Source organism: Alligator mississippiensis, chromosome 3 (assembly GCF_030867095.1).
Source record: "Alligator mississippiensis isolate rAllMis1 chromosome 3, rAllMis1, whole genome shotgun sequence".
Lineage (NCBI taxonomy): Eukaryota > Metazoa > Chordata > Crocodylia > Alligatoridae > Alligator > Alligator mississippiensis.
In genome coordinates, this window is record NC_081826.1 from 246,278,696 (window position 1) to 246,350,784 (window position 72,089).

Below are 72,089 nucleotides of genomic sequence, written 5' to 3' on the forward strand. Positions count from 1 at the left end.
TGATGTAAAACTCAGGTCCTCATAAGAGGTTGGGACTTTGTGACTGAATATTTGTTTCTATTTGAAAATATTTATTTATCACAGTAGAAATTTTTGAAGAAATGTGTAAGTTTTGATGAAAAAGCCTGGAAATTTTCTCAGACCAAAGGCAGAATTTCAGGCAGGAAAAACTCTATCATATAATAGCCAATAGCCCAGAAGGTAAGATATTTACTTGAGGTGTATGTCCTTGTTTTGCTAAATCACATCTCTCTAGGGTGGGTTTTTCTTTCTAATCTCATAAAAATTCAGTATTTCAAATTTTTTTAAAAACAGAGCAAAACCAAATCTCAAAATCTGCATATTTTTCACAAAATGTAATTCGTATTTTCCAACCAACTGATAACTTTTAACACTTAAATACTTTTCCACAACACTGTTTCACAAGAAGTTGCATACAGTTGCACTTTATAGACTAATGAAATCAGATACGCACAGTCTCTGATTTAGTTAGTTTATAAGGTGCAACTCTGCCCTGCCTTCTGCTTGACTTCAGACTAACACAGCTATCTACCTCTCACAAACAGAAGAGTTATCCTCACTGTACTGGCAGCATTCTTGTTTAAATAATTCTGCCTACTCCCTATCTAAATGTCCCTGCATTGTAGCAAAACCCCCAGTTTTTGTTTTTGTTTTATTTTAAAATGCATTCCCTCCCTTTCCCCAACCATTTCTGACTTGTTTTCTCCCTTTCTATTCCCTATAGATAAGTATAAGTGAGCTCAGACTTAGGATAAGCTTTAAATATTTTAGTTTTGGTGGCGAGTTTTTGGTTTTGAATGTCCACTGTTTTATATTGTATTATTGTTGGGTTTGTGTTGATTCTTGCTGTTGTGTGTTGTATTGTTATCATTTTCATACTGATTTTTATTGTTTCATATGGATCCTGTATGGTTTAGGCCTGTGTTTGTAAGTGAACCCAAGTCATGTCATTTTGTGTGTCAAGCCTCCATCTTGTGCCCTCTGCCCGGGCATCCCCTCTGTCACAACTGTATGAGTCACATATCCCTCCCATATAAATTAGTTCCTGGATGAATGAGTGTGATTGGGAATGATTGAAATACAATGGTAGCAGGCCTCTACTGAATGGCCTGTAATGACTGGGCCATCACCTCACATTGATTCATCCAGGAACCACAGACCTCAGCCAGGAACAGAAACAAGACTAGCATTTGAAAAACAAAAGACCCTGCAGAACCAGCAACTCTCACCATTACAGACACCAGAAACTGCACATCCCTGCATGCAGCACACATGCTCAGTACGCCAGGGGCTGACCCTTGCCTGGGCATGCCTCCTGTCACTAGGGTCACACAAGGTCTGCCTCTATAAAAAGGGGGCAGTGAAGACAGACCCAGTGGGACGCCCTCTCCATCTGGACTAGCACCACGCCACACCACCTATCCACCCAGAGGCCCTGCTGGCGACCCCCCTCTGGACAACATCTACTGGACAAGGACCCCTTTCCAGCCTGGATAGGTAGATATTACCTGCACACCTCCTCCTACTTCTCATTCTTCAGTATTTCCAATGCATTCTAGAGCTATTTTTTTAATGTGGGAAGCACTATGTGACATCAGTTATAAGTGGTCTTTATCATTAATTTTAGCAATTCAAACATTTGTGGATCTACAATATTTTCTTGCATACAAAACCTACCTGTGACCCTAAAATAAGCTCCCTAAAATTGGGGTGTGTGTATTAAACTGGGAAGCTAGTTTGCTCCCTGTACTAAAAGCACCCTGCTTTGATGCCTTTTCATAGTGCAGCCACATTACTACTCAGGCAGCTGAGGGAACCAATTGATTAAACATCCTATTGTTCTTCAATCCAAAAGTGTTAACAATTCTCTCTCTCTCCTTTTTATTGTTTTGATGCTCTATTAAACAAGCTCAGGTTCTTTAGGGCAATTTTGCTGTCTGCTAGCTGCTCCTTTTAGCCTAAGCAGGAAAAGGGGGGTGACTCTTCTTCAGCCATAACTTTAGAAAAATCTTTTTTCATCGTTTTGCCTTTCCAATACAAGTTACACATTATATACTGAGGTGTGTTGTACGTGAGAAAATATACATGTTTTTCACAGAAGGTCTCTTCCTTCTTAAGATGTTTGTTTTTGTTTGTTCTTTGTTTGTTTTAACTTAGATAATGCTAGCTTAATCATGTATCTTTCCCTGCAAACTTCAAACTTGTATGCATATCTGGGAACTGTGCTAAGCTTCCTTCACTTTACCAATACAAATTAAAGTGTGCAAAATAATAAAAACAACAACACCTAATTACATGGGAATTTGCAGTAAGAAATACTCTTTCTGACATTTCACCGTAATGTATCCATACAACCATTACAGAACAGAGCATAACTAATATCCCAGCAATCCTCTTAGCATTTTCTGTTCAGATCTAAAGGAGCACAATATTCCAACAAGTGACTAGAAAAGTAATTTTAATGTAGCACAGTAACATTAGTGAGGGATTCTTTTACTTCCCCTTCCCATACTGGAGCACTTTCTGCTGAAATAACACTTATGGTGCTCCTCTGCATTTTTGAAAGGAGAGGTGAAATGATGAGGAGTGATAAAGACAGGTGTTGCTGATTTTCTTAGTCACTGTCAGCTGCTTTTATTTGATATTTCAATTTTGCTATCAGTGAATATTCACAGCCTAAATACAGGTAATCAGAGTCTGCACTTCTTCTATGAGATGATAGTTTTACCCCTACAGCTCTAGCTTCACTTGAAAATTTCACCCCATAAATAGAAAGTGGAGTGACTATTTAACAGAGATTTAATCAGTGGCAAAAATCACCCTTCTCTTCACAGACATCAGGTTTGCCTGCAGCAATTAAAAAATGAAAATAATGATGTAAGGCACTACAAGATCAATAATAAATTGCAAAGGTTTATGGTAGTTTACCTATACTGCCTCCACAGCTAAAAGGAGTTTTATGGTTTCGTCTAGATTTTTTTTTTTTAATAATCCTGGGAACACATATAAGGAATGGTGCAGTTCTTTATCTCTGTCAGTCACATAGGTTAGTTATAAAAGAACATGAAGTTGTACAATTCAAATGTGATTCTCCCTTATTATATTCACTTGTGGGGAGCGGGGGGAAGAGAAGAGTTCACTGCTAGCACAGAAGGGACACAATTAGTTGGGAGTACAAATAGTGAATAATCCTCTAATGTGTTTGTCTAGCTGACTTTACCTGACCCAGCAGTTAGCTACAGGTGAAAAATAGGATTCACTGCTTCCCCATCCAAATTTTGGTCTGGACATACAATGATACACAGTGGGAGCATCTACATATGATGCTACATAGCCATACCAACGCATTATAGTGATGTAGCATCCATGGGTAAGAACTGTGACGCTGCATCTACAACATTTTAGATTTCATAGATTTCATAGGCATTAGGGTTGGAAGGGTCCTCAGAAGATCATCGAGTCCAGCCCCCCGCCTGAAGGGCAGGAAGTCAGCTGGGGTCATAGGATCCGAGCAAGCATCCAACTTACTCTTGAAGGTGTTCAATGTAGGTGCTTGAACCACCTCCGATGGCAGGCTGTGCCAGACCTTGGGGGCTCAGACAGTAAAGAAATTCTTCCTTAAGTGCAGCCTGAATTGGTCTTGCAGTAGTTTGTAACCATTCGACCTCATCATCCCTTGGGGTGCTCTGGTGAACAAATGTTGCTCCAGATACTGGTGGTCACCCCGATAAACTTATAGGTGGCCATCAGATCACCCCTGGGTCTGCGTTTTTCCAGACTAAAGAGCCCCAGGGCTCTCAGCCTGTCATCATAAGGTCTGTTTTCCTGACCTCTGATCATGTGTGTGGCTTTTTTCTGGACTCTCGCAAGCTTCTCCACATACTTTTTGAATTGTGGAACCCAAAACTGGATGCAGTACTCCAGCTGTGGCCTCACCAAGGCCGAGTAAAGGGGAGAATAACATCTTTATGGATGCAAGCCAGCGTTCTGGTCGCTTTGCTAGCCGCAGCATCACATTGCAGGCTCATGTTCATCTTGTGGTCAATGATGACCCCCAAGTCTATTTCTTCCATAGTGCTAGACAGTGTAGCATGGCCAAGCCTATACGCATGCTGCAGGTTTTTCCTCCCGAGGTGGCGAACCTTGCAATTTTCAGTGTTAAATACCATCAAGTTCCCATCCACCCATTTGCTGAGCCTGTCCAGGTCAGCCTGGATCTCCCCACCCTGTCTTCTGGTGTCGATGCTTTGCCCCAAAGTTTGATGTCATCGGTGAACTTGGCCAGTCCACTTCTGACTCCAATATCCGCATCATTAATGAAGATATTGAACAATATGATTCCAAGGACAGAACCTTGGGGGACCCCATTGGTCACAGGGCACCATGATTTCATAGATTTCATAGACATTAGAGCTGGAAGGGACCTCGGAAGATCATCGAGTCCAGCCCCCCACCCAAAGCAGGACGTCAGCTGGGGTCATAGGATCCCAGCAAGATAAGCATCCAGTTTCATCTTGAAGGTGTTCAATGAAGGCGCTTGAACAACCTTCGGCGGCAGGCTGTTCCAGACCTTGGGGGCTCGGACAGTAAAGAAATTCCTCCTTATGTCCAGCCTGAAACGATCTTGTAGTAGTTTGTGACCATTCGTCCTCGTCATCCCTTGGGGCGCTCTGGTGAACAAACGTTCCCCCAGATACTGGTGATCACCCCTGATAAACTTGTAGGTGGCCATCAGATCACCCCTGAGCCTGCGCTTTTCCAGGCTAAAGAGCCCCAGGGCTCTCAGCCTGTCATCGTAGGGTCTGCTTCCCTGACCCCTGATCATGCGCGTGGCTCTTCTCTGGACTCTCTCAAGCTTCTCCACATCCTTTTTGAATTGTGGAGCCCAAAACTGGACGCAGTACTCCAGCTGCGGCCTCACTAAGGCCGAGTACAGGGGGAGAATGACGTCCCGGGATTTGCTTGAGAAGCATCTATGGATGCAAGCCAGCGTTTTGGTCGCTTTACTAGCCGCAGCATCGCATTGCAGGCTCATGTTCATCTTGTGGTCAATGATGACCCCCAAGTCTCTTTCTTCCATAGTGCTAACCAACATAGCACTGCCGAGCCTATAAGGATGCTGCGGGTTTTTCTTCCCAAGGTGGAGAACCTTGCATTTATCGGCATTGAACACCATCAGATTTTCATCCGCCCACTTGCTGAGCCTGTCCAGGTCAGCCTGGATCACCCGCCTGTCTTCTGGCGTGGATGCTTTGCCCCAAAGTTTGGTGTCATCGGCGAACTTGGCCAGTCCGCTTCTGACTCCAGTGTCCACATCGTTAATGAAGATGTTGAACAGTATGGGTCCAAGGACAGAGCCCTGGGGGACCCCACTGGTCACAGGACACCACGATGAGTGACTTCCATCAATTACTACCCTCTGGGTCCGACCCCGGAGCCAATTTTCCAGCCAGTGGATCGTGGGGGACCCAAGGCGACAATTGGCCAGTTTCTCCAAGAGACGATCATGGGACACCAGATCGAAGGCTTTTTTGAAGTCAAGATATATGACATCAATCTCATCTCCCTTGTCCAGGTGATAGGTCACCTGGTCGTAGAAGGAAATGAGATTGGTCAAGCAAGACCTACCCGCAACAAACCCGTGCTGGCTATCCCTTAAGATGTTGGCGTCGGCCAGTCCATTAAGGATGGCCTCCTTAATAAACTTTTCTAAGATCTTCCCTGGGATAGAAGTCAGGCTGATGGGCCTATAGTTTGCCAGATCCACTTTCCTCCCTTTCTTGAAGATAGGCACCACATTGGCCTTCTTCCAGTCTTCGGGCACTGTACCAGAGCACCAGGAGTTTTCAAAGAGCTGTGCCAGTCGCTGGGCTATGATGCTTGCCAGCTCCTTGAGTACCCTGGGGTGTAGATTGTCAGGGCCAGCTGACTTGAAGGTATCCAGCCTCTCAAGGTGTTCCTTCATGAGGTCAGCATTGATGGAGGGCAGGGGATCTCCCTCACCCAGACCTCCCTGTCCTGTAGTGAGCATGGGCATCCCATGGGACTGATGAAAGACCGACGCAAAGTACCCATTTAATAGGTTGGCTTTTTCCTGGGTGTCAGTTGTCAATTTTCCCATCTGGTTCAACAGGGGTCCAATGTTGCCCTTACTTTTCCTCCAGCTCCCGCATATATGAAAAAGGACTTTTTATTGTCCTTGTTGCTCGAGGCTACTTGGAGTTTAGTTGCAGCCTTGGCTTTCCTGGTTTGCTCCCTGCAGGACTGGACCAGTGCAGAATATTCCTGCTTGGAGGTGAATCCCATCCTCCATCCTTTGTAGGCCTTTCTTTTTAGCTTCAGGAGGTCTGCTAGATCCCTGGAGAGCCAGGGGGGCTGCTGTGCCCTCTTGCTGCCTTTCCTCTGAGATGGAATAAAATTAGCTTGTGCATTGCGGATCACTCCCTTGAGAAGCAATGACTGTTCCTGAACTCCCCTCCCCCTGGGGTCATGGTCCCTTAGGGCCTCACTGACAAGCCTCCTGAGCTTGTCAAAGTCGCCTTTCCTGAAGTCAAGGACTTCAGTGTTGCTAACTGACTTATCAGCTTTACCGCAGATGGTGAAGGTGATCAGTTCGTGGTCACTATCACCCAGCTTCCCATCGATTACTAGGCCGCCGATTAGGTCATCCCCAGTAGCCAGTACCTGGTGGAGCAGTGCTTTACCTCTCGTGATAGGCATGATAGGAATCATTACGACTGCTCGGACTTTGCTGAGTGATCCTCCCATGAGATGTCTGGGTGATTGAAGTCACCCATGAGAACCATAGTCCTGGAGCATGTGGCCTCTGCCAGTTCTCAGGGGAATTCCTGGTCAAGCTTTTGACTTTGGGCGGGAGGTCTGTAATAGACATGGATTTTAACCCAGAGGGTCTCCAGTCATCCACCCTGGTCACCAACATCAGCTTGCAGGGACACGTAGCTTTCCTTAACATAGAGAGCTACACCCCCGCCCCTTTTATCTACTTGATCTCTCCTGTACAGGGTATAGTCATCTATACCCATGGTCCAGTCATGGGTTGAGTCCCACGAGGTCTCTGTTATCCCTATGACATTGTAATTATTTGCGTTAAGCAGGAAGATGAGTTCCTCCTGCTTATTCCCCAAGCTCCTGGCATTTGTACACAGGCAGGCAAGTGTTCCCTTGGAGGCTCTTGCCTTGCCCTCACATTGTACCAGGGCTGGGGCAGGGGTGGGCTCCCTTAAGTGCCTTGGCCTGTTGGCTTTGCAAGGATTGCTCAGTGGGTCAGCAGTGGAGGTAGCCCCCCTGTCCCCCAGCAGGCTCAGTTTAAAGCCTGGTGGAGCAGGTCAGCCAGTTTGGCTGAGAAGAGCCTCCTCCCCTGGGAAGAGAGGTGGAGACCATCTCTTCCCAGCAGCTCACTGCCTCTCTCACCAAAGAGTAGGCTGTAGTCATGGAAGCCAAAGCCTTCCCGATGACACCAGCACCTCATTCTTTGGTTAACTACCTGAATCCTCCTCTCCCTCCTTGGTCCATACCCCAAGACTGAGAGGATCAAAGAGAACACCACCTGTGCCCCCAGACCCTTTAGCCCCACTCCAAAATCCTTGTAGCGCCTCATAACCTGGCTGGGAGATCTCCGAGCCATGTCATTGGTGCCCACATGAATAAGGAGCATGGGATAGTGGTCTGTGGGTTGGAGGAGCTTAGGGATCTCCTCTGCAATGTTTTGGATGCGAGCCCCCGGGAAGCAGCAGATTTCCTGGGCTAAGGGGTCGGGGCATCAGATTACCCCCTCTGTCCCCCTCAGGATGGAGTCTCCCACAACAAACACTTTATATTTTGTCTTGGAAAGAAGGGGGGAGGTAGCTGCAGTTGAGCTTGTGGTGCCTGTGGGAGCTGGCAACTCATCAGGCTCTGCTGGGGCTGCAAGAGCTTCATACCTTTTGCTAAGCTCCGACGGGGCAGGTGCCTTGATGTGGTGGGCCTTACGGCCCTTGACCACCTCGGACCATCCCCTTGACTGAACAGAATGGGAGGTCCTCGAGCCCTCCCTTGTCCTGGAGGGAGACCGTGGTCTACCCTCTGGCTCCCAGGGGAGAAGGGCCTGGCAGTAGGAGTCTATCTCCTGCTCGCAGTCCCTGATGGCACACAGTCTCTGGACTGTGGCCTGGAGCTCCTCCAGCTGGCATGCTAGAGACCCCAAAAGGGAGCAGACCCCACAAGGGGAGGTAGCCATGCTCCCGAAAAAGGGGCAGGCAGCCCTCACAGCTGAGGGCCAGGGGCTCCATCTGCGTGGAGCCCGGAACCATGGCCTCTGCCTGGGTGGCCGTCTCTGAGGTGCCAGAGTGAAGTCTGCAGACCCTGAGGTGACCCTCAGGGTGTGGAGAGTGCCCATCCATGGTAGACAGGCTGGGCCTAAGTCTGCCTACCCTAGGGGGCTTGCAGGCAAGGCCTTGGACCCTCCCATGCTCACTCCTGCACAAACTCTGCACTAACTCATGTGCTGGCAGACAAGCGCACCTGTTTGCATAGCCTGTTCATGTGGCTCCAGTCACGTGGCTCCTTGGGGGCTGGGCGAAGTAGGGGTCTGGGTGGGACGAGATAACGGCCCGGCTCCACTCAGCTGCCTCCTCCCACTCTCTAAGGGTTAACCCCCTCCCACCATGGGCCCTGCTTACTTCTGGCTGTGCTGCAGGTCGACAAGGGGCTCTGCGGCTGCTGGGGGGTCTCTGGGGGGCTTTGGGGGAGCGGGGGCACAGCGGGCTTTCACCCGTGTGTCTCTCACTGCTCCAGAGCCTAACTGAGGCTTTTTTGCTGTTGGTGGGCCCTTTTAAATGATGTGCATATGCAGTGGGCCCACCATCGATGAACTGCTCTCAGACTAGGGGGGGCCCTGCCCAGGACTTGGGGGACCCTGCCCCACTGGAGAGGGACTGGTAAGTACCCTCCCCCTACCGTAGTGATGCACGTCCCCATTATAGCACATCCTTACAGTTACACAGCGCCTAAAAATAACCATGCACAACAGACATGGTGCAGTACATGGTGTTACTGCATCATCTTTTAGTACTTCCAAAACTAAGTACTAAATGACAGTTCAGTCAAAACGTCATCATAGTGGCACATGCAGATGTGCCCAGTCACTGGCAAAGTTGCCACCAAAAGATGATAGATTGGAGTGGTATCTGTTACACATGCTGGACAAAAGGTCTGACAGAGCCAGGGAGCTGCCTGGGTATTTTGTGTGAAGTTCCATGTAGTACCATGAACAGGCAAAGATATTTACAGCATATGTTGTTCCATAATCATATCTTTATCTCTGTCTTCTCCACTATTTCTTAGGCTATCAGGGAGAAGAGAAATCTAAACAAGTAAAGGGGCTACTTTAGATTCCCACTTCTCACTTTTCAGCTAAGAGAAGACAGTTTACTGAAGAGGGAGGAAAACTGTTACTCCCTTGAAATCACAGGTAGCAGATACTACTATGGAGTAAAGAGTTGTTCATATTTCGCTTTATATGCCTGATGGTGTTCCATTGCATTTTTTTGCCACTTACACACTGCTTGTGATTCAGCATTGCCTGTACAGTTACTTAGCATGTTCATTTGTGCTGCTCTGCCCTGGTGGGTGCTCTTGGAAATGGGAATTACCCAGGTACAAGCATGAGATTGGGCAGGTCCAAAACCACAAGTAGCAGATGTTAGATGTATGAGGACCCTTCTACCTATTAGCCGAATTGCCAGCTGGTTAGGGCACTTGAACAGAGGAAAATACAGATTCTACCTCTGATCCCCCAAAAGAGTAGATTATATCTTTAGAGCAAAGTACTCTAAAAAAAAAGTACTCTAAAAGCAAAGTACTCTAAACTCTAGACAATGGGGTAAGCTCTGTCTACCTACCCCCAGGCCTTCTGTTGCCATTGGGCAACTTGGAGGCAAAGGTATGGGGGGAGGGCAGGAGGAGGCATAAGCTAGAGGATGTGAGGATCAATTAAATTTTTACTTTGGAAAAGAGAGATCCCCAGGTCCTATCTTGGATGACTCCTCTTGATGGGTGGGGCAGGAGAATTCCTGGTTCTTTTTATCCAGTCATTATTAAATTCCAGGATGCAGAGAGACAGCTTTAAAGGCATACTTGGGCAATACCTGGCTGTGGCCAAACAATTAGAACATGATATCTCAAAAGAACATCATATTATGTACCACAAAGACAGAGATGTAAAAAAAAAATGAAACAGAGATTATTCAGTCTGATAGAGATCAAAATGCTCTCCATGCTGAGGAGAAAAGAAAAGTATATACAATATAAAACCCATTTTCTTAACAAATCTATGCTGGCTGTTCCTTATGTCTTTGTTATCTTTTAGGTTCTCAGGTATTCATTCCTTGATTTATGTTTTCTAATGTCTTTCTGGATATAGAAGTTAGACTGTCTGTAATTCTCTGATTCCTCTTTCCTTTGTTTTTTAATGGGCATAATATGGCCCTTTCCAGTCTTCTAGAATGTCAGTTCAAAGACACTTTTTCTAAGATATAACACAAGTGTATTTCTTGTTCAAGAATCTCAGAGTATTTTGAATAGACTGAATGACAAATTACTAGTGTGGTATATGCCTATGTACATGTAAAGTGCCAGTGTCTCGTATGAAATCAATACAGCTACATTTGTTTACACCTTAAGCTTCATTTCAGCATCTGCATGTACCTATTGAGCAGCTGTATGCAAAGTACACGGTCTTCTTTTTTTTTTAAACAAAAAAATACATAAGCCTTCCTAATAGGATCCAATGTAGCAATTCAGTGGACAGTGTTCCAAACAGTCAATCTCTTATCTCTTAAGAAATAGACTGGCACCAGTTAGATATCCTGGAATAGAATTTAGATAAAAGTTCTGTTTTGGGGTAATCAGGTATGACAAAACCATCCACCTAATAGAAGTTGTTGTCATTTTCTTTGAGGAATGGAATCAAATTTCATTTCACTTGCAAGGGAAGAAACCATCAGGATTAAAAAACCTCTCTTTCCAAAATAGTCAGGATAAATTTACTGAAGTGATAGGAGCAAGTAATTGTAAGAAGGTATTTCTGTAGATGTATAGCACTGTCATGCCTCTGATGTTACACTTAGTTTCTGGCACAACATATGTTCCATGATGTGAACCAATGCTCTCATCATGGTTATTTTTAAATTAATTTTTATTTTTTGTTGCTTTATTTTTTCACTTAATCAAATTTGACTCATTAGTATTTCCTGTGAGTTTTAACACTTTGATGACATGATTGTGCGCCCTTTAATCTCACTGAGTCCAAGACAATTATCGTTATTGATTTCAGGGGGACTATGATTAAATGCATGCCAGTGGGCATGTCTACATGCACATTAAGGAACTTTTTCTAATGTGCATTAAATCTAGTACCCCCAATGTGAAGTAAAAAATGAGCGTTAGACAACCTTAATGAGCAGTAATGAATGCACATGGTTTTTAAGTGATGCTTAATGCACAGTATTTTACTGTGCATTAATATAATTGAACAGTTTTTAAGTGAGGCTTTAGTGTGCAGTAAAATAGGCTACTGTGCATTAAGGAACATGTGTAGCTGTGCCCAGTATGTACCAGTGTGAATTTAGTGATCTCCAGGGATTTGGGTTTTCCATTTGCCATGGAAAAACATGGATTTTTTTCCTTTAAAGGAGATCACAGATTTTCTCCTTTAAAGGAGAAAGACCCAGGAAACCAGGGGTTTACCCTTGCAGGCTGGCAGAGTTTCAGCTTCCAAGGGGCTTGGGGGAACAGGACAAGGAAGAAGGAGGCAGGGAGAAGGAGACAGGGAGCAGGGGACAGCCAGGCAGTGTGGTGGAGAGCAGCTGCTGCAGCAATATAGAGGTAGGTCTATGGGGGCAGAGGGAGTATAGATGATATGGGGGGAGAGGGAGGACAGGTAATGAAGTAGGAGGGTGGGGGGCACATGGACCCCAGATTTCTGTGTCTACAGTGGGACCAGCTCCAGGCAGGAGCTGCCTCCATGGCCCAGTGGGCAGGAAACAGCATGGGAGGGACCACTGCACCACCATGGCCACCAAAGTGAGACCCCACCCCCCTGACATATTGCCTGTGTCCATACCCTCCCCCTCTTCCCCACACACTCACCCACCTTCTTTCTTACACTGGGTGGCTGGGGTCTGGGGGTGGGGGGGAGCAGGCCAGGAGTGAAGGGAGTGAAGGGCACTAGCAGGCCTGGGGGCACTATGGGTCAGGAGAAAGAGGCACCAGCATGACTAAGGGACTGTGGCTCAGGACTGAAGGGCACTGGCAGGGCCATGAGACTGTGAGTCAGGAGTGAGAGGCACCAGCAGGGCTTGGGGGGAGGGGGCTGTGGCTTGGAGTGAGGGGCAACAGCATACTGGGGATGGGGGGAAGGGAAAGCTGCAGTTGGACCTGTACCCTGGTGACTAAAGGGGGCAGGGGATGCTCTGACTTTCCCTGATAAAAAAACAAAAACACCAAAATATATACATATTATGTCTTTGTTATCTTTTATATACATTATATTTGTTATCTGCAGTCTTAGAAAAGAAAAGTATATACAATATAAAACCCATTTTCTTAACAAATCTATGCTGGCTGTTCCTTAAGTCTTTCTTAAAGTACAGCCAGCTCTCCTGGACTCCTCTCCCCCTCAGTCTGGCTTCCCAGGGGATCCTGCCCATGAGTTCCCTGAGTGAGTTAAAGTCTGCTTTTTTGAAGTCCAGGGTCCTTACTCTTCTGCTCTCCATCCTTCCTTTCCTCAGGATCCTGAACTCAACCATCTTGTGGTCACTGCTGCCCAAGTTGCCATCCACTACTACATTCCCCACCAAGTCTTCCCTATTTGTGAGCAGCAGGTCAAGAAGAGCATGGCCCCTAGTTGGGCACTCTAGCACTTGCACCAGGAAGTTGTCCCCAACACTCTCCAAAAACTTCCTGGATTGCTTGTGCAATGCTGTACTGCCTTCCCAGCAGATGTCAGGGTGACTGAAGTGAGAACCAGGGCCTGTGACTGGGAAACTTTTTCTAGCTATTTGAAGAAATCCTCATCCACCACTTCCTCTTGGTCTTGTGGTCTATAGCAGACCCCCACCACAACATCTCCCTTATTGCTCTCCCCTCTAACCTTAAACCAGAGACTACCAACAGGCCAATCTCCAGTTCCTTACTGGAGCTCTGAGCAATCATATGGCTCTTTTACATAAAGTTCAACTCCTCCTCCTCTTCTTTACTGCCTGTCCTTCCTGAACAGTTTCTACCCATCCATGACAGTGTTCCAGTCATGTGAGCTATCCCACCAAGTGTCTGTTATTCCAATCGCATTATAGTACCATGACTGTGCAAAGACTTCCATCCTATGCCTGCCCTGGAGGTGTGTGCATTGGCAGGAGCCACACCCCTCCATCCCTGTGCCCTCCTGGATGAGCTGCCTGCAGCCCCACCCCATGCCCCACCTCAACTGGGCAGTGCCTGCCCCTGCCCCTGCCCCTGTCCCAGCTTCACTCTCTCCCTCACCATGGGAGCCTTGATCTGCACCTGCATACCTCTTCTCTTCCCTCCACCCCTTCACCTGACTTACCAGCTGGATGCTGCGCTGAAGCTGCTGGGCTGGCTGTGTGATTTCTGTGGCTGCACACATGCACATGGCATATATTGGGGGCATTATCGACCACATCAGCCAAAAAAAAAGCTGAATGCTGATAATGTCAATTTTCTTTTTATCAGTGCTGATATGATATATAGATCAATGTATTGGTGCACCACTAGTAACTAGTAATAAACTATAAATAATAATTAGTGATTGATCCAGGATATAACCAAAGTAATAGTCTGTAAACTGTAAACAAAAATACATTTATGCTAAAAGTAAAATTTCCCTGTTGCATGGCAACTAAGTGTATTGAACATTTTTTCTAGGAGGGAAACACCCATCTTTTCCCTTAAATTTTCAAGGTTTCTTACCAAAAATAATTTGCCCTCATTTATAGGTACTTAGTAAAAAATGAAGTGTGAACAACTTTAAACAATGCAGCGGTGTCTTGCCTAGTCTGTAGAAAGATGAAAACAATCAATATCTTTGACAGTTGTAAAGCTCCTTTAGTTTTATTAATGCATTGTTAATGTGGAAGCTCAGTGATGTTAATTGACATGTACATATTGTTGACGGTTGTCCTCCAGAATGAAGCACCCAAGAAAAGAGAGAGAATTTATGTCCATTCATGAAGACTGTCGGGAAGGAGAAGAAAAAGGATGATTATTTTATGGACTTCTGTACAATCCTTTGTGAGTAGCGTCTAATTTTGGAATCTTGCTTTTTGGGATGTCAGATAAATGTGGCTCAAATTGTAGGAGGAATAGGGAAAATACTTCTACTTTTTCACAGTTCAAAAGTCCATCATCTGAACATTTTCAATGAAGAAAGACTAACAACAAAGAGATGTATAAAAATCAAAGTCTGCTCACAGATAAGTCACAAACAGATAAAAAGACTCATTTTATCAGATAAATTGCTTGCTATGAATTGTTCTTCAAGATCTAATTATTATTCCTTGACTAATATATGCAATCAAAATGCCTGCCATTACCAGAAAAACAGCAAATATGAACCCTTTTTGAAAGTGCTGTAAACCAATATTGATTCTGGTTGATTAACAGAGTCTAGCAAGTTGTCTCAGAGAGAGTTGGAATTAGAAATGTATAAATAGGTTTAAGGATTATAAATTCAATATTCTTTGTGGTGTTGGTTCCCTAAAATGTTTTGCATTCAAACCATACTATGCACTTGGGAATGAAGAGTTGGGATATTTCATAATACTGGTGTTTAGTTAGTATGGTTATTGAAACTCAGATAAATAGAGGAGTTAGATTCCGAGTCCAATTTTCATAAGTGACTCTCAATTTTAGAGGTCAGGTCTCATTGAAAGTCAGTGGCACTTTGGTTCCTAGAGGGCAGATCTGCAAAGAGACTGAGGCATTACAATGCTCCATGTTTCAACATCTAATGACTAGGAATAACACACACTGGCATCTTTACTCTGATTTAGAACTTAAGAATGTATAGAGTACATGGAGAGAGTTAAACAGCTAAGAAAGGGATCCACAGAAACTAGCAAACTCGGTCAGGTCAAATGCTTGCTCTATTTAATATTTAATTATTTATACAAATTTGAAAGCAGCCTACTGCGTAAAATTCTCACCTGATATGTGGTAGACCTGGGTCCAACTTTAGGCCTCAGGTCTGGCAGAGAATAAATTCAAACCTAAATCTCCAACATGCCAGCCCAGTGAGACATAAGGGGTGGAAGTGTAACCTCCCCTTTTACTGTCAGAGAGACCTTTTCAATATGCAACCTGACCATACCCAGTGGGCAGACTATGCATCCATCTTAGGAAGGTCAGTGAGACCTGCTTGAACATGCTCAGTGGGGAAATAATGGTAGCTGGCAGCCATGTTGGGTGTCCACATATGTCCAGTGGAGGAAATATGGCCCTACGAACTGGTTCCTATAATTACAGTGGAGTCAATAGATAAGCTCAGTTCTTCAGGACACCTCTGTGAAGAGGGGAGCACCTTTCTGCCAGGCATAGACCACAGCAGAAACCTTATTTTTTTTCCTTTTTTAAAAAAATCAGAACAATAAGACCTGAAAACAGAGTGGAGGTTTTTAGGAGCAGCTTCTTTTCCTGCTTCCCTTTCATGGAGTCAGAATACTAGAAGTTCGCAAGGACTGTGCACCACTGGTTTATGGTGTAACCCCCAAAAATGAAAAATATAACATATATATTGTAATTATCAATATTTTCTTTGTACAATTTTTATTCTCTGTTATTCAATTGTTGTTGCAGTAAAAGGACTTGATAATTTTAGACATTTCCTTGTTTCATTATTAGTCACTGAGGCAACTTTAATGATAAGTGTGCCAAAATATGTGCTGCTGTTCTACATAGTGAACTCGGAAGACTTGCACACTCTACTCTGCAAAATCCTTATGGGAATCCTAGGCACCTAGGTAAAATAGAAATCACATATGCATGCCAGAAAGTCCTGAGAAAGACCTTATCTGGAAGGTATGCCCTGAAAATCCCTGCTGCACTGGGCCTATCAGTGAGATAGTTGCCCTGAGCTTAAATATGAGTTAGGACCCCATGCAGTTTAGCAGTGTGAAACATTAGAGTTTCTACACATGTGGCCTGATAGAAACTGACATCCCCTTTACACATACAAATAAAAGCACAATGGGATCTTAATGCATGATCCACACAATCGCACCTCCTGCCATGCCATATGTGATTGTGGAAGGGGCATGATAGTGGGATTATGCATTAGATCCCATTGTACCTTATTGCTGGTGCAGGCTCCCCTGCACCAGCAACAAACAAGCTCCCATGTCTGGGAGATCACAACTGCTGTGATCTCCCAGCTGCAGGGGCACTCTACTGACATCTCCCAGTCCTTGGGGTGTGTGGTGCACCCCTGTGGCTGGGAAATCTCATCAGGTGCAATTTCCAGTCCCAGCAGTACATGGGGTACCCTTGCAGCTGGGAGATCACAACTGCTGAGATCTCCCAGTCCCAGGGGTGCCCCACACACCCCCAGGGCTGGCATATTGCAGGAGCAACTTATAGTTGCTAGGGCCAACAGTCCCAGCACTGTGAACATTGGGTCCCAGAAGTGGCCTGTGGCAGTGCCTTGCAGCCACAGGGTGCAGCTGGGACCCAGAGTCTACAGCCACTGGGCACTGCCAAGCCTGAGATTTCTCTCATCTGTGGGACTCCCAGCCCCAGCTGCACATAGTACACTTCTGTGGCTGGGAGCCTGGTCAGCTTATGGGGCTCCCAGACACAAAGGCAGACCCTACTATATGTGGACATTAAAGCTAGATAACAACCAGCTATAAAGTTAGTAATCATTGTCAAGGCCTAACTTTATAGCTAAAAACCTTTTGGTTTGACCTTTTTATGGCATGATAGGTACTTTTCACATGTAGTTGGCCTCAGTTAATTGTGCAATTAACCAATTATGCAATAACTGTAATGTGTAGAGAGGGCACCCTGAGAATTTCTACTGGACTAGGCTCCTCAGTGAGGTAGTTGCCTAGTTTGAGAATCCATTCTGAGGTTAAGTATGAGGTAGGGCCCTATAAAGTTTAAGATCATGAAAAGTTAGAGTGTTTCTACACATGTGCCCAGGTAGAAACTTAGGCCAGGTGCAGATAATATACTTTTACCTATATAAGTGATTGGAAACTGGCCTTTATCCATAACAGAACAGAAGTTTGGCACATATAGACTGGTTTAAAAATGGTAGAACCTGTCTAAGATTTGCCCACCCCCAAATGGACAAATGTGTGTTCTGTTCACGACAGATCTAAACTATGTCATTTACATAAAACAGAGTAACTTAGATTTGGTCCTCCTTGGGTTTTTTTAATGTCTATACGTAGATATAGATGTTTATCAGGGTTAAATGGGATCTAAGCAACATTTAAAGGATGTCAGAAAGTCCAACAGGATCAAGGTATCAAGTCTTTGTGTAGTTGAAGCCCTAAATACAGATACCACTTTGAGTATGGGACTTAAAGGTGTGTAAATAAGTTCCTTTTTTGCCATTTAAAGTGCCTCCTTGTTGCCATGACTTAACAGAACTGCATGATTTTACAGCACTTTAAATAACTTCTGTACACTAGTCAAATTCCTGATCAGTGGAAAAGCCTCAGGAGACTGCAGAGTGCCCCCTGCTTTCTAGTCTGGAAAGTGCAGGCGGGCTCAGAGGCTGCCCCCAGCCTGCCATATTTAAGAGCACTGTAACTTTATAGTGCTATTAAAAGTGCTCCAAAGTACAGCAGTGTAAAAGGTTCACAGAGTACTTCTGTAGTCACCTTAATTTTCTAAGTCCTTATGGAATTTTGAAAAAAAAAAGCCACTGCTTTGTATAAAATGTTCCAAAGTTAGAGAATACAAAGAGCCTCTAAAATCAATTTCCTGGGACATCAGACAGAAGTTCAATGTCAATGCCATACAAGCAAATGCCTATGAGCCAAATAATTATTAAGAACTGTAGTTGAAGAGATAGAGATAATTTATAGAATGATTTTGGAATAATAGAAGATCCAGACATGATTTCATCTGAGCCATTAATATCAAAAGCAACAAAAGCTTGATTTGTATTTTAAGAGTTCTTTTTAAAATACAATTCTTCTTAAACCTATCAGAAAGATGCATTTGTTTTACAAGCAACCAATTTATAGATATGATTAAAGAGCAAGGTATCAAAAGTAAATTAAAAAAATCAAAGCCAAGATGAAAGAGAGCTGTCTGTTTGTTTCCATATAGAATGTCAAGCTTTGGATTTGACCTAGAATGTCCTAATTTACCTTCCCACTTTACTGTGTGAAAAACTAGCCCTAACATCACAAAATGCTGCAATAGTTGTGCTTTCCTTGGACAGATCAGTTTAAGATTGAATACTCTTTGTTTTCAAATGGACACCATTGCTGGTACAGCATTTTCTGAAGGTGTTTCATGTGTTCTGCACTGAGTAATAACCTGAAAATATTTTATGCATGTAATATTAAATAGTTTCTTTACTAAAGACAGTTAGGAGAAAAGATAAGGGAATAGATACCCAGAATTGATGAGGGGAAAAAAACAGGTTAGGAATTACTTAGACAAGATGGATTTTTTCAAATCAGCATAGCACTCCAAGAGTACTCAGGCTGAGATAAACACAGAGTCATTGGTGATTATCTGTGAGAACTCTTATAGGTCAGTTAAGGTCCCAGAAGACTGGAAAAGAGTAAATATGTATGCCTATCTTTAAAAATACAAACCAGAAGGACCTAGGGAATTAGTGTCTACACACCTAGAGGATAATGAAGGGATAGGAACAGCCGGCATGGATTTGTCAATATCAAGTCATATTTAAACAAGCTGATTTACCTGTAGACAGGGTGGAAGGTTTTGTGAAGGGTGGGAGAGAAATGAATGTGACATATTTCTATTTTAGCAAGACTTTCAACACTCTCCCTCATAAATTAGATAATGGCATGCAGTCTAGATGAACCTAGTGTAAGTCAGGTGCATAACTGATGCGATAATCATATTAAAAAGGAAGTCATCAATAGCTCAGTATTTAACTGGGATAAAGTATCTAGTGGAGTTCCCCAGTGGTGTGCCCTGGATATAGAGCTATTCAGAATCTTCATAACTAACTTAGTAAATTCACAGATGACACCAAACTTGGTGAGGTAGCAGACTCTTTCGAGGCAGAGGCATAACAATATGGCTGGGGACCTCAGGCAGCTGTCATACAAAGATTGCAGTGGTGATTCTAGTTGCCACTGCTGCCATGATCATAACTGTTTGGTTGCAATAGCAGCTTTTTTTTCCTGCTACCCTGACCCCCAGGTCAGTGCCCAAGACAGCTGCCCTGATTTCCGAGCCCTAGTTATACCACTGCTTGGAGGATGGAATAAGGATTGAACATAACCTTGATAAAATGGAAAAATTACCTTAAAAAAATGCATGATCTATTTCATAAAAGACAAGTATAAATTATGGCACTTGGGATGGAAAAATCCAAGGCCCAAATGCAAATTGAGGAGTAACCAGGGCTAGGCTCCAGAACTTCAGACACGGACCTGGGATATGTAGTGGAACACAATCTGGAAATGAGTCCATAGTGGGCGCGTCTACTTGTGCGCATTAACTATGCAGTAACCAAAATTATTGCGCTGTACAGGCACATGTCTACATGTACACTCCCTTACTGCACAGTAAATATGGTGACTTACACCAACTTGAGCATAAACTTGATACCTGCACATGCAAATTTCAAATTTACGCCTAATTAGTTAACGTGCAGTAATGCACGTGTAAACACCTTACTGCACAGTAACACTGTGTGTGGACTGACTTGGGACTAAAACGAGTCCCAAGTCAGTCCTCACACACAGTGTTAATATGCTTGCATGTGTAGATGCCAGCCTATTCCTTCTTACTGTACAGTAAATTACTGTGCAGTAAATTTAAGCTGGTGCAAATGCACATGTAGACATGCCCAGTGTGTTATTGTTGCAAAACAAGCCAGTGACATACTGGGATATATTAACTGGAATTGTATCCTCCATTCCCACTGTGGAGGCCTACATTTCTAGCATGGGGCACCAAACTTCAAGAAAGTAATGGACAAATTGGAAAGAGCCTTAAGGAGAGTGACAACATTTGCTAGAGGAAAGATTGGAAGAAGTGAGAGAATCTAGTTTGGAAAAGATAAGACTGAGGGGAGATTTTAGAACAGTTTTCAAGTACACGGAAGTTGATTATAAAGAGGTTCAGTTATTCCCCATGTCCACAAAAGACAGGACAAGAAGTAATGGGTTTAAATTGCAATGTGAGGCCCCTGGAAGACATTAGTTTTCTGGAGTGATTAAGGTGTTAATCAGGTCAGAAATAGCAACTGGCCAAATGTTCAAAGAATATATGATGCCCTAAAATCAAGAACAAGCCACAAAGATATTACTTGAAAAATGTGTAATATCTTTGTATCTGGTTTGTATAGTGCCATAATTTGAACATATGGCTTGCCATGCAGGGACCGCCCCAGTGCTGGAGCCCCAGAGTAGCTATCAGCTGGTCCACTGGCAGGAACAGCCCAGGAGCTTGAGTCCCCACACAGACCTGGCCAGCTAATAGCTGATCAGGACCACTTTGGGGATAGAGCTCCAGGGTAGTCTCTTCCAGTTGACAGGAGACTGGGATGGCTCAGGGGAGAGAGCCCTGGGGTCATCCCAATCTCCCATCAGCTGGCAGGGACCTCCCCCAAACTGCAATCCTGGTGTGGTCCCTGACAGCTAAGAGGAGATTGGGGTAGCCCCATGGCTCAAACCCAGGGACCATGACAATAATTAGCTAGCAAGTACCACCTCAGGGCTGGAATCCTGGGATATCCCACCCAGCCAACTGCAGAACAGGACTGTACCAGGACTTGAGCCCTGGGGCAGTACCATCCTGCCAACAATCAACTGATCTTTGGCCAGCTTTAGGAACCACAGTGGGACTCAAACAGCTCTGTGGGTCCCTGGAACTAGCCAATGATCAGCTGATTGCCAGGCACCCAACCTGATGTCAATATGGTGTGATTTGGACCTGATGCTGGATCCCACAATTGCACTTCCTGTCATGTATGTGTGGCATGGCAGGAAGCATGATTATTAGGATCATGCACTGCAAGTCTGCCAGCAATGACAGAGATCTAGGCTGGGTGTTATGAAGAACTTCCTAACCATGAGGGGGTTAAGCAATGGAATGGATTACCTAGGGAGGTTGTAAAACCTTCACTGATGGAAATTCTTAGTACAGATTAGACAAAATAGAATGATTTAGACAGGGATAGTCCTGAATGAAGCATGGGGTGAACTATATGACCTGCCAACCCTATGTTTATATGGTTCTATGATTCTAAGACAAACGTATACAATTTTTGCAACTGCATTTAACATTCAAAGCATGCACAGACCACTTATCTAGAATCTTTTTGCCTTCATATTATTTTCTTCTTCCATATACTATTCATTATTTTGGACAATAGCCCAAATATGTTATTTCCACATCATGCTGTACCTTCTCTTATGGTTCAGAGGTGGAATCATTGGCTGCCACGCAGGTGACCTGAGTTTAATTCCTGGACAAGCAAATAACTACAGCCATTAAGGCACTGAATGCCTGGACTAAGTCTGGCCATTGCATACTGTCTCACTGCTCTAAAGTGGGTATAGAAGGTCTGGGCAGCCTCCACTCCTCCATGCTCCTGCCTAGGCATATGTGTCAAAGGTTGTGGTGACCTTTCACACATAAACCATGATCCAGAATGATTGATGGTTGCCTACTACATCATGCTGTGGCCTTTTTTACAGGCTTTTAGAGAGAAAGAGTTCTTATCTCTGGCACAGATGGGGATGACTAAGGCTTCAAATCTGATCTTTGAAAATCTGGAGAAAAGTGGACTTAAGACTGCTTTAAGTAGGCAACTAAGGAATTTCCCAATTCAGTGAAACTGTCAACTAGCACAAAAGTAAAATAGCCAGATTCTTGTACCTGACTTCTTCTACAGCAAAGGGAATGCTAGAGTGTCAAAGATAGGAAGAAATATAGGCAAAGTACTGTAAACTGTTCTAGCCAAGTCTCACTTAGCTGAGAGAGATAGCGACCAGTTCTAGCTGGCATAATTTGAAGGAGCCTCAATTAACCCATATATTGTAGAGGATAAAAAGGTAACATCACCCAACCTTTTTTTTTCCATCACTTGGGATCATGACACAGGCTAATATCTAATTATGTCCAGAAGAATAAAAACTACTATTTAATCCAAATCAGTAAGACAGGATTTAATGTACTGTAAAATAGCTTGTTCTTTTGCCAGGTACTCTGCAGAAAGTTTAAATTGTTGACCTACATGTCCTTTTGAAAAGGTAGCATCAAGTAAAAGATCCACCCAAGCCAGGCAATTCATTGAACTAGTGTGGTTATGTCATACCTATTTCTATAGGAAAAGCACACAGAGAATGATGCAGCTAGTTCATTTTGTTTCTTTAGACAACTTTAGACTAGGGGTGCTCAACTTCTGGCTCATGGGCCAAATGTGGCCTGCAGAGCTATCAGGTCAGGACATTTGGCAGCAGGGAAGAGGTGGCCATTAATATGGTCACCCTTTCCCTGCCAAATCCCCAAACCCCATTCCCTACATGTCTTATTAGACCCAAACTACACCCCCTACCTCCACACATTTGGGCCATGCCCCCCTGCTTTTGGATTGCCCTGTGGGGACAGTTGAGGCCTGGCCATGTCCTTTTCCCTTCTGTTGGGGCCAGGCTATGCCCCTTTCCCCAACAGGGACAGGCCATACCTCCTTTCCTCCTGCTGGGGCTGAGCCACATCCCATTCCCCTCATGGGGCTGAGACCTGGACATGCCCCCAGGGCCAGATCATGACCACTTTCTCTCAAGCTCCTTTCTCCTGCAGGGCTTTATTGGGAGTGGCCTGTCTCCCTGCCGCTTCCCAACCCCCCCTCCCCCATCTCTGTGGGGCCAGCTGGTGCAACCATTCTGACTTTGTCTCTCCCTCTCTATTCCCTATAGATAAGTATAAGTGAGCTAAGACATAGGATAAGTTTCAGCATTTTATTTTGGTAGCAGGTTTTATTTGTTTTTTTTTTCTCTTTTGTATAATTATTATGTCTATATTGATTTTTACTGTTCTATATTGTTGTTTTACTGATACTATATGATTTAGGCTTACATATGTAAGTTAGCATAAGTCATGTCAAGTTTCCATTTTGTTTGTCAAGTCTCCATCTTTTCCCCATGCCCTGTTGTGTAGCCTATTACTCATACCTACCCCTCCTATGTAACTTGGTTCCTAGATGAATGGGGATGATTGTGGGTGCCTGAGACACAATGGCAGTAGATCTAAAAATATCTTCCTCTGAATGACCAAACCATCAACACCTGAACCTGAATGACCGAACCATCAACAGCCGAAGCTGGACCAACAACCCAGCCATTGGAACCATCCTCAGCATTCAAGAAACAAAAGATGAGGCAACCCACCATTATGCCAAGCTGCACATGCTCAGTAAGAACACCTGGATCCCTCTGGAACAGGACTGACATTGCATGGACAGGCCTTCCCCATAGGAGATCATACGTAGTCTTCCCCATAAAAAGAGGTAGTGAAGACTGACTCCTTGGGACGCCTTCTCCATGTGGACCAGCACCATGCCACACCACCTATCTACCCAGAGGCCCTGCCGGCAACCCTGCTGTGGACAACACCTGCTGGACAAACACCCCTTTCCAGCCTGGATAGGTAGCTATCACCCCCACCCCCTCTTCAACCAAGGACTTAGACTTTGTTTCTCTTCCCTACCTGAACTTCAACCTTTCCACTGAGTCTCTTTCTCCTGCTGCCATTGTGAGTGCTTGGAGGGGGAGGGGGGCAGGGAGGAACCAATAACTTCATGGGGCTGTGTAGTGTGTTGTCTGTTTAATAAACCTGTTATTTTGAAACCCCAAGTTGAGTTTTTGTCTGTTTCCTGACTGTTTCCTCCTTGCCACCACTTATCTGTCCCCCCAATTTCTCATTTGTCTGCCTCAGTTTCCAGCCCCAAGCTCCCAGGTTTCTGCTTTTCTCTCTTTCCTGGATGTCTTTTCCTTGCCATCCGGCTTTTCCCTTTGCACCAGTGACCTTGAGTAACCCTGGGGCCACTTGACCTTAAGTAACCCCAAGCCTCAGTTCCTCAGCCAGCTTCTTTTTAGTCCACTGGTTCTAATCCTAGTTCTAGCAACTTTCACTCCCTACACTTTAACTCTCTCTCACCTTAACTTTCCCCCAAATATCCCAGGTACCCCAAACACACACATACACACACTGTACCATCCAAATTAGGAACTTACCTGTGTGTATGTGCAGGTGGGTTGTATATGTGTGAATTGGTGAGTGTGTGTGCATGTGTGGTGTGTGTGTGTGTATATATATATATATATATATATGTGTGTGTGTGTGTGTGTGTGTGTGTGTGTGTGTGTCATGGTGTGCATGATATATGAATTAGTGATCTTTGTATGGGTATTGACAACTGATTGTTGTCTAATTTTTGGTGTGTAGTGTGTATGTGCTTGAATTGATGATAGGTATGCATGTGCCTAGGCTAGTTTGGATGTGTATGTGCCTGAGTTGGTAGTTTGTGTGTGTGAATGCACCTCATTGATTTTTGTGTTTGTATATGTGCAATTGTGTCACACCCTCCTGTCTAACAGTGCAATATTGAGATCCTGAGAGTTGGCCTGATCCCACAGGGCAACAACATAAAAATGATTTACCAGATGGATAGCATATTGATATCATGTTAGCAGTGTGCATGCACTGGAATCTGTATGCATTGGGATGTGTGATTGAGACTGGGGAGTATTTTCTCTTATACAGATATCCATGAGTGACTTGAGTATCTATTAAGGATATAGTGGGAATATCTACATGAGCACTTTACTGCACTTTACTAACCAGTTCTGCAGTAAAACATCACCTTTGACACATACACCTGTATTAGGGTGCAGTAAACTAATGCTATATGTTATAACTGTAAACTAATGCTAAACTAATGCTATAACTGTGCTATAGGGTAGTACTGTCCAGGACAAGTACTTTCATACAGCAGAGTAGTTATGTTAATTGAAATGCAGGGGTAGACGGTGACCAGGGCTCGCTGTGGCATGAGGGTGCTACAGTGCAGGTTCTGTCTGGTGGCACTGTAGCACCCTTGTGCCCCAGCCAGACCATCTGCGGCACACGGAGCTGGGACAGACCAGCCTCAGGCTGGCAGGATGACCCCCTGGGTCCCCTGCTACCAGGGCCGCTCTGCCCTGGTTTGACATGCTGCAATCCTGGCATGCATGTAAATGCTGTACCCAGGAGCAGTAAATTCCACCTGAAACTGCACCAGAATTTATTGCTACATGCTAATTGCATGTGTAGATGTACCAAATTTTTCCTCATTTTGATACTGTTTTTTATAGTTTATTTGTTTCTTTGTAGTCCCTCCATTTTTAAAGTACCTATTCAGTCTGTTTCCAGAAATACGTACCTATGTAAGAAGACTACTCTTCTAGAGCAGACCCCCATGCACAGTACGGCTAAGCCTACATACAGCCATATTGAATAAGCTGACTAGGTTTCATTGTTTTTGTGTTTTTTGGGGCAGGGGAGGGGTACATCTCAACTCTACCTCATTTGTTATGGGATATTATATCTCATCATTTTCAGAATTGCATTTCAGAACCTGCACATATCGCTACAGTGTAACTAATTGCTTCTGTTGATACTATCAGTTGTTAGTAGCTTTTTGCTATGCACAATAGAGACCTTTCACATTTGACCCTGTTTGCTGTGTTGCTAGGCAATCTGCTATGTTTTGATTCCCTCAACGAAAAAGTGCTCTTCCATTATTTCAATAAATACTACTACTGCATTATAGGAAATATTTTGCTTCCTAGAAACCACAAAAGCAACTTTCCAATTTTGTTCCAAATTGTTATGAATTTGACAGACTTGTTAATTGCCTGGCTGTGATGATTTTCAGAGGGTCTCGTTCCCCTTATTCTCTTGCTTTTTTTTTTTTTTTTTTTTTTTAAGGTGTGTGGAAAACAAAAACTTTCAAAGGAATGAAACGGTCCCAGAGTTTATAATTCAAGAAAGTACATGAGAAGCTGAAAGAATAACAAAGAACAGAGGTTAAAGAACTGTTACTCTGTAGTGTAGTATTGATGTGTTCTTGGCTAATAAGTAGAGATCTACCATAATCTTACCAGACGTGTGCTGCACAGTGGCTCCTTTAATCTTGCTCTTTTCACCACACACTCCTCTGCTGCTGATTGGCTGAGGAGCCCCCTGTGGCCCCACCACTTGCTGCTTGTACCTGATCATCTGGGAGGTAAAAACCAGTTTTAAATATGTCATGTTTTTTGTTTCCAGGCCAATCAGCAGCAAGTGGTGGGGCTTCTGGGGCCCCTTGGCCAATCAGTGGCAGGAAACAAAAACTGCAATATATTTTAAACCATGGTTTTTGTCTCCTGGCTGATTCAAGAGAATATGGTGTAGGCACTGGGCCCGCTTTGCTCTGAGCCAACAGTGGCCCCTTGGCCAGTCAGCAGCAAGGTGGGCAGGCAGCAGGGGGCAAGCTGTCTGCCTCTCTCACTGCCTGCCCCACTGCCTCCACACTGTCTTCCCCCTAACACCTGCCATCCTACTGCTTGTCCCCATCACCCCCACTGCTTGCCCCACTGCCCCCTGCCTGCTCTACCACATGCTTCCTGACTGCCTCCCCCACTACCTGTACTACTACTGCCCCCCTCATCACCCTTCCTCCCCGACTACCTGCAGTAGTGGGGCAGGGGACAAATTTAAGATGATCCTCCAATAATTAGATTCCATATATGGAAAATTATAATAAATGTATACATTTTTCATGTGTAGAATCTATATACTGGGGAGTTGTCTTACATTCAGGGTCATCTTGTCTTTGGGTAAATATGGTAATTTACAAGTAAAAAATAGAAATGACTATAAAGGAAGCTAAAGGAATTAATGAAATATTAAAATGTGAAATACAGTTAAAAAAAGAAGATATGTTTAAGTGTATGAGAGAGGAAAACATCCTTGGTCAAATCCCTTACTAGGTAGAAAATAAATGAGAGATATTCAAAAGATATTAGTGTTCTTGAAATGAAGCAGCAAGACATCCATATCCTAAGGTAATGTGATTGAAATATAAGTTTTTCATTGGTAACAAAGGAGAATTGAGGCATTATCTGTTATAATTATCTATTTTTATCTAATCTGTCTAATCTATATAATTATTTCTTTCCCTCTAATCTATGATATCTAGTCTATATTTATCTAACTATAAAATATTAAACATTTTCAAATCAAATAACTAAGACCAAAATAATTAAATAAACTAGATTTCAAAGTCTCTGAACTCCTAATATATATATATATATGTATATATATATATATATATATATATATATATATATAAATCTTGGAAAATTGGAAAAGTTCAAAAAAAATGGAGGACTACTGATATCATTCTAAGTCTGAAAAAGGGTTAAAGGGACAAGTTCAGGAACTATATAAAATTAGCCTGATAGTTCCTAAATAATGGAAATTTTAATTAAGTTACCCTATCAACAAATAATTGGAGGCCAAAAATACCAGGTAAGGTAATTTCATGGAACCTACATTGTGGCTTTATTGGTTTTTTTGGTTTCTTGGGGCTTTTTTACATTTTAATAGGACCACAAGTCTAAGACAATGTATTGATACAATATACTTAAACTCTGTGAGACATTTCACTTAATAGAACATAATATAGATACTATTTTGATTTTAAAAATAAAACTTAGCTTATATAGAACTAATTGGGTATCCAGTCAATGGCTTAAAAACTGACCAACTAACACATTAAAAAATGTGGTTTGAGAGACATCCATGAGTGTGTGCATTTCTAGAAGATTGACTGGTCTAGGAGATTGGTCCTTGGTCCAGTGGTATTCAATATTTACCAGAGATCTAGGAGGATGGAGTAAGATCTTTGCTGATAAAGTTTGCAAATGATACAGAGACTACTGTGATAATAAATAACAATGTGGACTGCAACATTTGGTTAAATGGTTACAACCCAGTATACTTTAATCCAGCCATATGCAAGATAAAACACTTGCTAACAAATATGGAATGTACACATAGGCTGGAAAACTGTCTTTGAAAGAAGATGTATCCACAGGATGGGAAATGGTCTTTGAAAGTAGTGTTTCTTAAAAGGACGAAGGGGCCTTTCACTCAGCACAAGAACAGAATATATAGCCATTCATGAAGTTTCTTGCAGAAGAGAACCGGCTTTTCCAGGAAGAACTCCTGAACTAACTCAGACAGCTGTACACTTTCCTTGGGTGTGGTAGACACCCACTGTGCCTCCAAGGCTGTGAAGGACACTTGGGTCTTCTCTTCAAAGGAGAGAGAGGGATGGAGAGTGCTGGCACCCTGATAGCCTGCCCAGAGGCAAGCTGTCAGGAAGCTCTGTGGGGTTCCTGCCCTTTAAAATATTCTGCCCTGTGCCTTCCCACCCCCAACCAATCAGCAGATATGTAGGGGTTGGGGGAACCCTCCTAGAATGGGCTTCCACCTCACCCTGCATGACTCTGGGCCAATCTTAAGCAGTGCAGGGTGAGACAGGCTGCCAAGGTATAGCAGTAAGACTTGGGGAGCCAAGTCTTGATGCCACAGCAGAATGCCCTCTCCTCCCTCCATCCTCCTCTGGCCAGAGGAATGCAAGGTGCAGGGGCTATTCTCCTGTGGCAGGAACTGGGAGGATTCCTAATATAGGAGAATGGTCCACTGCCCCATCAATCAGCTGATTGCAAGGAGGACATTCTCCTAGGGCTGGAATTCTCCTGGGAATGTTAATAAATTCAACTTCAAAATAAGATGCAACATTTTAACACTGAGGAAATTAAATATTGGAACAGTTTACCAGGAGAGATGATAGATCTACCATCACTTACAGTATTTAAAATGAAATTACATATCTTCCTAAAAGACACATTTAAATCTATTTCCTTGCAGAAATTCTTCAGCCTTCATGTCCACAGCTGTGGGAGTGTGTACCAGTATGGGTGTTTTGGTGCTGCCTTCTGTGATTTTGGTCTGTGAATCCATGAATCTCCTGTTCATTTCCAACCTTCGTTTGCCCTGGAATCAAACTGGAAATTCATTTGTCATCAATATATTGATAGCCCTAGCACCTTTCCATTTAAGAAAATGATATAATTACATCTCATGATTTGTTTTCTCAAATACAGGATTGGTCATATGTTTCAGTTAAAGGCAAAAAATGCAACATACATCAGGGACTGGCCACAGGAGAAGGCAGGGCATTGTGCAGTGTAGAATACTACACAGAGGTGATTTGGACTGGTGAATCTACCTTATATGTTTAGAGTCAAGTTGATTGCCATATTTGGGGTCTGGAAAGAATGATCTCTAGGCCTTCCTTTGGGTAGCTTTCTCCTTCATGTGCAGCAGGTGTGATTCACCTGCTGGAATTATCTAGCCATATATCACCTAATCGATTTCCTGACATAGAAAGTACTTCAGTTATTTGTGGCTCTTTCATCTCTCCTGTCCCCAGGCTGTGATGCACAAAAGCTTAGTATCCTGATGACTGCAATACTTCAGCCTAACCTAAATGATTTGACTGATACAGGAGTACTTGGGTAAAATTTAATGGCCTGTGATATACAAGGAGATTCAACTTGGTGATAAAAAGCCCCTTCTCGCTTTAAACGCTAGGGAACTAAGAGTAGTGTCATAGATTTCAATTAAGGGTCTCGTGGATTTCAGAGTCTGGATGGCTTGTCATGTCAGAGAAAAATTCAAATACCACTAAAATTAGATTACAGCTTTATAATGTAATTGTGACAGTCTCAGGTATTTGCCCTCCTTGGAGCCTGGCACCTCTAGTGGCCAGACTGGCCTGTGTTCCCCAGGCTCTTCCACCCCATATCTCTCACCCGTCACAACTTCCTGTTAAATATTTAATGAGAAGGCTGCCTATAAAGGCTGGTGTGGCCTATTTCTGTCTTTTATTTCTTTGTTTCTCATACCACAAGTGTACCCCCTCTTTAAGAGGGCCTAAGTCACTTCAGGGGCTATAATCATAATCTCCAGTCACCCCCACAATTATGCCTATGCCTTGCAGATGACTCTCAGTGGTTTCTTTTTAGCAGACTTCTATATCCAAATCAACACTGGACCCTTGGGCCCCAAAATGTCTGCCCAGCTACAGCTCTTCCCTGGGGTATACTGTCCGAACTATCCCATAGGAACACTATTCAGTCCTTAAATATTTTAAATGTATTATCTAAGTTGATATCAAACTGAGTAGTGATAACTTCTAGACAAGATAAAATATTGTACCAAACCCCACAAATCCAGGAAAAGGCACAGAGAACTGCCAAATGAGGTTTCCACTTTTATATAGGGGATGCTGAGGATTGGGGTGACAAGCCAATGGTTAAAGAAGTTGGGAAAACCACAGATAAATAAACATTAGGTTACATATACTAATATTTAACTCTGTGTGTGTGTGTGTGTGTAGAGTTATCATATTTTCAGTTGCAAAATAGAGGGCACATGTCGCATGGGAGGGAAGGGGGGGAAAGGAATATGACTGTGGGGGGAAGTGATATTGTGGTGCCCTGCCCCTGCCCATTCTGTTGCCCCGCACTGCCAAGCCACAGCCCCTCCCCATCCTGTCTGCTACCCCTCACTCCCAACCCACAGACTTTATCCCTGCCAGTGCTCCTCACTCCCAGACCGAAGTATCCTTCCCCCCTGGGCCATATTGGTTCCCCTCACTCCTAACCCACAGTCCCCCAATCCCTGTTGGTGCCTTTCACTCCCAACCTACAGCCCACTCACATAATTAGATAAGTTTTTCTGGTGCTCCTCGCTCCCAACCCACAGCCCCTGCCTCCCCCCAGCCCTGCCAGAGGGGTCACAGCTGCCCCCATCCTGAGCTGGAGCACATTGGTCAAAGTGAGTTTGGCCCCAGTGTGGGCTGGAGGGAAGAGGAAGGGAGGCTTGTGAGACCCCCTACCCTCGGTTGGAGCTGCTGTGCTGCGCCAGGAGGCCTGGTCATGGCTCATCTCCCCCTCCCCCTTACTCTCCACAGCATCTCCTGACTGCTCCATCCCTGCAAGCATGGGCTCCTGTGCTGCCAGCCCAGCCATGGCCCTCAAGAGGCATCCCCACCTCTTTCCCCCACTGGAGGGGGCAGACACTCTCCCCCCCCCCTCGCTTCTCTGCCACAGACCCAGCCCCTAAACCCAGACTTACCTGCCTACAGCTCCCAGGGTGAGTGCAGACACAAAGGAATAAAAGACCCTAAGGAATATCCCACTCCAGCCCCAGCCTCCAAACCCAGACTTATCTGCCTGCAGCTCCCTGCCTACAATTGTCTCTGCTCCTGCTCCCACCAGCACAGCAAAGCAAAAGCATGGACATTTGCTCATGTTTGAAAAACCCACCCAGACGGAGGTAGGAGGAATAAAAAAGAGGGCATGTAGTAACCCTAGTGTGTGTATGTGTGTATCTATGTATGTGTATATATATATATACCAGGGACGGGCAATTGTCTTGGGCAGAGTGCGGCTTACTGGGTTTCAGCAAGCCATCGAGGGTTGCATGACAGGCAGCCCAGGGCAGATTAATATTAATTTTCTAAATTTTTTAGGGGCCCCACGGGCCAGATAGAATGGCCTGGCGGGCCACATCTGGCCCCTGGGCCACATTTTGCCCACCCCTGATATATACAATATATATGTGTGTGCATGTGTGTGTGTGCATGTGTGTGCGTGTGTGTGTGCATATATATATATATATGTATGTATACAGGGTCTTCATAAAGTCCTTGTGCCCTTTTAAACTTTAATATCTTAGGTTGTAGGTATGATAGAAACAATCTGTAAACAACATTTAAAATCAATTCATTAAAGTTTTAGGACAACTAGAGTACACAATGCTGGACTTCATAAGTAATAATGAATTTATTCTTATTGCAGATCCCTTGACAAACGAAAAATGGCTATTGTAGATGAGAAGGTAAACTGTGTCCTATGGTTAGCAGACTTGAAGTCCATATCACCTGTGAGAAGAAAATGGTGGTTATGTTGGAGTCTAGCATGGTGCACTCTAGTTGTCCTAAAACTTTAATAAATTTGCTTTCAAATGCCATTTGCAGATTGTTTCTATCCTACCTACAACCTAAGTTATTAAAGTTTAAAAGTGCACAAGGACTTTACAAAGACCCTGTATGTATGTATATGTATATATATGTATATATGTGTGTGTGTGTCTCTCTCTCTCTCTGTGTATATACATATACACACACACACACACAAACACAGATATATATATAATAATATGTAGATATAGATTATATATACCATATATACATAATAAATGGTATCACTGTGGTTAAACAACCCAAGAACAGATAATAGGTAACAGAGAAGAAACATTAACACACTTGAGCAACCTTAAACTCCCTCCACAACTCTGGAGGGACTGCAGTGCAGTCTCTGGTCCCAAAACACTTAATTGTTGTCTGTCCAGGCTCCATGCCTGAGACCTGCTGCTGCAGTTCACAGTTCCAGCTGCTTCCTACTCTCATACCACATGCCTTTGTCTTTGTCATGCAGTTCTGCACCCTGACGCTGATCCTTCCACTTGTCTCCTACAGCCTTCTGGGAGTTGTAATGAATGCATGCTCCAGTTCATTCTCCCATTCCTCCAGAGGCTTCTGGGAATTGGAGGCCACACTACAGTTCCTTAGTCCAGTCCTTTGGAGGCTTCTGAGAGCTGTAGTTCACTTTGCCATATTACAGTACGTTACAATATCTATGAAAAAACAGGTAGAATTTGCTATCTCTTTCAAACAAATATAAACTGCATGAGGTGCCAACCAAATGAGAATTAAGCTCTTATGAAATAGTTCAGTTTGTAAGACGCAGCCAGTCACTTGACCTTCTGTCAGTCACACTGTATACTTGCTACTGTCCAGTTCCTAATGATTCATGATGCTTTATTATTGCTTTGCTTCCCTCCTCACATTTGCTAAAGCATAACTTACCTGCTTTGTTTACTTAAATATTGACCCAAATTTGCTTAGGTTTACATTCAAATGCTTCCTTCCTTGTCTTTATTCTATGTTAGGTTTGCTGGAATTTCTTCTTCACATTTACTTTTATTGGTATGTCTCAGAAAATCCCTGATTCTCAGGACTGACTGATTAAGATTTTATCTAGGTCTATCCCAAATATTGGAATTAGGACCTGAAGAAATAGTTTTCAAACTGTGGTAGCTGCTGTTTATGATTCATAGATTGGAAGGATTGGAAGGGACCTTGCAAGATCATTGGGTCCAGTCCCCCTGCACTAGGCAAAAAAGACAACTGGGGTCAGGTGACCCCAGCAAGATGACCATCCATTCTCCTCTGAGGTCTGGCAGCTGGTGAAATAGTGCACTGTGAGTACCCAGAAAAAACAGGCATCATTTAGCTATTGTGTATCCCAGAATGTATTTAGATGAGATATATTCTGTTCCCCAGAATATACACTCCAGAATTGCAGTATAGATGCAATCAGAAGAGATTTAACTGTGCATAGCATAGAGGCACCAGTGACTGATGTGGAATCATGGCCCAAAAATGCAAGACCTGAGTGCAATCCAAGGCTCTTTTGAGCTGTTAATGTTGCAATATAGTGCTTCTCTATAGAACTATTTAAATGCATAGAAAATATTCTGGATGCTTCAATACTGAGAAAGAAGGGCCCAAAATGCTGATAAAACCTTTGAAAAATATAACATCTGCTCTTAGTTTTGTTGATTACTCAGAAGATATTCATGTGTGAGAATACAGACATACATATACATATATACAATATTTTCTAAGTTGATGTGAAGAAATGCCATTTTGTTATGTACAAAGATTTCAGTTTAACAGTGTACTTTAATCAGAACTTTCTTTTTTTATTTTTCCACCATTGTGGAGCATTCAGTATGTCTTAGAAAGTGAACCTTTGATCTCACGCCTCCAATTTTTTCTAATTACTACACAAGCTAGACCAAACCAATTTGTTTTCTTGCAAGCACTTTGTGATTATCTTCCATGGACATGCATGTGAACACAACCAGAGTACACAAAGGCTGATAAATGAGCCATTTATTTGATACAGAAATAATCAGATTTATCAAAGACCTGTATATTGGCTTCCTTACAGATATATTAATCAGAAGGCTTTAGCTGAACTTCCTCAAGGTGACAACTAACTAAGTCCTTCCAGAAAGCCTATTTTCTTGTGTGTTATGTTTAATACTTCAATGCTTGTAATTTCTTGCGGACATCACTGAACCTCCTTGAAAATATTTCTGCCTTCAATGCTTTATTTTTACGTAACTTTCATTTTTTTTGTTATGTTTTTCTATCCAAGCATTTCTAAATTCAACTAATTATGAAGGCAAATATAGTTTTCAGCATTTACTTTCTTGACCTTACTTATTTTTTTAAAGAATGAGAAGTTAAAGTGTGTTTCATATGAAATAAATGTGTATGTTAACCTAAGCTGGGAGCTTGATTAGCTTGTTGCCTTAATGCTTATTATGAAAGAAACAGGATAGATTTTCTATAGAGCCAGAGAAGAGCTGTTTGTTAGAAATTCAAAAAATTTAACTTGGAAAATCAGGATGTGGATGAGTGGAGAAAAGAAGGGATATGTCTTCTGTCTTTCAAACTCGTGAATAGAACACCAACGTTTAGAGAAATGAAATAGATTGCCTAATGATTTTGCAAGAGGACAATAGTATACCACCCAAAAATTCAAAAAGATCTGATAATTACTTGAGTAAATAGTGTTTGATAAATGTGACACAAAACAAGGAGAGACCTATTTTATTATCTCCTAAAGCAGCATATGTAATGCTTATTGTTTCAGTTATTTTAATATCTCTACTGTCTTTCATTATACAGTTATAGCTCATAGAGCTTTCACTGTGGTTAAAATCATCAGAAATATTTGTTTTTTTTTATGGGGGAAAAAAAGGTTTGAGACAAATTTAAGTCTTTGTTAAGATTTCTCTCCTGTATTGCTGCTATTTGTTAACGTTCATATAATCAAAGTTTTGTTTATATTAATGTTTACATGCAGCTAATTTCAGGCCTGCACTTACATTTGTTCAATCAAGAAATTAAATTTGTCATGTGATTAAGTTCATTTTTTAGGTGAAGGAAAATGTATATTATAAACAGAGCTGGCCAAGAATTTTCTGATTCTAAATTTTCATTGGGAAAACATAAATAAAATATTTAGTTTTGTCTTGATTTGACTTGAATCACAGTATTTTGCTTTTTTTACTTAACATGAAACATTTCTGAATCAGTCTGGCATGCAAATGCATATCTTTATGATGGAGTATTGATGCCTCATGGAATTGCAGCTTGGATATTTGATATCTGTTTTTCCTATATATTAAACAGCCTGGTCAGATTCCATCCAAACACAATCTTCCTTCTCACCAGAGAAGTAGGATGCATTATGGGAGTCATGTGACTTCAGATGCCTTTTGAGCAAAGTAAAGCCCGCCATAGGATGGAATGGAGATGTTAGATAGTTTCTATAAGGTGATGTCCATCATAGAAAAAGGCAGTCTAATAGTGATCTTGTTTATAACAAATATTTTTGGCTGATTCAACACGCTGGAAAATAATTCAGTTTGGAGATATCAGAATACTTTGTTTCAATTAAAGATACTGAAATACTATATTTTGCCATTTTCAGGTTTTATTCCAGATTTTTTTTTTTATTAAGAGAAAAATCAATATTTAACTTTATGATTTAGGGTAAAATGAAATGTTGACATATTGGAACGTCCTATAAGTTGGGAATTCTGACTCTTCCTCAGATGTGTTAATAATGACTACTTCGGTCTTGGTATACAGACAGTATTATGGGACTGAATTGACTAGAACTTGCAAGGAATACCGGAGAATCAATAATTAGCTAGATGTGTTCTGTCAAATATTAGCAATAATTCTAGCTCAAATACATACATCTAAATATTAACCCAACAATTCTGATAAAAACAAATGTAAAAATGATAATTTATTCATGGACAATATGCAAACCTTACAAAGAATTAAATCAACTGAATTTTCACAGTGAAAGCTTGACTAGTTTTATGTAAAATGTAGCTTCACTTTTTCATATATTCTGAATTTTTAACTAATATTTCATAATAAAAAAAGGCTATTTCAGGAATCAGCAACTTGTTTTTAAGGCGACTAATTACTTGTACAATGTTGCCCTGTTGATTTTAGGCATTTGAGTGCCTGTAGAAAAAAATCCTTTATGACTTTTCTTTATTGCAGTGTTTTCCTTGGAGAATATAGGGCAGATTCTCAGATAGTGCAACTTGAATAACTTCATTTACACAGATGAGGAGTTTGGTGTTTTGGCACACAACTACTCTCCATCAGGGGATGCATCTACATGTGCTAGTAATGCAATGCTATAAACTCTGGAGAAGTTTGTGCTAGAGTTTATTGCTTCCAGTACAAAATGTACTTGTGTCCCTGGGACTGCAATACATTAAGTTGCAGCAGTGCAGCCCCAGCTGGCAGTGGGCTCAGGGGGTCAGCCTGACCGCATGGAGCTGCTTTGTCCTTTCTTGATATTCTGGGGAAGGGCTGGCTGGGGCATGAAGATGCTCTAGTGTGGGGATAGACAATGGGCATGCCCTGCGCTGTTTCACCCTCTTGTCCCAGCCAACCCTGGTCAATGTCTACACACCAATTGTGGTGGAGTAAATAATGCTGTTGTAGGATAGTATTTTTGTCAGGCAGAATTATCCTACAATGGAGTTAATTAGTTTACTCCAGCCTAATAGTGCCACATTAATGCTTTACTGCGGAGCTAATTAGTCAACTCCACAGTAAAGCATATGGGTAGGTGCTGCCAGGATCTAGCAACTTGATATTCCAATGCCCATATCAGCTGAGGGTCTGATCTACTAGATATACTCTGAGGGCACATCCAGATGAGTGCACTTTGGTCCACGGCAAGTTGCTCCAGATGGAGTAGGGGAGGCTGGGGCCAGCACCTGGGTTGACACCAACAGCCTTACCTGGTGTCCTGGGGGCCACCTGGGGCACCAGTGGCAGTGATCCAGCTGTGCAGAGCCTGGCTGGCAGCTGGAGCGTGGCACTGGCTGGCCAGGCTTTGGTTTCAGATGCCTCATGCTACCACCATGTGCACCGTCCCACATTTTTGGGAACAGATTTTTTAAACTCCGGGTCAAAAAAACCCCATCGCTCTGCAAATTAGCAGTGCAGCGAATGCCTGCATATCTGGCACGTGAAGTTTACAGTGCCACATTACTGCAAGTGTGCACTTATTTGGATTTGCCCTGAGATTGCCTCATGGATTAGGATGTATACAAAATGCAGTGACCACAGCTTTCTTCTAAAATTGGGGGTCTGTACTCCTTTAAACCAATGGCTTAGTACTTAGAGCACTTGCTTAGGAAGTAGGAGCCCTAAGTTCAATTCCCTCCTTTTATCTGAAGATATTCAAACACTCCTTGAGTTGGAATACTCTCCATATCCCGTTAAAACTTTCCACATTTTCATAAAATACTTGAAGATACATTGTGCCAGAAATACATTTTGTGAGCATAAGCACAACTATCAGTAGTGCCACTCACCTTGAAATGGAGAAGACCTGGATCACAGTCTTCTCAAAGAGCTCTTTTTATATTTTGTCCAATAATTGTTTCTGTAAAAAGCATTGAGTTCTTGGAGCAGGAACTAGAATTTGGGACTACTCAGCCATGAGAACCTTAAGAGTAGGCTACAGGGGCATGATTATGCTTACCATCTTTCTGGCCCAAAGAACAGTGCTGCATTTAGGCTTAAGCTACTTAAACTACAGTTTAGGGCCTCACAATATGAGGGGCCTCTAAATAAGAAAAAAACCTGAATCAATATATAGTTTTATAATAATCAGTTGGTAAATAAAGGAGATATGGGAAAATGACTCTTTAAATATGGACATTTTCATTCTAATATGACAAAAATATACATACATTGGATTATTTTTTTGTATAAGGCCTAATATAGACATAGCTTAGAGCCTCAGCATGTCATAATCCAGCACTGCCAAAGAATCTTTAAATATTCTGCAAAAAATGGAAAAAGAGACTTAGTACTCCAAGTCTTGAATACCCTGTAGCCTGGTAGTAGGGGCCACAGACTTGTCATGTCATCTGTGGAGGAAAATGAACTGATTCTTTCACATCCTAACTGAATGTTCTAAACCCAGAATATCTGGATAAAATAAATTAGATTTTCTTCTCTGACCGTGGTTTAAATGAAAGAGATCCCTTGCTTCATTTCTTAAACCAGAGGATTTTTTTCTGTGAATCTCTTGTGAAGAGAGGGTCCTCTCTCCACTGCAGTGTTTCCTCTCAGCTCTGTGTTCTTGGGGAACCCTGGCACAGTACCAGCCTGTCTGACTCACAAAGGACCCCACCTCTGACTGAGGAAGAACTGATTAGAAGGATTTACAAAAGACAATGAAGATTCATTGGGAAACACATCTAAAGCCCTTCAGACAAGGGTGATAGGAATGAAGCAACTCGTCTGGTCTCATTTACATGGGAGATGGAACCGGATTGCAACTCATTTACATGGTGGGTGGGACAGGAAAGCACCTTCATTAGCTTTCAGGATGGAGAACAGGGATTCCAAGGCAAGGACCACACTGAACTCTGGGACCAGAGAAGCAGAGGAGCACTGCATGATGGGGGATCCCTGCTCCAAATGCTAATCAACCCACGTCTACACACACCCAGCTCAGCAGTTATCAGACCAATTCCAGTAATGACTCCATTATTGGTACCCAAAATACTGTATCTGCCTGTGTATTGTGAGCTCCCTCAAAGTAATGCCACCCATAGTCAGGAGTGATCAGTTCCTATTATCCAACATCGGAGCCATTGTTTACCTATAAACAAACCTAGTATTCTCCATTGTTAGTTTTCTACAAAAACCCCTACCCAAGCCCAAGTTTCTGTCCTGGTGCTTGGATGCAAAACCTGTACCAGTTCCACTCCTTTTCTGCCTGGAATCCCTCCACTGGTTGTGCTGAGGGCTCTGTCTGTCTGCAAGCTCCAACAAACACCTGGGAACCTTCAAGCTTCATTGAGTGGTGAGACTCCAACTCTTTCTTTCTCTCTCTCTCTTTCTCTGACTCCAGGAACCTGACTTTTGCTTTCTTACTCCAGGCACAACTTTCTAAACTGGATTTTTGCTGATCAAACTTGAGCTAGACTTCATCAAATACCTAATTGAAACTATGTAATGTTATAACTGTTTTATTTGTCTCTCTTGTATGGCTATTACTACTGGTATCACCATAAATTCATATACTTGGCAACAAATAACTTTTATGGTCAAGCTGGTTGCTATACTCTCTCTCTGACTCACTCTTCCTTCCCCTTGACCTCCCCATTTGCTCTTCAGCAACGCCTCTTTTACCTAAGCCAAAGATCCCTGTGATGCCCAAAACTACGGTGGGGTCTGGTCATCAAGGGAGTTACTACATGGATCATTGTGACAAGAGATTGGGATGTGCTGAGTTTTCAGGCGCATGAGGGTATCAGCTGAAAGTGCTGATGATCAGACCCAGCCTGCTAAGACGTACTCTGTTAGCATGTGTGTATGTGTGTCTAACTTCATTTGTTATTGTCCTGCTGAAATAAGGGATGAACTGAGCTCAAGGCACATGAGGGTGTCAGCCTGTCAATGCTGAATAACCCAGCCTGACTCAGATGTGCTCTGTTAACCTGTGTGCTTGTGTCTGACTGCATTTTATTGTTGCCCTGATGAACTGAGTTCAAGGCATATAAGGGTGTTAGCCTGTCAATGCTGAATAGCCTGGCTTGGCTCTGGCATGCTCTGTTAATCTGTGTGTGTATGTGCATACATGTGTTTGACTGATTCGGTGGTTGGAGGAACCCAGCCCCACTGAAACTGAGTCCTGCAAGATAACTCCATTGGGGGTGAGGACTTACAGAAGGGAGAGATACAGGTCCATATAAAAGCACAAGTAATGCAAGCAGCACATTGATAGAATTACAGAGACCCCCAAAACATACCCCTAATAAATGAATGAACCCCAAAGTGATGGGCAAATATGTTAACAGAAAAGTAAGATAGCTCAGGTCCCTGTTGCTGGTGTTCCTTAACTGAATTAAATTAGGTGGCTTTCTGCTCCCTCCTTGCAGTGCTTAAGTACCTTTGTGGATCTAGCCTGAACATTTTATGTGAAATGTGACAAAAGCAACTAACACCAGTTAATTATTCTCTTAATTATTGGAAAGGAACAACTTTAAAGTGGAGATACGAATACAACTGGTTGAAATAACTCTGAAGGACAAAATGGTGTGTGGAGACAATTTAATTTTGACAAATATACTTTAGAAAGCAGGCACGTCTCTGTCCTCCAGGTAGCTTTCAAAAGCTGTCTTTTGGTTGAGCTGCTGTATAGTTCTGGGTTCCACAACGTGTCATATGGTCTGTCTCATGCTTCGCTTTAATGGAGATTTGTGCAATGTCAGGGTTTATTGTGAATTGGAATTAAAACACATTTTGAAATATCAAAATCCTTCATGAAATATAGTTACCTTCCTTTACACACTTTCCAATATGAGTCAGTATTTCATAAGTTGGTGATTAAAGGTATGCATGAAGTCAAATACTGACACCTATTCCACCTGCTGTATCCTCACATGGCTATTTTTTTAAATTAGTAGGAGTGATCTGAAAATACATTTCATCAAATGTCCTTCAACATTCTAAGAAAAGATTAAATATAAAGTTCTCAGAATTATATCTTTGGGAAAGCTTTTTATTTCCTATTGTACCTGGCCTTCATAGTAGTATCTGATGGATAAGCTGCCACCTTCCATATTATTTGATCAGACAAACAATAACCTGAGGTGCTCCGGTTGCAAGCATGAAACCTACATTTTTTGCTGCTCTGAAAGACAGGCTGACCGCTCATTCCAGAAGTGAACATGGAACATGGGCAAGGAATGTGAAAAAACAGTTAAAATTGCAGTGAAACACAATATGAAAACCTTCCTGTTGTGATGGGCTGGTCAGCTTTTCCAGCAAAATCTCATGCTGCTGCATAAATGAGATATGAAAAAGAAGGTTTCTTTCTGAAATAATTGAAACTTCATTAGCTATAGACAGGGCTTTCTAATGTGATGCAACTGTTTAGCTTCTCTACTGGTAAGAAATTATTTCTAGGAAGGAACATTGCCTGCAGTTGAGTTCACCAGATACAATTTTAATTTAATTTAATAGTGCTCTGATTGGTTTTATTCCACAAGTGCAGCTTATTTGCAGAAATACATATTTCTGTATACATTTCATAGACAGCCAGTGAAAATTAGGTTCTAACCAAGAAAGAACTTGAATGACTTTTAAAAAAATCATTCAAACCTTATTTCAGTACTTATTGCCAAATAAGGACTATTCACTGGCTAAAAAAAAATAGGATCCCTCTCCCTACATGATTTACGTGATACTGCAGTAACAAAGAAGCACCTGAGGGTAGGTGTTAATAAAATACAGAGGCACCTAAAGTAAAACTTAGGTGGTTTTGAGCCCCTACCTCCTGGTCCCAAAAAGCCCTGCTCAACTTCCATCTGATCACTGAGACACTAAACTCAAGGGACACCTAGCTGCTTGTCATGAAAGTCTGTTAGCTGCCCAGAATTGCACCAGCCAGTGCATGCTCAGTAGCCATGTGGATGCTCATACCTTCACACCACACGGGAAATTCACAGTGATCTGTGTATAAGTACCACTTAAATGGCTGGTTATGCCCAGAGCATCCTCACTGGCAAACTTCCAGGTCTGGAGCATGCCTGCAGATGCAGACAGATGTGAGGAAAGTGTATCTCGCCTCCTTCTTCTTAGGGTCCCGTAGTGCAGCAATAGACTAGCTGTAAGGGCTCTGACACTGTGAATCTGCTCAAAGCTTGCCACCAGCACCAGACTCTAACCACTCATAAAATGCAGTTATAGCCGCTTTCTTCTTAAGTGTGTCACATAAATTATTGTTGCTGGTGTCTACTATAATAGCCTAGAGATTGATGCACTCATGAGGGAATGGAAGACCAAGGTTCAACAGTGACCTCAGTCTAAGCTGAAATGCATATCTACCATATACCATATCCTAACGGAGTGCCCTAAATTAATATAAGTTAGTTCAAGCTGGACATCTTTGCAGGAAAAAAAGGAAGTATTTATTCAGTCAGAGGGAGAAGAGGCAAGCTGGAACATGACTCTGCTTTCTAGTGGATGGAGCACTCAGACAGGCAAGGATTGTCCTGGTTCCTGTTGCAGGGGCTATTTCCATATGTTACGTGCTCTAGTAATTGAATAAAATGCACAAACTCCCCCCTTCATTTCTTTTCTAAATATAACATAACCAGCTTTATTATATTTACTTGACAAAGCCACATTACTACTTCTGTAAGATTTTACCTGATTATATACAATTCCATCTTCTTATCAAAAGAAAGACATGAGTTATTACTTTTAACTACTATTAAGGACTTTCCCCAGCTTAATATTAGTGGCCTTGATTAACAGATTCTTGTTTTACTTTTCCAGGCTAGTGCTGGTGGCTTAAATATAAACATATTGATTATTGACTGTTGATAACAGACACACTATTCATAATTTAAGCTTGTACTAAGTCCACAGTCTGCACCTGTCAGAGTGATCTGTTAGTCACGGACCATGTCTGCAGACTACATTGTATTACTGTTGGGTTTGAAGCCCTTGGATGACCTTTTTCCCATGATTCAGAGATTCCAGCTATGACTCATACAACTGAATATGTACCAGGAAAAGCACTCAGAGCTGCATGTGTTCTATTCAGAAAACAAGTTAGGTGACCATGAACAGAAGCAGAACTTTAAAGAATTATATTAAAATATATTTTGATGATGTGCCAACAGTAATGCCAGCATCTGTTGTCTAACTTCAACAGATTAGAAATGAGCAACAAAAAGATGACACTTGTCAGAAACTAGTGCATTTTTGTCCAAATTGATGGGGCCACAGGAGGCAACTTCCAAGAGACCTAAAACCATATTGGCTGTAGCCAATGATCTTCATATTAAATGATCTTTACATAGCAGATGGTCTTCTGCTTAAAAGAAATTGTATTGTGACTCCTAAGGAAATGCTAGGGGGATAATAAAAAAGGTTAGAGAATCCTGCAGGCAGGTGGGAGGAAGGTCAAATTATAACCCACGTTATGGCTGCATGTTTCTCTGTGTCCCCATCATGCTTTCCTGTATAAAATGGCAGGATCCTGCCCAGCCACTCAAATCTCCAAAGAACCTCTGCCATTCAGTGGGAAGAAAATTAAGAAATAAAAAGAAGGTTACAGCTTCATGGCTAGTAGAGTTAAGGACAATATTGGGAAAAAAATAAATTCTTGCAACAGCCCAGGCCCTCTGTTAGATGAAGGAAGTGAAATGGCTAATGGTGCAGAAATGCCAGAAGTATCCTATAGCTATTTCTGACTGGTATTTGGAAAGAAGTAAGATGATGTATTTGAATCATATTAGAACAACAAGCTACATTGATCTTCACAGAAAGAAAGTAACAGAAAAAAGTGTCAGACAACTCTAAATAGGGATAATCCCAGTTCAGTCATATTTATGTCACTACAAACACAGTGGCCCATGCAACAACCTTACAGAAAACATGCTCTTCATTTTGGAGAGAGAGGGGAAAGAAAAGGATCCTGAAAGTTTATCTGCTGCAGGAAGAAGGCCCCAGAAAGACCTCACACCAGGATCCCCCTTATGCGCAATCCCCCCCACTGCAGGTGTCTGGGAAAATACTTCTGGTTCTGGAAGAGGAAGTAGCGGAAGAACTTACAGTCAAGCCTTCCCAAGGGGGAGCTTTTCCATCTAAATCCAGAAAGAGCTGGTGTTAGTGCAGCATAAGGAGGAAGAACTGAGGCTGCAACCAGGAGCAGGTCAGAGGGGAAGAAGGAGAAGTAGGTTGAGATGCCTGGAGAGACCACAATGCAGGAGATCCCAAACCCAGTTTCCTTACTATGTGGCAGATCTGAATACCTAATTTGCCACAGCACAGCAAGTGAGGGCTCAGAGCGATGGGTACATAGGGAACTGCCACTCGCATAGGTACTTTGTGCCTGCAAGGGGCCTGGTTATTGAGCCAGGTGTTTAGGAATGGGGGATCTATAATAAATACATACATTTTAGGGTTATGCCCTCTCAGAGTCACTGGGGCTCTTCACTCGAGGCCCCTCAGAAAGGATACTAGCTGCATATGGTCTAGGGCCTCCCCTATAGAGGACAATCTCCCCACAGATTCCAAGGAATCCCCAATCCTCCCTGGACTCTTAGGCTCCTCTTATAAACAGCATCTCACATAGAATCCATGGTCCTGTGTGAAAAGGAACCTGACCTCAGAGACTTAAGGAATTCCCCCTTTCTGGGTGCCCTGCTTCTGCTTTGCCTCATGTCTTCTCTCTCCCTCCATTTCTCCCAGGCATATACTGAAAAGCTGAACCTCTTGGTGGGCATCTGTGCACTGGCCAACATTATGCACTCTTGATCCTCAGAGCCTCAGGAGACTCCTGATGTATCTGATCACTGAATGAAGGGGCTGTGGGAACCAGGCACTGGATCCATGCTACTAGGGAGGACAGACCGAGGTGTAGGCCCTCCATTGAGCATGGTCTGAGATGATGGAGGACACCTGTCAGCCATGGGGACAGAGTAGTTGAGGCAGTGGGGGATTTTTGCAGGTTGAGACGCTTGTTAGCTACATCTTAAGAATAGTCTACCTCAGGCACAACTCCCTAGCCAAATGGATGTCACAGGCCCTTTCCCTAATGGGCCCTTTCCTTTCTCTGATTTCCATGAAAGGTAACCCAGGAGGTGAAATGCTAGATATAGATTTCATCCAGGATCAGGAGAAGGATGTTTAAAGTTGATGGTATGGAGGGAAACCAGGATTCTTGTCCACCCCCTGCCTCCTGCCCACCAATGTGAAAGAGAATAGAAGATCTATTAGCTGAGATCATGTGGGGTGGGGAAGAGGGAATCAGGCTGTTTGGTGATAGGGGTTAAGGGCCCCTCTATAGTAAGGTGGCAGGGGGGGTCACATGACTGCACTTTCAACACATAGCTCATATGGCATCTTCCCTCTGCAGGCCATGCCCCCCCTGAGAGAGGATCGGTAGTGAGCTATACACCCTCCCCAAGCCCAGAGAAGGAGCACCCAGATGTGTTGGAGAGCCTCAGCTCCACTTAAAGCACCCTCCCACCTCCCCTCACAGCACAGGTGCCAGACTCAATACTCCAGGGACTTAAGGAGACATTTTCCTCATAACCTGCACCAGCACACTCCTACTGTCCCCAGCCATGACCTGCAACTCCTGCTTAGCATCCAGGGAACTAGCTTTACTCACTAATGCTCTCCTAAACATTGCCATCACCAGGGACCTTACCCTGGGAGTAGGAGACACCTGTGCCAGTGCAGTCAATTTTGCTGCTGCCCTGTTAGGCATGAGGGAGCATTTCAGATCTTTAGCTGCCAGTTTCTCTTCATTACCTGGGATCAGCTCAAGCCCAGTCAAAGCATGGCAGGAGAAAGAGGAGCCCAGAGATTTACCCTGGTCCAGTGACAGATCCAGGAATAGAAACTAGGGGCACATCCCAACAAGCATGCATATGCATTCTTCACTGCACTCCTAATTTGTCATGAGGTCAGTTTTTTTTTAACACTGGGAGACCCTGGTGTCAGAAAAAGAAAATGTCGCTATGAAAAACAGTGCAACATACATGGCAGAAACGGAGCATGGCTGGACAAAAGTATGCTTTGGTTGCTGGTTCCAGTTAGCTGACCCAGCACTGTTGCTACCCTGGGAGGTCCAGAGTGTGCATGCAGGGGCATGCCTGGGAAAAAATCAGGACAGCAATTCGATTCGATTCGAAATCTGGATCAGCTTTAAATGTTTTTTTCTACATACCTCAAGTTACCAGGCATGACTTGTGAATGCTGCAATTCTGGGGCAGATGGAGCATCCCACAGGAGCACCGGGGGGGGGGGGAAGGGGGCCATGTGCTTGGCAGCGAACCACGAAGTGGACCAGAAATATTTCTGGTCCACTTCCAGGTCCACCAGGTAGTGTGCAGGCCCCCCCCCTCCCCCCCATGGCTCCCTGGCTTGGTGATCAGTCATGGGAGGACCCTGGGTACCCCCCCAAACCCAGGAGGCATCAGTTGGGGGGGCGCAGGGGGGCCCCCCCACCTGCTCCCTGGTGGACCTGGAAATGGACCTGAAGTGCTTCTGGTTCACTTCCAGGTCTGCTGCCAAGTGTGCTGGGGAGCCTCTCCTGCACCCCTGTGGGATGCTCCATCTGCCCCACCATCCCAGCATTCATGAGCTGCCTGGTACCTTGAGGTATGTAGAAAAAAACATTTAAAGATGTGTCTATGTCCAAATTGCCAAACCTTCCAAATCTCTCTGAATCAATGGGGAGGGTTCCGATTTGATTCAGAGAAATTAAAGGGTCTCCTGATTTGATTTGGAGTCAGAGATTTGGCCACTGAATCAGGTCGAATCTCCACTGAATCAAATCAGGGACCGAAGCATCGCACAGCCCTATTGACCACAAAGGCAGTTATTGGAACCATTCTGTAAGCAGGTCAAGGATGGTGTACCCTCATCTTGATCTGTAATAGTGACTGGCTGAATCTTTTCAGAATGTGGTTTACTATCCCTTCCATTTTTTATATCATTGTATATGGATATTCTTGTTATCCATGTGGTTTAACTGTATTGCTACATCTTGGCTACAGACTGCCATTCAAAAAACTTGAGCCTGAATTGATTCAATCTTTGCAGGTTAGTCTAACCTGTAAATCTTGAAAAGATTTGGAGATGGATAGACATTTCCTTTTCATTCCAGAAATGCAGGCAAACCCCTGCAGTGGCTCAGGCTAAAACCCAGGGGGCACTAGAGCAGCCCTACCTTACTTTCCACAGGGTTGAGCTGAGCGGGGTGTGGCCAGGCCCCAGCAGAACACTGTGATTAGGGAAGGGTTCCTCTGTCTTTGATAACAGAGCACTTATCAGCTCTGTTATCAGCATTTAGCACCCCATCAGAAAACAAAGCCTTGCTCATGAGTTGAAGCTCTTCTTAAGCCGCTTTTTCCAAAGGAAGGAATGCAGGGACATTACTAGCCAAGCTGTTGATTTGCTCAAAAAAGCCCTACACAGACACTGACACTGTCCTATCTGCCTAACATAGCATTAGCTAGCATACCACATGCTGGCTATGGTCCATGCTATGGGAGAGAGGAGGAAGGGATCGCTGCTCAAGCAGCGAGTGGTGGCGGGGTGGGGGGGGAGGGGAAAGGGAGGCAGGAGGAAGTCAGCAGACCCTGCTGTGCCTACAAGTTCCTGCCAGAGCTCCAACCAGGAAGCAGAGGAGAGGGGCCAGCTCTGATGTGGAGCAGCATTTCATTTGATAAGCAAATTACCGGTCTTTTCTTTCAATGGTGTGATTGTGTACAAATGCTTAGCCTCCTCTCTGTCTTTTAGAGGAGGATCTAGTAAACTATTTCCTAATTTATTTTTCTGGAAGCTTTTCCAGCTTCATTAACTGGCTTTTCAACATACAGTCTTTGGTGTTTTCTAATGCTTTGTTTTTCTTCCTTTTTTTTTTGGAGACAAATGCTATTCATGAGTTTGTGCAGCCCATCTGAATAACAATATCCATTGTGTGCAGTCCTTCTCAGCGCTGAATCTTTTTCAAGTCATGGTGAGCCACTAGACTGAATTTGAAACTACGAGCATCCATGAATGAGGGCTAATGAGCACATGGATCCTTTTTGGGGGGAGTGAGAATCTGGAGCATACACACACACACACACACACGCACACTAGCAGTGGTTAGCTATGGGGTCAACATAGCTTGAAATGTGACTTGGCTTGGGACCAGCCCAATGGACTATTGATAATCATATATTTTGGCTTTGGACTAATATTATGTATAGTTTGTACTATATATAAGTAGGCACAAAATGTGCTTATAGTATCTTTGCTAAAATTTGCAGCAGGTTCATAAAAAGTAAAAATTCAAAATTTACCAGAAAATTCACATCTCTGTTCAGTGTGTTAAATGCATTCCTCAGACTTGAATAAAACTCTTGCTTGGTGGTTGGATCTTTTAGCCTCACCAAATTAATCTTTTTATCTTTCTAAAACGTGATTTGATTTTTCCTATCAAACTATGTGACCCTACCAGTATATGCCTCTTGCTTTGTTCTGACATTGAGCCATTCCCCTCCTCTCCCCCATTTCTTGTTCATCAAGATGAGATCTGCCTTCATCTGACCACCAAGTGAAATCCATGACATGTAATGGATTATCTAATTGTCAGAAAGAGTACCTCCTGTGACCTTTCTGTTGGTTTGGCGTAAGTTGCAAAGATGCTCTCTATTGTTGCTGTGCCAAATCCATATCTCCCAGGTTGGGCCCAGAGCCAGAGTCAGAGCTGCAGCAGCTGCCTATTGTTCCCCACCACTGCATACCCATCTTGTACATACATCCAAGATGAGGGGCTTTTTTCCTTTTGTTTAAAAGGGGAAAAATCTTTGTCTTGGATTTGAATAAATATGCTAATATCCTTCCACCATTTCTTGTATGTCACTTTTTTAAAAACCTTAGATTATTTTATTGCTTTTCTTTAGTCTGATGAGTTTGTCCATATCTTTCTTGAAATTAAGTGTCATAATTTTCCCTTTCATTATGCAATAGTGAATAATTTAATAAAGCCAGACATCATTGGCCAACATGGCCATTTCTCCAGCTTGGCTAGGTCTCCTTGAAGCTATTTGTGGCACCATCTGGATTTAAATAACTAATTTAATCTGTAGTAGTTATTTGCTACTATATTCTTCACAATCCTCTCTCCAGATCACTAATAAATCACATAAAAACACTGGACATAGAGACCTTTAAGGCCCCTGCTATTACCATCAAGAAAATATGATCCCTCTCTTATTTTTAGGAGTCCTCCCCATTTTTGATCCATGATAATATTTTGTCCCCATGACTACAGTATTTAGCTTATTTTGTGTGGGACTTTTCAAGGAAATCAAGAAAGAGGGAGTCTGATTTATAGTGTAGTTGTTAGGGTACTTAGCTGGGAGGGGTGACTTGGCTTTTATTCTTAGCTCTCAATTTTGTATCTGTTCCTAGGTGAAAGAAAAGCATTCCAAGGAAGAAGCCATCAGAACTCAATTCTTTTCACCCAGCTTTGTGCTGTAATTATGAAGCTACAGTTAGGCTCCCTATTCTTTTGTCTTCATCACATTATTTTTGTATTCTTTTCTGAATGTTGAGCCAGTTACAACCAGAACTTGAAAAGGGGTGCTGCATTCCTATGCATCCAATTTTTCAGCAGCCTAGTCTGATGCTTTAGGACATCTTAATGGGAGGTGAGAAATACAGATTTAAGTCCCTTCAAGTTCACATAGGCCTAAAATCAAGATTACCCACTTTCTGGGTATGCTATCCAGCAGGCTGTTACTTAAAACATAGGTAATGCCACCACTGCTTGTGTCTTCAATAATGAGGATCCTCAGCTAAGTGCCTATATTTAGAATAAAGATCTATGGGCTGTGGATCTTGAGTGGATAAAAGCCCCTAAGGTATAGGAAAAGGTGCAACTTTAGATGCATACCTGTGCTCGGTATTTCCTATTGACCAGTTCTAGGTAGCTCCCTACTGAATATCTTGGATCTCTTTATACGTGCTTATTCCTCCATGCTGATCAGTAATAGCATTGTGGTACTAATTTAGTAGCATAGTGGTACTGTATCAATAGTAGTATAGTGGTACTAATTTAGTTATATTCTTACAGTTTGGGATGTGTCTTCATACTAGGTTTAACTGTATGCTGCTTCTCAGAAAGTTCAGGAGCTGATCATCAGTCCTGGAAGGAACGATGATGAATATTCTATAGTGAAAGGCCACATGAGTACTCCAGCCTTTCTGGTTAAGAACAATTTAGAAAATCTTCAATATGCATAACAAAATCATGGAAAATTAGGGATGGAAGTGACTTCTGGAGATCATCCAGTCCAACCTCCCTCCTGTGGCTTGATCATCCCTATCCAAATTTTTGTCTAACCTATTACTAAAACTACTCACTCAACCCGGTTATACAGCTACAAGGCATAGCCCCTAACTTGTCACAGGTAAAGGAGAAGGACAATGGTAGTCATTGTCCTGCTGCTACAAGGATTGTTAAAGGTTTGCTGGCCTTTCTTTTGGCACAGTTATACCGAATAAATGTTTATCAAGGAAAACAGCATAATAAGCATAACATAACCATATTCTGGGAACTGTCATCCTAATGTAATCAGTGCTTATTCACCAGGCATGAGAAAACCAGTTGATATCTACGGTTAGTTCTATGAAGACTAGGAATATGCCATCCTCTCAGCAACCAAAGAACAAAATGATTAAACACCTTTCTATTTCTGAGAAAGTACAAACAGTCTGCTGAATACAAACATTATTCTTTGGCTCCTCAAGAAGAATAAAACTTTATACTGTATCCCCATTTGAAACATTGGCATCTGATTGCCTTATAATTATGTTAAAAAAATAAAAAATACAAGATATTAATGGTACCAGAATCACCAAATGATTCCAGAGGAGAGAGTCCAGAGGAGAGTCCAGAGGAGAGCCACACAAATGATCAAAATGTCAAGAGAGCAGGCCTTCTGAGAAGAGGCTGAGAGGCATGGGACTCTTCAGCTTGGAAAAGGGTAGGCTCAGAGGGGATGTGGTGGCAGCCTATAAGTATATCAGGGGTGCACATTAGGATCTGGGGGAACATCTGTTCACCGGGGCTCCCCTAGGGAACACAGGTTCCAACGGCCACAAACTACTGGAAGACCATTTTAGACTGGACATAAGGAAAACACTTCTTTACCATCCAAGTCTTCAGAGTCTGGAATATACTCCCCCCAGAAATGGTGCAAGCACCCACTCTGGACACATTTAAGTTGCATTTGGATGCTTATCTTGCTGGGGTCATTTGATCAACCACCTTAACTGGGACCAGCTGGGTCCAGGGTTCTGGCCTGGCCTCATTACAGACATGGGGACTCCTTATAAACAACACTGAATCAATTCAGTACTGATATTCAAAGATGAGAACCAAAAGCACATGAACACAGGTCCTTGTGTAAACTGTTGTATGACAGTGTAACTAACTTTGGGAAGCAATGCATCAGGGATGCAGAGCTCAGGTACTAAAACAAAAGTTTTGAGATCAGGATCAGATTCTCAAGCTCACTGTTTATGTTGCCATGTGTTCAGTTCATATTAGTACGTCTCAGTAAAAAATCAGGCACATCAGTCATCAGCTGTATATCTCAGTCATGTGTCCTGTGATGAATGAAATCTGCAACCAAGAAGGACAATAATGATGAGTTGCTGCCCTGGACCATGGTTCTCTGTGATGGTCTAGTGATCACAATTCAGCACTTTCACTTTTGGTGCCCTGGAAGAAGAGAGGCAGGATGCGAAAGAAGAAGGACAAGACAGGGGAAGACAAGATGACATGAAGCAAAACAATAAGAGCAGGCAAGACAAAAAAGGAAGACAGGACAAGCTGATTCAAGATGAGAGATGACAAGGCGAAGCATCAGATAATAAAAAGACCACACAAGAAAATGGAAATGTGGAGAAAGCAAGTAAGAAATGAGAGGATAAGATAGGAGAATAGAAGCAGCAGAGGATATTAAAGGAGGAAATTACATATTATAAGAAGAAATGAGAAGCAATCCCCACTGGGACCCCTGCTGGGCTGATCTGGGCTTCCTCCCACCATGGCTGTCCCTGGCAGATCCCTACCAATTTTTGCCACTCCCCATCAAATCCAGGTCCAATGGATACATCTAGGCCACTCTACTTCTCTGCTGGGCTGAGACAGGAAGAGGAGAGGGAGAGGGGATTCCAGCTGGAGTGTTAGGCTCCAGTAAGTAGGGTAGGATAGCCCCCTGCTTATCTCTCTGCTCCAACTCTCTGTTCTCCCCTCTCCTCCACTATTTGTCCCTGTGAGGGAAGAGGGAGAGTGGAGAATGGAGACCCAGGTGGCTGCAATCTGCTGTTGTACTCCCTGCAGAGAAGACTGTAGTATATGAAATCTTTCAACCAAGGAATGTTTCAGCCAGGGCCTTTATGAAACACTTCCAAGTGGTGTTTCCAAAACATACAGCATTAAGGGATATGATGTGTCATGCCTTGGTGTCAAGTATGACGCATTTACCAGGAACATGCATGAAGATAAACTGAGTGAAGTAGAATGGTTGTTGAAAAAGCAACGATCTGTATTTACATATTATGTGCATGATGGAGCAGTGAGAGCTAGCTATGTCCTCTCAAGAAATACCTGCTCCTTCAAAACCCTTTGTTGAGGGAGAGTTGAAATGCATGATGAATGCTGCAGACATTGTGCCAAGGAAAGTGGAGAGCTTTTGCAAATATTTTTTCAAGTTTTTCCTCGAAAAACATAGTAGCCAACAGAATCTGAGACTTACCTGATGGACTGCAGTCATCTCTCAAAGCAAAGACATTTGATTCTTTTTCAATAGCAATTGAGGGAGGCCTGAATGTGGGTGATGTTTCAACAGCTAGCTATGTTCATTTGGGATGTAAGACAAGATATGAATGTGAAAGAGGAGTTTGGGAATAGGGGCTGATGGAAGCCATAACTACAGAGAGGATATTTTCAATAGTATAATAATCACATTAGATAAATTAGGTATGGATTGGAAGAGGGTAGTGAGAGTTGCAACAGACAGAGCTTGTTCCACGGTAGGAAGAAAAGAAGGATTCATGGTGAAACTCAGGAACAAAGCACGAAGTGTTAATATAGATCTTGAAATTTGTGTTTTTCATTGCATTCTGCATCAGGAATCTCTCTGTGCCAGAATTCTGGGCATGGACCACAAGATGAATATTGTGGTAGAAATAGCAAATTTCATTTTGAGCCAGGTTATATCCGCAGTTTAACTTGTTCTTATAGGAAGGCAACTTTAAGCATGGGCTGCTATATTATGCTGAATTGCAGTGGCTGAGTCATGGGCCTGTCTTAAAGCATTTCTTTGGATGGAAATGTGAGATTGATATATTTATGAGTGAGAAAGACAAATAAATTTATGGCTAAACTGCAACATGAGGAATAGTTGCAGGACCTTACCTTTGTGGCAATGGGGCACAATGGGGCATCTCAATACCCTAAACACAAAAATTCAATGTTGTAACCAGGTTGTGACAGAGTTTTACAACACTGTGGGTATGTCTCTACATGCATTTCTGCAGTAAGTTACTGCACATTAAGCAGGAATATGCTGGTGTCTACACATGCAGGCATTAAAGTGCATTAATGCTAACTTTAGTCCCAAGTCAGTCCACATACACAGTGTTACTGTGCAGTAAATCAGTGCAGTAACCAATTGGGCATAAATTTGATCCCTGCATGATGCAGGGATCAAATTTACATGCATGTCAGCATGAGTCACCACATTTACTGCACAGTATGGGCATGCACACACAGGTGTGTCTGTACTGCGCAGTAATTTTGGTTACTGCACACTAAATGCACACATGTAGACACACCCTGTATGCATCTTAAAAATGAAGTTGTTTCTGAGAGAAACAGCTCTTAGTGTAATGTATCACATATTCCCACTATAAAGTCACTGCTGTAGGGACTGAAGGTGGTCAGAGCTTGAGGGAGTATGCAATCAAGATTGATGACCTCAGGCACAAATTCCAGGACAAGTTCTCTGACTTTCAGATTCACAAAGTGGAGTTCAGACTTTTCACCACTCTATTCTCTGTCCTTGTGGAAGATGCTCTTCAGGAGCTACAAATGGAACTCACTGATTTTCACAGCAATGCTACAATGAAGGCTAAGTTCTCAACAGTGAGTATTCACTAATTTTACCAGTAGCCGAGACAAAACTATATAGCGATAAAATTGCATTATGGATGTTATCCATGTTTGTGAGCACATATACATGAAAACAGATCTTATCCCTGGCGAACAAGTCAACACTTCTGACAAGAAAATGATCTCAGCACATTCCCTGAAACTAGACACCAAGGACCTGATTGCAGTGAAGAGGTGCCTCATGACCAGGGCCAGTACTAGCAGTTTGTGAGATGCTAGTATGGGTAACTTTTTAAACTCATCAATTTCTTTTGAAGAGCGGTAACAATTTTTTAGAAATAATTTTCTTTTTCACATATTTCGAGGCCTATTTGTAACATTAAAAAAATGATATATGCTACTGAAAACTGCTATTGATGGGAGGAAAATGGGGTGTCACAAAGTGTAAATTCATCTGAGTAATTTTGGTGAAAAAATATGGATATGACCTGTGGGTACTTGCAAAGCAGGGAATATGATCCAACAACCAATTTGAATCTGACATTCCGGCTTTACTGGATCAGGGTACTTGCAAATGGACATAGCCTTGTAGTTGTTCTCAACATGGGTTTTTTCATAGAAACTGCCACTTTCTAAACTGATAATTTTAGAGAAGTCACCATTGTTGCTTTATCAATATGGAAGACAGATTTTTTGAAAGAAAAGTTGTCAATATCAGTACTAAATATATGCAATGATAGAACATGCTCTTTTGAATTTCAATTACATTTGTTCATTTTACTTTATCAAATTATTTGTTCAATTAAATGTGTATGTGCACATTTTCTCTTTTTCTCAATTAAAAAACCCACCATATTTAAACATATATCACCTATGTACTTTTTTCAGTATTGCACAGGGTTAACTGAACAATATTGACATAGGCAAGATTTCAGAGCTGCTTCTCACAATTTTTAAAACCTTTCTGTTCTAAAGTCTTAAAACTTCATGATAGAAAACTCAAAATTTCAAAAAATCTCCACACGTAATTTTTCTCAAACTGAGCCTACAGACTTCTTTCAGTCAAATTCAAGTATTAATCAGCACTGTTACTGATGTGTTAAGATGTAAACACAAGATGATACTATTCCTTCAGGATCAAATACATTTGAAAAACTTCTTCCATGTACTTAGCATTATCCTTGAAACATCCCAATGTATAATCACAGGGAATTGTCATTATGGCTGCACCTTAATCTTTCAATTATTCTAAATGTGGAAAGGTTCTGATTATGTAGCTCTTGATGTACTTAATACTGTATTTTTCAACTATATAAAGAGTACCTAAATGATAAAACCATCTGATTGAAACTTCAGTAATCAGACATTCAGAGTTCAAATTGACAACTGCAGCTATTAAGAAATGGGTAAAATCTTAAGGAATTAACCTACTCGCATTTTCATTGTTAGTAGTGCACTTTTTAGGGTTGTGTGGATTTTAAATTAAACTTGGCTAAACTTTCAGATCTAGGCTGCAAAATAATATTGGCTATATTTTTTTAAATAGCCACATAGACGTTAATTGAAGCAACATAGGCATTTAAGTGCAAAAGTTTCTAGTTGGCATGTATCAAGGAATATGTAAAATAACAATGATCTGTTTGCATATCTAAGGTGGGCATGAAGTAAAGTGTTCATCACTTGGCAAAATATGGAGGCTTTATCTATCTGATTAATTAAAGTTGAAGTTTGATGAAAAAAAAGGAGACTTGGGGCCTTATCCACTAAATGAGTTAAATAATTAGTCAGAAAATACCTAATTTTAGATACCTTTCCACAAAGTTAAATCCAGAATCATGTGTTACGTGCCTAGGCTCCTTATGCAATACATGGGGAGGGGTAAACTCCTTGGTATATTGTGCAAAACAACCAGCACAATGAACACAAAGACTCACAGAGAGGAAACTCTTTAACACATGGTATGTCTTGAACCTTGTGTTTCTCTGGTGCTTAGGCAATTGGAAGGGGCCTTCATTGACTCATGATTCACAAACAAAAATCCTTTCTGGAGGGTGGGCACCTACAACCATTCTTTGATAGAAAGAAATAGAACTCATGCTCTATAGGGGAAAAGGTAGTAATGATGAAACTGTATCATAGCTTCGTGGGTAGAGTGAGCACTGATCCAGGAAATGGGAGCACTCATCCAGGAAATATATTTCCTGAGCCTAAGCATGTTCAAACCTACATCTCTCATCATCTCCCAAGAGAGTGCCCTAACCAGCAGGCTACTGCTGCACCAGGCTATTCTGGGTATGTCAAATAGAGGTCTAGTTTAAGGCAATGATAGGTAAGTGCTTGCTTAAGAACATTGTTAAAGCAGGACCAACATTCTTAGAATCTTACTAGATCAAGCCATTCCTGGTTAAGAAAAATATTTCCTGGAATTATAATAAGCAGGTAACCTATATATGTCTTTAAAATATGTCAATCATAAACAGAAAGAAAATTAAGGAACCTTTCTATATGCTTCCATTCATGCCATTCACTAATTTGGCAGGGAAGAGATAGAAAAACATAACTTTAAAACAGTCTGTCCTATTGTATCATATATAAATATGATTTTAAAATTATAAAAATAACTGGAATTAGCAAAGATATATCGTGTGTTTTAAGACAAATTTGGCTCCTCTTTTTCTATATCCTTTAATGATATTTTAATTGTAGACACAACATACAGCTGACCTCAAACATGGACATATACCTATTGTAGAAGAAAAAATCTCTAAAAGGAATTGGTCAACTGCTTTCAACTCTTTCCCATGTTTTCCAAAATCCTTTTAATATTTAGTTTATCCCATTTTCTTTTCAAGTCTATAAATATAACGCCAAGTCCTGAAAAGATTTACACATTGATATTTCTTTAAGCAACTGAATATTTTTTGTGGGACTATTCACATGCATAAGGCTCTATGGAATTCAAACCGAAAATTCCAGTCCTGCAAACAGAATCGCATGGGAGGATGTTTGTGCTTATTTATTATCTGTCTATATTATTGAGCATGGAGGCAGCCCAAACATGGGCCAGAATCCTGTTCTGCTGCAATATAGAAATATATTCTAAACATATATAGAACAAAAGATGATTTATGCCAGCATCCTGCTAATGCAAGTAGCAAATTTACTCGAGATTAGTAACGGCTCCGTAGCACTTGTGTAGACACCTGACCTGAAGCAAAATCTGCCATCCACCAGGGGGTGGGAGATAGCTCCCTGCACCCAGCAGCTGCCTGCTGCTGGGATGGGCTCTGCCACAGGAGCCCAGGTGGGGACTATGACCCCCTACCCTGGGAGCAGGGAGATCCAAGCTCTTTCCTCTGAAATTGCAATTGGGGAGTGGTGATGCAAAACCCCCCGTTTTATTTTTTTTTTTAATTTTATTTAAAAATGCATTCCCTTCCCTTCCCCAAACATTTCTGACTCTTTCTCTGCCCTCTCTATTCCTTATAAGTAGTTATAAGTAGTCATAGATAAGTGTCGCAGAGCACTTAGGTGCCCTGCTCCTAAGAAGGGAGAAAACTGCTAGGGGAAGAGCCTAGCAGTGAGTAACAAGCCCAGCTGCTGGTTGCCAGGGCAACCAGAGGAGGTCAGCTATAAAGCCCAGGGGCTGAGGCCAGGCTGGCAGTTCCCTGCCAGTAGCCAAGGGGGAAGGAGTTCTCTCAGGGAAGAAAGGGGAAGCCTGACTGCAGGAGCCGTGTTTGACATTGTGGAGGGATGGAGTATTCCCCAATAGGCTTGAATGATGTTTTAGCCGGTCAGCTTTAATTTATGTTACAGCCCAGGGGCTTGTGTTTTGTTGCTGTTTAAAGAGCGGTGGTTTGGGTGAGGCTACTAGGGGTTGGAGGAGACCTCACAGGGGACCCACAGCAGCATGGGGACCCCAGTGCCAGCAAGGGTGCAGGATTCAGGGTGCACTGACCGCAGCCCCAGAAAGGGGGGCAGCACTTTGAGAAGCCCCAGGAGAGGGGGCAGAGCAAGACAGGACTGTGCAGGGCCCAGAGAGGAAAAGGGGGCCAGATTATAACAAGGCCCAGACCGAACAACATCAATTCCATTGGCGAGGTGTGGGCTGTGGGGTAGGGGAGGAAACAGAGATGCACATAGTGCCCCCTAGCATCGGGGCAGTAAAAGGGCAGCCTCCCACTAATTAACATCAATTAACCAACTAACAACAAGGCATGGCAGATGAGAAGGCGGGCGGTTGCCCCAGGAAGAGGTGTGCGGGCCATGTTTAGATCAGCCCAGAGCAGATACCTGTTGCAATGGTGCATTGGCCGCGAAAGTTTCATACGGCAGTATGCATCATAGGATGCTGGTTTGCCCATATGAGGAAAAGAATCCTTGGGTCCAGAGAGAGAGAGAAGTGGGAGCAGGTGCTAAGCCCGGGTCCCGAGTCACAACCACAGGTTTTGGTTCAGCTACATCAAATGATACAAGGCCTATGGGAGCAAACCGCTAGCCAACAGGCTCTGTTAGCCAACATTGCAAGAATCCACACCCAACCGGCAATCTGGGTAGGGATGTGTGGCTACGGAGCTGGGAGTAACTGTGAGGCAGGAGATGAGCCACCCATGGTTACGGTCGAAGTGACAATGGAGGGCAAAAAGGTACGAGCTATGCTGGACTCAGGCTCATTGCAGACAATGATGCGAGTAACGTGCTACCGACTAAAGAAAGGGAGATAGTGGATCACGTACAGGTACAATGTTGGTGCGGGAACTCCCTCGGAGTTGACAGAGTAGGGGTCATACTTCAAGTAGGCGATAGAACCTGGCAGATGCTAGTTGGGGTCACCGAGCATTTACCCTACCCTATAGTACTGGGTTGTGACAGGCCTGAGCTGTTGGGGAAGATAGCCAGGGTGAGGCCGAAGGAGAAGGTTGAGGGATTCGTGGTAGAGATAGAACAACTGCCCCCTGAAGAACAGGCTAGTAACAAGCTGTATGTCACCTCTTTGTGGGAAGATGAACATTTTTAGCTGGAGCAGAGTCGGGAGGCAGACTTTTGGTATGCGTTGCAAGAACACCTAGCTCGGCAAGGTGACGGCAAGGTCCTGCGGCCGAAGCTGATGAAGACGACACCGAGATTCGAGGTACGGAATGGTCTCCTGTACCAAATTGAGTGAGGGAAGCCTGGAGGGGAGGAGGGCATACAGCTGCTAGTACCTCGGTGATATCGATGGGCTGTCTTGAAGGTGGCTCATGAACTCCCTATGGAGGGACATTTGGGCAGAGACAAAACTGAAGCCCACATTACGGCAAGATTCTTTTGGCCTGGACTGTTGCGAGAACTGGTGAGGAATTGTGCCTCCTGTCCTGTGTGCCAAAAAGCAAACCCTAGGCGCCCACCAAAAGCCCCTTTAATTCTGATGCCTTTGATAGAGGTTCCCTTTGAGTGAGTGGCTGTGGACATCGTGGGGCAACTTCCCCGAAGTAGCACCAGAAACCAGTATATACTAGTCCTACTAGATTATGCAACCAGGTACCTGGAGGCTGTGCCGATGCGAACCATATCCGTTCCAAAGGTGGCAAACAAGCTATTGAAGATATTCTCTTGGGTAGGACTCCCTGGGGAACTGTTGACAGACCAGGGTATGAATTTTACCTCATGTATCTTCGAGGGAGTGAGTAAAGCACTAAGAATTAAACACCTGAAGATGGCAGTCTATCATCCCAAAACGGACAGACTTGTGGAACGTTTTAATCAGACCCTGAAACAGATGTTAAAGAAGTTCATGGCTGAGAGCCCTCAGGATTGGAATAAAATGATATCACCTTTGTTGTTTGCTGTAAGAGAGGCACCCCAGGCCTCAACCGGGTTTTCACACTTTGAACTATTATACGGCCGGCAACACCAGGGAATACTGTATCTGATTAAAGAAGGTCGGGAGGAACAACAGGGTAAAGACCAGAACTTGATCCAGTATGTGATACAACTGTGGGAATGCCTTGAAGCCGCTCAGAGTGAGGTCGTAGGAAATCTCAGAGAGGCCCAGAAATGTCAGGTGAGATATAACAACTGGGGCACCCAGGAAAGGAAGTTTGAGGTGGGGGACCGCATGTTGGTTATATTACCTGACCAGGACAGTAAGTTGCTTCCCCAGTGGCAGGGACCGTATGAAGTTATACGCCAAGTGGGGCCCTTGGACTATGATGTGTATCAGACAGACAAACAAAAGAAGAAGCAGGTATACCACGTCAATCTGCTGAAGAAGTGGGAAGACCGAGAGTGTATGTATCTGGCCTCTCCATCCTGACGAACTAGAATTAGGACCCTGTTTGACAGAGGAAAGTGGATCGGGTAACAGAACTGGCCTCGTAACTATTGGAGGAATAGAGGAGACAGGCTGCCAAACTAATCAGGGAGTTTGGAGACATGTTCCAGGAAATGTCTGGGGAAGCTCAGGGTGTGGTACACCAGATAAAAACTTCTCCAGGCCAGGTAATCTGGGAGAGTTGGAGAAGGATTCCGCAGCGACTACAAAGACAGATAAAGACAGAAATTGAGATGATGCTAGAGAAGGGCATCATATGCAGGTCCCACAGTGACTGGCAAAGACCTATCATGGCAGTACCTAAGCCCGATGGAAAAATTCGTCTCGGTATTGATTTCCAGAAGGTAAACGCAGTAACAAAGTTTGATGCCTACCCAATGCTGAGAGTAGATGAACTGGTAGAAAACATTGGACAAGCTCGCTACACCTCCACCTTAGACCTGATGAAAGGTTATTGGCAGGTCCCAGTAGCACCTGAATATTAAGAGAAGACAGCATTTGCCACCCTGTGGGGGCTCTTCCAGTTCCGACGCATGCCGTTCGGATTACATGGAGCCACAGCTACATTTCAGCGTCTAATGGACAGAGTTTTGGCCCCCCCATATGGGTTATGCTGTGGCATACATAGATGATATTATTAAATATACTGAAGAATGGGCCAAACACCTCAAAGTGCTAAGGGCAGTGGTGCAAGACTTGAGACGGACCGGGCTGACAGCCAGTCCAAAAAAATGTACCATAGGGAAAGAAGAAACTCAATACCTGGGGTTCCTAGTAGGAAGTGGAAAAGTGAAACCGTTATTAAGCATGGTGGAGGCTTTGTGGCGGTACCAAGATCCCCAATCTAAAAAACAAGTGAGGGCTTTTTGGGGGCTAGCCAACTATTATAGAAGGTTTGTACCCCACTTTGCGGATTATTTGTACCATTGACAGAGATGACAAAGGAGGGGCTCCTTCCAAGGTGCGATGGACGCTGGAGGCAGAAAAGGCATTCTGAGCAGTGAAGGAAGCACTGCTCACTCAATTTCCACATCTCTCTTGAACTGCGGTGCCCAGAATTGTACGCAGTACTCCAACTGCGGTCTGACCAGCACCCGATGGAGGGGAAGTATCACCTCCTTGGCTCTATTCATCATGCATCTGCTGATGCATGATAAAGTGCTGTTAGCTTTTCTGATGGCTTCGTCACACTGCCGACTCATGTTCCTCTTGGAGTCCTAGTGGACTCCAAGATCCCTTTCTGCTTCCGTGCCACCAAGCAGGTAATTTCCTAGGCAGTAGGTATGCTGGACATTTTTCCTCCCTAGGTGCAGCACTTTGCATTTCTCCTTGTTGAATTGCATTCTGTTGTTTTCTGTTGTTTGTGCTTGCAACCCCTGCTATATACCCCAGACTTTAATAAACCCTTCCTGGTGCAGACCAATGCATCAAAATTGGCTGTTGAAGCAGTGTTGATCCAGATAGAGGGGGAAGAAGAGTATACATAAGTAGGAAGTTACACCCACCAGAGCGGAATTATGCCACGATAGAAAAAGAGTGTTTGGCGATTAAGTGGGCAGTAGAAACACTCCGCTATCTGCTAGGATGGCGGTTCATGCTGATTGCAGATCACGCACCCCTACGCTGGTTGCAGAGCATGAACACGGACAATGCTAGGCTGATGAGGTGGGCTATTAGTCTGCAACCATATTGTTTTGAGGTAAAACATCGCCCTGGAACCAAGAACATAAGCGTTGGTTTCTTCTTGAGGCAATACGAGGAAGAATAGGGGATAGGAGAAACAGAAAGACCGCGGCCAAGACAGAAGAGTGGGGGTTGTGTAGCAGAGAACCCTAACCCTGTTACTAAGAGTCAGAGCAGCTCCCCGAGGCACAGAACCTTCCAGTTAGGGCTGGCGGTCCAAGAGAGACCCAAACCCAATCGCTACCAGCTGGTCAAGTGGCAGGAGGAGGAGGGTCAACCCTTTGTAAATGGCGAGCGAAGAAGGACGGAGGGACGGCCAAGAGGCGGACTTCTAATGGTTACGGTACTGTGCCCGCCACCTCAGTCGGAGAAATACACCAGGACCGGGGCTATCCTTCACAATTATTTAAAGGCTGTAGGGAAAAGACAGGCCTAAGTGGCAACCTATCAAGTTTGGCTAGTGTGGGGGGACTGCCCACAGCGGGGCAAATCCCATGAAATCCCACATGGTGCACCTTGGGTAAAAGGTGGGTAGAAGGCACCTAAAAACCTCCGCCTCTGGGCAGCCAGATGGTTGAAGAAAAAGAGCCAGGACCTGAGAGAACGGAGACAGGATGTGTGGCGGATAAGAATCAAGAACCAGTACGGTGAGTCTGAATCTTGAGGGGGGAGGTGTGTCGCAGAGCACTTAGGAGCCCTACTCCTAAGAAGGGAAAAAAGTGCTAGGAGAAGAGCCCTAGCAGTGAGTAACAAGCCCAGCTGCTGGTTGCCAGGGCAACCAGAGGAGGTCAGCTGACCAGAAGGGGCAGGGCCTGGCTCCCATATAAAGCCCAGGGGCTGAGGCCAGGCTGGCAGTTCCCTGCCAGAGGCCAAGGGGGAAGGAGCTCGCTCAGGGAAGAAAGGGGAAGCCTGACTGTAGGAGCCATGTTTGACACTGCGGAGGGATGGAGTATTCCCTGGTAGGCTTGCATGATGTTTTAGCCGGGCGGCTTTAATTTATGTTACAGCCCAGGGGCTTGTGTTTTGTTGCTGTTTAAAGAGCGGTGGTTTGGGTGAGGTTATTAGGGGTTGGAGGAGGCCTCAAAGGGGACCCACAGCAGCGTGGGGACCCCAGTGCCAGCGAGGGCACAGCATTCGGGGTACACTGACCCCAGCCCCAGGAGAGGAGGGCAGCATTTGAGAAGCCCCAGGAGAGGGGAACCGCACTTGAAGAAGCCCCAGGAGAGGGGGTGGCCCTCTAAGAAGCCCCAGGAGAGGAGACAGAGCAAGATAGGGCCGCACAGGGCCCAGAGAGGAAAAGGGGAGCAGATTATAACAAGGCCCAGACCGAACAATGTCAATTCCATCGGTGAGGCATGGGCTGCAGTGTAGGGGAAGAAAGGGAGCCGCAGATAGCGCCCCCTGGCATCGGGGCAGTAAAAAGGCAGCCTCCCGCTAATTAATATCAATTAACCAATTAACAACAAGGCATGGCAGGCGAGAAGGTGGGAGGTTGCCCCAGGAACAGGTGTGAGGGCCATGATTAGATCAGCCCAGAGCAGACACCTGTTATAATAAGATAAGTTCTTTTAGCCATTACTGTGACAAACCCCTTTTAATATTGTAAAGTGTTCTGTTATTTTTGTTTTCATTTTTTTTGTTTTATATTGATATTGTATGATTTAGGCCTGTTCCTGTAAGTTTACAAAGCTAATGTCAAGCCTTCATCTTGTAATATTAAGTTTCCAGCTTATAATGTCAAGTTTCCATTTTGTGTCCCTTGCCCAGGCTTACCCTACTATAATTATGCTGTAACTGTGACTCATACCTACCCTTCCTATGAAAGTTGGTTCCTGGATGAATGAGAGTGAATGAGGGTGCTTGAGACATAATGGTAGCAGGCCTAAATATAGCTCCTGCTGAATGACCAGACCATCAGCTCAATGACTGGACCATCAACTTTACAACTGGACCACCACCTTGCATTGACCATCCCTGAAACCACAGACCTACTCCCAGGACCAGAGACAAAACTGAATATTTGAAAGATAAAGACCCTCCAAGAAACCAGCAACATGGAAAGAAAGAACAAAATAGAACCCAGCACCATTGTATCCCACCAGACAATGGGGACACCTAAAACTTCATGACCTCATCTGAACAGGACTGGCCCTTGACTTGGCATGTCCTTCCCATTGGAGTCACAGGTAGCCAACCCTTATAAAAGGGGTGGTAGAGTGTGACCTCCTTGGGGCGCCCTCTCCTTCTGGACCAGCACTATGCTACACCACCTATTCACCCAGAGGCCCTGCCGGTGACCCCTCTAGACAACACCTTGCTGGAGAAGACCCTGACTGGCCATCGAGGATCAACTCACATCTCAGATAGGTAGCTATCACCCACCTTCTTCCCTAAGCAAGGGACCTGAGCTCTGTCTCTGTACACCTTGACCTGAAATCCCTCCATTAAGTCCTTCCTCTCCTGCTACCGTTGTTTAAGTGAGTGGGAGAGTTTGTGTGTGCATGTGTGGGGGAACCAATAACTTTGTGGGACTGTATAATGTGTTGCCTATTTAATAAAACTGTTATTTTGGAACTCTGAATTGGGTTATTGTCTTACTGATCTCCTGGCCCTGCTCCAATTTCTACTTTCTGAACTTCATCCCATCTCTCTCTTTGTCACCCCCACCTCCCTCTCTGTGCCTCCCAGCTCTCCACTTAACCTCTGAACTTGCCTCCCAACTTTCTTGCTGACTCTCCTAGCCTCAGCTTGATCCCCAGCTTTCTCCCTCAGCATCTGCTCTTTGAACCCGTCTCTCTGCCTCCTCCTGATCTCCTGGCTTTTTCCCTCAGTTGGCTGCTGCTTATCTGTCTTCTGATCTCCCAGCTCTCTGCCTCTCTGCCTTCAGGCTTTTTCTCTTTTCTGGCTACCACTTATCTGCCCTCATCTCCCAGCTCTCTGCCTCTCCCATCTTCAGCCCCACTCTGCTTCCTGACCTACCAGACCTCCCAGCCTCTCTCCACCACTCCGCTGCTTCTCCAGCCCAGTCAGGCTCCCCGGCCTGCCTCTCCACTCCCCTGTCTCCGCCAGTTCCCAGTCCCTCCTGGCTCTGGCCCCTGGCTTTCACCACAGGCTCATCCTGGCTCCTCTGCCTCATTGTTGCCCGGCTCTCTGGCCGCTGCCCAGCTTCCTCCCCACCAGCTTGCCTCCCATTGCCTCCACGTCCTCCCGGCTTTCTTCCCCAGCCTCTCCTCTCACCACTGCTCCTACTCCCGACTTCTTTCCCCAGCCTCTGCTGCCCACGGTCCTCCAGGCTTTCACCTCTGGTCCTCCAGGCTCCTCTGCCCTGCTGCCACCCAGCTTTCTCCTCCACCACCCTTCACTTCACCTTTTCTCTGCTGCCTCCCCAGCCCAGCTCTCTGGCCACCTCCTGGCTTTCTCCCCCCATCTTGCTTACTACTGCTTCCACCTCCTCTGCTGCCTCCAGCCCCATCCCTACCTGCTGTTTTGCCTCTGGTCCCATCTCCACTGCCTCTTAGCTATGGCTTCTCCCCCACTTCTCTGCCTCCAGCTTGCCAGCCAGCTCTCTGGCCACAGCCGTCCTTGCCTGCTCTGCCACCTCCTGGCTCTTCCCCCAGGTTCTCTGCCTGGGGCACAAAGTGACCTCAAGTAAACCCAGCCCCAAGTGACCCCAAGTAACCCCAGCCCCGAGTGATCCCAAGTAACCCCAAACACCAAGTGACCCCAAGTAACTCTGGGGCCAACTGACCCCAAGTAAACCCAGCATCAAGTGACCCCAAGTAACCCTGGGGCACTGCCCAGTGTTAACACACAGCCACAGAAGTGTGTGTTTGCATGTTTATGTATGTGCATGTGTGTGTGAACCCATAGTGTTGTATGTGCAGTTTGTGTGTGTGTGTGTGTATGTTTGTGTCACATCCTCCTGCCTAACAGTGCAATAATGAGATCCTGAGTGTTGATCTGATGTGTGTCAAGTCAACAGCAAGGCTGGGAGATCCATATCTCCCAGCACTGGCTCTGCAACCACAAGGCCAATGCTAGAAGATCCTTATCTCCACAGTCATGGAGCTGGTGCTGAGAGCTCCCTGCTGGCAGGGGCAGGGGATCCTGTTCCCTGCCCAGTTCTACAAGCTTGGAATTTGGGGGGAGCAGGCTGGGGAGCTTTTTCACCACTCAGCTCAGCACTCATAGAGCTGGATGGGGAACAAATGCACCAGCCTGTCCCCCACACCTCCTCAGTTCCTCAGTTCTGCAGTCATGGAGGTAGTGGGGAACAAGCCCCCCAGCTTATTCCCCTCACAGCTCTGGGCCCACAGAGTTGAGCAGGGAACAAGCTGTCCAGCCTCCACCCACCATGCAGGGCAGGGGCTGGGAACTGTCCTGGTCAGGGCCAGGTCCCAGCCCCATGCCCTGATCAGGTGATTGAGACATGGGGCTTGGAAAGAGCTGCAGGTGTGGGGCTTGTCCCAGCCCCCTGCCCCAATCTTCCAGTGAGGCAGATAGCAGCAAGCTAGGCTACTAGCTGCCCCACTGGCAGATCAGGGCAGGGGGCTGGGACCTGCTCCTCCCCTGCAGTTCTTTCCAAGTCCCCTGCCCCTGATCAGGGATCCAGGGCCTGGTGGTCCCTGTTGCCAGGGAAAGAGGATATTTTCCTTGCCCCAGCAGCAGGCAACTCTCCAGGGCCTGGAGACAGCTGTCTCCTGGACCAGTACTCCATGCCAACCCCTGGGCTAGCACCCAGGGGGAGTCTCAAGCTCTCTCTAGTGGCACCAGGGGCCCCATTGCAGATCTGCAGGAAGTTTGGTGCTCAGAGCAGCAAATCTGCTGACTATTACCTGCATGTGTAGACACCAGCCCAGAAGTACTTAATCTGCAGATGTTTACTCCAGAGTAAAATGAGCCTGGATCATATGCATGTGTATCCATGCTCCCCCTCACTGAGTGCCACTCTGATCCCCCTCCTCCACCCTATAAGTGCTGTGGTTTCTCTTTCCTGCCCAATGCCTGCTGCCCAATATGATGCTCTTCTTTCCACTTACTGCCAAATTGGTGGCTGTGCTACTTGTCTCCTCCCCAGTCTTCCGCACGCCCTATGCACAGGCTACTCATGCAACTTGGGGCACACATGCTGTAAGTTGGACACCCTTAGTGTATGATGTCAAAGAGCTTACATTTTTTAATATAAGCCAAGGGTGAACAGAAGAGGACAGGAAGAAGAGAGGATATAAGGAGACAATAAGACAATGTTAATCAGCTTGATAGTCAATGGTTCAGTACATTGGCAACCTAAGTATTGTCAAGTATTGAACTTTATTGACCTCAATGGGAATCCATATTTTTGTCTGTCCTTCAGGAAAACTCCTATCTGAGTTCTAGTTGAATTTAAATGTAGATTTTGGGTCCCATTCAAGGTCCAGAACAAAATAAATCTTTTTCACTGGCATTGATGAGTAAAAGTCAACATTTAAGCTCTACTTCCTGATTATTTCCATCTAGCCTGATCCAGAGCCCAATGATATCAATACAAGGACTCCCACTCCACTAGGGTTTGGAGTAAGCTCTGAATTAACTTCTGGAATCTGTATTTTTTGTCTTTATATTCCAGTGAAGACAGACAGTTAAGTCACTCCAGATATTCAACTAAACGTGTAAACAAATCACTCATTCCATATTCAAAACAAACAAGCAAAAACTACAACAATAATTAAATACATGAATAGGAATAAAAAGTTTTGTAAATTTCATGTAAGTCCAAGTTTTAAATTTAAATATCAAAATAAGAACATAATCATATAAGTCTCAACATTATTGAAGTAAGTTCATAATATTTTGATGCCAATCATTTTATTGTTCATCATTTCTAAGGGTCATTCAAGTGCTGCTCTCCTGCACCATGTGCTATAATATTTTTAATTATGTTTTTATATGCCTGTAGCATCAACAATTTGCTAAATGCTTGGCATATTTGCTCAATGGAGTAAGACAACAGAGCATTTTATTCATTTTCTTTATAGGCTTTGCGCCCTTTCAATTTGCTTCTTGCTGGAATCAAGATAATATTATTAGAGTCTTGGTTGCCAATTCTCCCTTCCCATGGACTGAGTAATTAAAATCTGTATCATGTACATGTAAATAAATAAATAAAACTTGAACAGCTTGTGTAGAGTCAGTATAAATGGTTATTAAAGAGCCAAGCAAACTGTCATTAGTGGTCTGAATATTTAGCCCATGGCTCCCACTTAGGTATGCACAAATGCATATATGCACACTTTGGCCTGAAGTGTTGACCTGACACTTGTTTGAGTAAGGGTCGGGAATAGTTTAGATGCATAGATTGGTCTGCATCCACAGGTGTGTACACCTGTGTACACCTGTATGGGTGGGTATAATCTCTGAATGCACAAAATCAGGTAAGGTGAATGAAGGTTGAGCTAAAAATGGACTTGAGTACAGGGCATTTTTATTTTCTGCCATCTCTGTTCCCCAGCATTTATCAAGATGTGAGATGTCTGACGGGGATATTACAGTAAGATATTAAATAAATTGTTATCTCTTAAAGTAGTTGTTTGGTTGTATTGCTTTAGTTGAATGGGATAGTGTATAGGTTAATGAGTTGTGTGTTTGGAGAAAACTTGCCTTTGAGTAGGTTTCATAGTAGCTAGGGTCAGGAGGGACCTGAACAGATCATCAAGCCTGACCCCCTGCCACAAGCAGGAATGAATGCTGGGTTCACAAGACCCCAGACAGGTGATCATCCAACCTCTTTTTGAATTTTCGCAAGGTAGGGGCAAGGACCACTTCCCTGGGAAGTTGGTTCCAGATTTTGCCCACTCTAACTGTGAAATATTGTCTTCTGATCTCTAACCTAAACCTATTCTCCATCAGCTTATTACCATTGTTCCTTGTCAAACCCAGGTGGTGCTGGGGAAAAAAGGGCTCTACCTATTTGCTGTTGATCTCCCGTGATGAGCTTGTAGGCAGCCACTAGGTTGTGCAATTAGTGATCACTGCTTTTCAACCAGAATTAGTACAGACTTGTTCAACCATTACTGAGTCTTCTATGCATCTTGGTTCTAAATATTTGAATAGCTCCATATAACTGTTATTTTTATAAATATTTTTCCTCTAAAATAAATTATTTCTTCTCCTCTTCTATTACCTTTTTACAGGCACCATCTTTTTTCTTTTTGTAAGTTTCATCTCCTTTCCTGTGTATTTTTTTCTCTTTAGTTTGGCCCCAGAATCAACTTGATTTTATGGTATGCTAGTAAAACTTCTTTTCTCTAGTTGTTCTTTGTTTTTCTCTTTGATTTGCTTTATCATCCTAATAACATCTTGATATTCTTTTTGATTTGTTTGTCCTAATTTTTTAGTCTATATCCCCAAGACCACAACCATACATAGTATCTGTCTTCTTCCCCTATATAGTTCTTGCCTTGACTTTGTTTTGCAGCTCTCCTTTTCTATATCCCCCAAAGATATCACCATTACTATTATTTAATATTTAAATGAATGTAAAATCAAGGACAACAGTACACCAAAAGTTCAGACAAACTTTTAGTTAAATTTGTAAGTGTCTAAATTGCTATGGAAAATTCTGCAATTATCACATTGTAGCATCTCAGTTATAGATTTTATTTATCTGACACAGTCCCTGTTTAAATCATTTACTTTGAAACATGATCCCCTTTTGGTTTAAAATATATCTATATTGATATCTATATCGCTATCATATCCTTGTATGTTTCTGTTAATTTTCCTAGCCAAAAAAGTTTTGATTTAATAAAAGGTCTTAAATTCTAGGGTAGCAGAAACTAATTTAAAAAATGAAAAAACTGATTCAAACTAATTAAACTGATTTTCAGACATATTCTCAAAATACTTGTGTAGAGACTGTAACTGTAACTTTACAAATCTGATAGGTTGGAATTTTCCCTTTTCATTCTAAATAGCAAGCCTTGGAAATGGTGAAGACAGTATGCTAAGAGTGATGTACATTTTCCCATTTTGAAATCAAGTGACAGTTTTTCCCACTTTCTGTTTGCTTTAACTAAAAGAAAACAAAATGAAGAAACCGATGACATTTCTGCCAGTATTGTTGCTATCTACAGGCATGGCAGAATTAATTTTTCAGTCTTTCCTCCAATTATTACAGTTGTTCTCCAGTGGATAAAATCTTTTCTAAAGACCAGGGAAGAAATAAAGTCAGAACGAATTAGATGTCAAATTCAAAATAACCAGTTTAATAAAACTCTGAACCTAGAATACCAATGTTTTCCCCTCTACTTCATAATAATATTAGCAATAGTTTTATTGTTATGGATGCCATGTGCACATCTCTGAAAATGCTTATTAGTTGCTGATAACAGTCAGAAAGGATTATCTTCAGCTCCTTACCAGAAATAAAATTCATAGTCAAGAAAAATAGCATATGTTAATAGAGGTCCCAATGAAAAAAAAGAAAAATTGTGTAAGCCAGAAGTTTTGATTGTCATGTTAGTCATTAAAGAATAGTGCCATAACTCGATGAAAACAAATACATTGGGATAATGATTTAATCCTGTTACATATGACTTCAGTGTGATTAGTTGATATGTCAGCAACAAGTAATGTTCATTGCTAACAGATTGTACTTAGGGTTTCATTTCACTCTCTATCTCTAGCATAGAGGACACTGGCAAAGTATTGCAATGAGGCAAAATATCTTTCAAGCAAAAGCAACCTTTTTATTTTCCCAAAAAAAGAAAAAAAAGGCCATGTGTTGCTAAAACTTCTATAATTTGAAGACTGTCTGAGATGTCATGCAGGTTTTTTTATATTCGTTTTACTGACATGGTGCATGTGGTCTTATTGAAAAGCTACTGTTATACTGTGTTGATTTATGTCATTTTTATCTCTATAGATTATATTATGCTGTCTCTATATAGCTTTATGATTCTGGACATAATTTAGCCAAAGGAAATGAGGAATACATACTTAAGGAAAAGGGGGTAAGTGAAACTATCTCTTGCCATTGTGTTACTAGAGTATGGACAACTAACATTTCCATCACAGACAGAAGGGGCAACTGTTCAGATGGGCTTCTGGGTTATTTATTTATTTTTAATTTTGAAGCAGCATGCATGCTTATAGTGCTATAAGAAATATAAATATAAATTATAATAAAAATATTTACCAGGCTATTATGAACTGAACTGAGAATAAATGTTTGTTTCTTTTATTCACACAAAAAATAACCATTCTTCCTTGTTCTTCCAAAAGTGTTTTGCATCATTATCCCCATTTCACAGGTGGGAAAATTGAGAAACAAGAAAGTAGTCCCACTAATTTAACAGGACTACTCATATGAGCACAATAATATTGAAACTTATTGCAGCTAAGTATTTAAAAAATACAAGAAGGCTGATTTTCTTCTGCTTCACATTTTGTGAAGATTAATTCTTCTTATGGAAATAGGATATAAAACACTTCCAGTTCAAAATACTAACAGTTTGTGTTCACTTTGCATGGGTGTAAATGGTATATAATGGCAAAGAAATTATAAGGCTGTGGAGAATCAAACTCTCTGCAGCCACTCTACAAAGTCTATATTTGAGTTTACACTGTATCCCATTTCCAGATTCAAGGAATATCCTCTTTATATTCCTTGACCTATCACTAAGAATAAACATTTTCAAGAAAAAGTATGAATTGAAATTGAAGGCAGTTTGAGAGAGAAAAAGAATATGTGACTTAAAAATCTAATTGTGTCTGAAGACACAGTTTTGATGAAAAATGTAAATGTGGGAAGCAATCATATTTAGAACTGATGAAAATCCACTCAT